We start from the raw sequence: 72,089 nt of genomic DNA on the forward strand, positions 1-72,089 counted from the left end.
CTTCTGAGAAGCTTGCATATTTTAGGCCAAAGCCTTGTTGCAGAGAAACACATTTGGCCAAAGAGTTGTCTTTGCTGTGTCTGGCTGGATAAAGCTGCCATTTCTGGGCATCCTGGTTCAAGGCTGCTTTATGGAAGCTTTGCTCACTTATGTAGAGTACTTAAGAATTACTGCGGAAATTTTCCATTTGCCTTCATAACTGGCAAATACTTCAACAGCAGTTTCTCAAAAACCACCAACGGAGAAAGACCACCCCTTAAGTTGAGGATCACAGCTCCTTCCAGTCAATGCACTTCTTGCCAGACTTTTGTAGCAGCTCATTGGTTTTAGAAAAATGTCTGCATCCAGTAGGGCATGGTGGCTCACACCTGTAATCCTAGCACTTTGGGAGGCAAATGTGGGTGGATCACTTGAGGTCAGGAGTTCAAAACCAGCTTGGTCATCATGGTGAAACCCAGTCTCTACTAAAAATGCAAAAAATTATCTGGGCATGGTGGTGTGCACCTGTAGCTCCTGCCCAGCTACTCGGGAGGCTGAGGGAGGAGAATCACTTGAACCCGGGAGGTGGAGGTTGCAGTGAGCCAAGATCATGCCACTGCACTCCAGCCTGGGTGAAAGAGCAAGACTCATCTCCAAAAAAAAGAAAGAAAGAAAGAAAGAAAAGTGTCTACATCCAAAGAACCTCTATACGCAGACAACAGGGAGGGTTGAGCCAGCTGCAAAATGTGGTACTATTTCCTATCCATGGCACTGCCCTTCTTCTGAGCATAAGAGCCCCAGAGCAAGAAGACAAGCTGGTCTGAGTTCTGATTTAGCCAGGACACAACTATGTCAGTGAGTTGCTCCCAGCCTCTCTCCTTATAAGAACTGGCTTGATGGGCCAGAATAGTGAGACCGCATTGAGTAGAAGAACCCCTTGTTTGGCCCACCCAGATAAATCTCCATGCTGAGGGTCAACAAAACCATCGATGTCTGCATTCAACAATTTTTAAGCATTTTCTGAACTGGGCGGAGGTGGAACAGGTCTTTGCACATGAAAGCAGAGCCTGTGAGCTTGACTGGGTCCATGATATGGATCCTGTATGGGAATGAGAGCCTTCACATCTCCTATGTCACACATATGGGTCTAGGTTCTGAAAACTTGGTGTGGGGGTGAATAAACAATGTAATGTCTGTTTTATTCTGCACAAATCCCATTAGCTTTATAAAATACTCTTTCCTGAACTGCACTGAGGTACTTCTTCCAACTCTCACCAAAACACATGGGTAGTTGTGGACCATGAGTCTGTGTTGGGCCATGAGTCTGGGAAGAGACTTGACCTTCCCCTTTAGATGTGAACCAACTGCTCAGTGCTCAGCAGTGAGGAGGACAGCATGCTGGGCTTATCCTTCCTGGCCCCGGCTTTCTTGATGGGGTGGGCCTCTGCATCTCAGTTCTCCTAAGCTACAGCTGCCACACCAGTCCCCAGGTCAGCCGGCTTGGGACTGTGGGAAAGAGACTTCCCAGCCAGATTGGGAGAGAGGAAGCAGTAGAGTATCTTCTGACTGTTCTTCCCAGAGCTGAGGAGGAAGCAAATACACAGCCCAACGACCTACAAGGCTTCCACTGGCTGCAGAAGTCAGCAATTCAAGTTTTTAAAAATTAGTTACATATTTTTATCTGGGTCTCACATTATTTCACGGTGATTTGGGGGTTGTGATGGTTAATTTAATGTCAACTTGACTGGGCTAAGGGATGCCCACATAGCTGATGAAACATTATTTCTGGGCATCCCTTAAAGTCTGTGCGGGTGTTTCTGGAAGAGATCCACATCTGGGTTGGTGGACAGAGTAAAGCAGATGGCCTTCACCAACGCAGGTGGGCGTCACCCAATTCACCGAGGGCCCAGAGAGAACAAAAAGGCAGAGGAAAGGTGAGCTTGCTCTCTGCTTAAGCTCAGACACCCAACTTCTTCTGCCCTCAGAGGTCAGCACTTCTGGTTCCAGGTCCCACTCAGATGGGAACTGACACTGTCAGCCCCTCCCCACTCACACCCTTGTTTCTGAAGCCTGCAGACTTGGACAAACTGCACCACGAAATGTCCTGCTTCTCCAGCTTGCCAGTGGCACAGGTGGCAGGTTGTGGGACTTCCCAGCCTCTGTAATCATGTGAGCCAGTTCCTGTACTGGTTCCATTTCTCTGGAAAACCCTGAGACGGGAGTCAAACATCAGCCACATTTTACTAAGCTGTTGACAAAGTTTTCAACTGGGGTTGGAGGAAACTATTTTTCTACATCACAGGACAAACTGTCCTCATTTCTTTCACTAAACATTTGTATCAATTCCTGCTGTTGTCATCAGCCACTGGCACCAATGTCTGACAGCAGCAGAGATTTCCAGGGGCCTTGGTGAATTCCAATGCTGGCCTAACTTGGGGGACCTTAGGTGAGTTGCATAACCTCTCTGAACTTCAATTTCTCTGCTGTCAGATGGAAATTCTGCCAAGGCCTATTCCACGAATGGGTCATTATGAAGATTTAAAAAAAAAACCTAATTGTCCGAACTTTAATCTTGTCACAGAGTAGAGCTCAACAAAAGCTACTTTCTCTTTTTCTGTGTAGTTGCTTCCAGTGCTCCGGTGGCTTCTGGGTCAGACAATGCAGTAAATGACTGGACAACTATAGCCATGAACATGAACTATTCATGTAAATGTAAGGGCTAGGGGAGAATCAATTATCAGCATAAAGATGACAGGCAAGCCTCTCTCCATAGAAATGTTTTCTTATTATATTCCAAAGCATTATAACTCTCTGTGTCCTCCATTATCCTAGTTATTGGCTGGAGTGATAGGAATGAGCTGTTGCCGACAGCGGTGTTACTCATGAGAACATGACTGCTGGTCGACAGCTCTGTGCAGGGACAGACAATGGCTTGTCCCAGCTGGAGGAAGTCCACCGTCTAGTGACTTAGGGAAGTAGTAAAAGGAGACAACCAGGTAATTACCAACCCCCCACATACTTTCCATAAATAATGTAGCCGTTCCCTGTATATCTATCCCTGATATAATACATCTTTTCTTTGTTTCTGATGAATAGACATAAACCTAAAAAGGAAGTATCCTGAGTATGTCTTGGCCACTTTTACTATATAGACAGATTGATGGGTGCTTAAAATTTCAGTACAGATATCAGTAGGGCAGTAGGGTCCCTCTGCTTCTTATAATCTAGCTAAGAGTGGGTCAGACTATGGAATGTCTGTGTCCTTCAAGAGTCCTCTGATTTTTAGAATCACTTCTGACTCCAGGCACCCTACTTCTGCTGATTTGGAGAATTTTAGGAACCATCTGAGTCCTTCCAGTTTCTAATTGTCAAACCAACCTGGAAGCCAGAAGGCAGAGGTACCTGTGGATGCAGTTGACACAGCTGAGCCTCCCAGCACAGAAAGCAGGGTGGAGCTGAAGATGCTAGTGCAATACGTGAGCATGTGTGCGTATACAAGATGCCATGTGGGCTTGGGTGATAGAGTCCCTTGTGTGTCTGTATAGGATTGGGAGTGGAGTGCACTGGTGCATCCCTGACCAGTTGGAGATGGGAGAAGCATGGGGTGTTCCCTTCCAAGATTCCAATTCCCTTCTTCAGATGTACTCTTGAATTCAGCTAGACCAGACAGCACAGGAAAGCTGCTGGCTGATCCACGCCTCTTCTGGTTTCTTGGCTGATTTGGAGTTCCCTGGGCCCTCCCTAAGTGTAAGTGTCACCCTCAGCAGACCCTGAGTGACACAGCAAGCAAGATACAAAGGGGACGGGGAGCTCTGATGGGAATCAGGATGTAAAGAGAGCCCATCTTAGGACAGGGGCCTTTGCAAACAATCAGGCCAGGAAGGGCATTCCAGCACGCAGCGTTCACCCGAGAGGAGGGAACATCACCTTGTAGGCAAAGACTGAGAATATGCAATAGCTGAGGGGTTCTCAGGACCCCTCCCCTGCTTCCCCATGGGCTTAGGCCATCTCCTCACTTGCTCACGGGGTTCTCTCCGGCAGATCTGCCCTCCCACTCATACTTCCTTCATTTCCCAACACGTCTGCTTAACATCTTGCTCCCTTCTCTTAGGCACTTTTGTTTTATCACTTAATTTTTAACTATCTTCCCCACTTCCAATCTCACGTTCCCTCAAAACACTTCTCATTGCTGCCATGAGGTCTCTCACGCCCAGGGATGTTATTCTGACCGTATAAACCTAGAAAACCATATCTGAACACAACAACATAATTTAAAGATGTTGTCCAACATCCTGCTACGCTCAGCTTAGTCCCCTAGCTTGAGCTGGCTCTGCTCACAGCCCTAGGAAAGACACTTTTTCCTAACTATATGATACCACACTCGCAGGTCACAGCCAATGGTGTCAGGTGCATTTACTGACTCTGGAGAAGACAAGCCATGGGTGGCCAGTGCCCACTCAGATCTGTTATTGCCCAACTCTTTGAACAATTGAGGGAGTTTGGAACAGAGTCAAGTGAGTGTAGAGCACTAGAGAGATGTCTCTGGCCAGTGAGATCCCCATCACTGCCCTCTGTCCATCCTTCTTTCTTCTTTCTTTAGCTCGGTCACCCACCCAGGCTGGAGTGCAGTGGCATGATCTCAGCTCACTGCAGTGTCTGCCTCCTGGGTTCAAGCAATTCTCCTGCCTCAGCTTCCCAAGTAGCTGGGAATACAGGCACCCGCCACCATGACTGGCTAATTTTTTTATATTTTTAGTAGAGACGGGATTTCACCATGTTGGCCAGGCTGGTCTGGAACTCCTGATCTCAGGCGATCCGCTTGCCTTGGCCTCCCAAAGTGCTGAGATTACAGGTATGAGCCACTGTGCCCAGCCTGCCCATCCTTCTTAAGTCCCATTTGTTTAAGTCTGTGGATTTAAACCAGAATGCAAACCTGGACTGCAGATCACCTAGCTAGGCACCGTTTTCTTTGTCTGTTGATCCAGGTCAAGGGTTTGATGAGTTTCACTGATACCCATCAGGAGTTTAAAGACCAAGGGCAAGAGAATCATGGGTCTACCTTTGGCCGCATTCTGGTTGGGCCCACCCTACAACAAGAAGTTGTCTGTATAACACTTTCTTTATAAAACCTTATATAACATATATACATTTTATAGATATATACATACAACTTTATAAAGTTTTCTTTATAAAACCCAGTCATTGAAGATTTTTCTTTTGTATTTTTAAAAAATAGGCATTTTCATCTGAATAGCTCGTGAGCAAGTCAGTGGGGACAAGGACAGCAGTTAAAGAGTCTGTGTGTATCCACACTGGAGCAGCAGCCTGGAATAGCCAGAGAACTTGGGCTTTGAACTCAAACTAAACTGGGTGCAAATCTAAGCTCCAACACTTCCCAGCCGTGACTTTGGGCAAGATGTTTGAACTCACTCATTTATTTACTCAGCAAATATCTGTTGAGCCCCTACTATGGCCTGACTAGGTGCTAAGCCCTGGGACTACAGCAGAAATCAGACAGACATGCTCTGTCTTTACTAAGCTTCAACATAGCAAAGAATTAAGCAGTTATCCTATCTGTGTTGTTAAGACAATAACTATTGTAAGAGCCATTGCGAGATCAGAATATATATATGTGTGTATATATACACATATACACACTCACACACACCTCACAGGCCTCCATCAACATGACCCTGTTCCCTTTTGTTTGAGTGAAACAGCTTCTGGGCAGCTTGATGCTTTCTAGATCTTGGCCTCCTGGCTATGTCTGCATATTTTCTTCAACATCTAAGGAGTACTTACTGAGTGTCAATAATCTGCCTGGCACTGTTCCAGGCACTTGGGACACATCAATGAACAAGACAAAGTCCCTAGGCGCATGGAGGTGCTAGATGGAGCCAAATGATGAATCACTGACATACCAAAGACAAAAATTGTGCACTGTCTCAGTTCCCGAGGCCCCACAAGCAGACTCTGAGATAAGAGCTGGTGCAGGGACATTACCTGGGAGGTCATTCCAGGAAGCACAGGTGAGGAAGAGGGATGGGGAGGCAAGGCAGGGGAGAGAAAGATAATTAAAAACACATTAGTAGCCTGGGCAACATGAGCAAACTCTATCGCTACTAAAAACAAAAAAATTAGCTGGATACGGTGGTGCACCCCTGTAGTCCTAGCTACTTGGGAGGCTGAGGTGGGAGGATCACCTGAGCTTGCGAGGCAGAGGTTGTAGTGAGCCAAGATTGCACCACGGCACTCCAGCCTGGGCAACAGAGCAAAACCCTGTCTCAAACAAACAAACAAGCAAAAAGCATTCGTGAGCAAAGGGTTAGGGTTAGAGTTAGCCTGTTTTTAAACATCACAAGCATCAAATCATACAGGATGCATGTATCTTTGTCCTACTCTTTCTACCTAGTCAACATCATGGATGTGAGATCCTTCCATGTCCCTGGATTGGTCTGAAGATTGCTCCTTCTCATTGCAGTGCAGTAGTCCACCATGTGACTCTACCATAATTTACTTCCCAGCCCAGGGACTTTGCAGTGTTTCTGATTTGGGGCTGTAAGCACCGCTCTGAAGGTCTCTCTTAGTTGAACACATGCTCATTTCTATCTGGTATTTACCCAATGAGGCAGAATAGAGTCTGGAGACAGGGAACCTAATGCTGATTTGTGCTGACTTCCTAGAACTGAATCCAAAGGAAAACCCCAGCTTTCTACACCCAAGTAACGAAAGGATCAGAGGCTACTCCCTTTGCACTGCCTTGCAGATGAAAACTGAAAAGTACCTATAATTGGTCTCCTCCCTCAACCAATCAGACTGGTCGTGGGGCCAAGTCTTCATGTGTAACTTTGCTTCACTTCACCCTCTGATTGGTCACCTTCTGTGACCTTCTGTGACCAATCAGAATGGCTGCAGGCCAAATCTTCTTTTACACAGGGCGTAACCAAGTAACGAATGGGAAACCTCTGGAGGGTAAACTCCAGAAAATTCTGTAACCAACGATCTTGAGCCACTTGCTCAAGCCAGCCTCCCACTCTGTGGAGTGAATTTTTGTTCACAGACATCTGTACTTTCATTGCTTCATTGCTTCATTGCTTTCTTTGTGCGTTTTGTCCAATTTTTTGTTCAAAACACCAAGAATTTGGATGACAGGTAGTCAAGACCCTCCACTGGTAACACCAGGAGTGGAATTGTTGGGTTGTAGAGTTTGCATAGATTCAGCTTTGGAAAATAATTAGCAGATGTTTTGCAGACCAATTCTGAAAAAAAGAAAATAGTTACAGGTTTGACTGTTTTATACTCAACATGAAAATAGTTTGTAGACAGTCCCATGCGGGGTTAAAAATAAATATTTTTATAGCTGAAATGACTTACTCTATTAAGAAGAAGAATGTCAGTGAGAAAATTGGCCCTCTTGTCGGCCAATATCCAGGCCTTTGGGGAACACCTGAGGAAGCATCTTCCTCATTTGCCACTTTAAATTTAAAACATGCCATAGGGGGACAGCTGGAGGAATGCAAGTGCCTCAAATGCTGTCTCTTATTCCCCTGAAGGGGTGTCTCTGCTTCAATTTCCAGAAACCCACATGTCATCTCCACCATTTTCAGGCTCAGGGAAGATGTTTATTGTTCAGTAGATACCTGTAAGCCTCAAGATTTGGGGAGTAGGGGGATATGGAGCAGTTGTGAGGATGTGAATTCTTGATTCAGACACACCAGGTATTAAAGCTTGAATCCTAGTGAGTGATCTTGGATGAATTATTTCCCCTTTTGGGTTCTGGTTTCTTCATCTGCAAAATGGACAAAATAACAGTTCTTGTCATTGAGAGAGATTATGGAAAGGATAGTCTGAAATGCATGAAAAGGAATTAGCATGGGGCTAGCGCCTAATTCTCAGAAAACATTAACTGCAATCAGCATCATCGCTGTGGTCATTTGTATTTGCTAGCTGTCAGAGTGGGGATGTTCCCAGCTGTGCAGCACCCAAGTGGGCACTGAAGGTTCATTCTCCCCACCTCTTTCTTCCATAAGGCAACTAAGTCATCACTCTCCCCACCCCCAGCTCTCTGCGGTAGCAGAAGAATCCAGGCTACAAGTGCCAGAATCACATCACACTGAGCTTGCTAATCCTTTTTGCCCTCAGATGTGGTTAGCTGGGGAGGGGAAAGGCAAGAGGAGGGAGGTTGGCAAGTTGCAAACCCAGGACAACAAAGCTGAGCTGCCTGAAGCCTGCAGCCAGGAGCAAACGGAAACAAATTAGTTCAATCCCAGAATGTAAACCGGCTTTGACAGAGATACATGGAAAAGCCATGCAAGGAAAGCCTGCTGCAATTTCTCATCTAGTTAGCAGAGGGATCAATGCCACGGGCACAGGCCCCGTAGACGACACTGCACGCGGCAGCGTGTGCAGGGCCTGAGGCCTGGGACCCCCCTTTGGGGTTCCCAGATGCATCAGGTGCCAAGGTCAGCTTTGGGGGAAGGGGACTTGCCCTCAGATGTTCTAGTCCATGTATTATAGTGCCTGAGAGTCCTGCATGACAGCTTGATTCGGGGATATAGAATTTTAGGACTTGGAGGATATTCTGTCCAGAGATTTTTATATTCTAGAATTCTATGAATGTGCATTGGGGGCTAGGAGGACGCTGTGAAGATAGGGAAACACTGAATAATAGGTGGGCTCCCGGCTTCAAACAGAGCTTTCATATGTTTCGGATTGGGATGACCCATATGAAATTGCCATTTTTATTGGTCAAAAGCAGCTCATGATTGACAATTTCATTTGGTTACATGAGATGCAGGCTGGATTTGATCCTGAGCAAGCCACCAGCTCCAGGAGGATGGGACAATGGGGTGCAAATCACTTCTCCATCTCTGGACCTGAAACAGGACCTGGCATATGCCACAGCTGGAATAGCAAATGAATGAAGCAGGTGTCAATGCCCTCATGGCTTCTTTCTCTATTCATTCATATATTTGTGAACAAGCATTCACTGGTATTAGGATGCATCAGATATTAAATGCTGGGTTACAACAATTAATCTATACTTTATTTAAGTATAGTTAAATTACTTTAACAGCAGACAGACATTGACTTTCCCTGAGGCCATTTATAGTGCAGTGGGTGAGACAGACATTAAACATACGGTGGCCTGAGTGTTAGTTACAATTGTGATAAGTGGTACAAAGGAAAGAGGGCATATAATCCTTGAGTGTTGGATGCGGCTTGGATGTTTTGTCCTCTCCAGATCTCATGTTCAAATGTAATCCCCAGTGTTGGAGGTGGGTCTCATGCTAAGTGTTTGGGTCATGGGGACAAATTCCTCATGAATTTGGGTGCTGTCCTCAGATAATGAGTGAGTTCTGGCTCTGAGTTCACACAAGATCTGGTTGTTTAAAAGAGTGTGGCACCTCCCCATCTCTGTTTGGCTCCTCCTTTCACCCTGTGATACTCTGGCTCTCCCTTTGCCTTTCACCATGATTGGAAGCATTCTGAGGCCTCACCAGAAGCAGAGGCCAGCACCATGCTTCCTGTACAGACTGCAGAACTGTGAGCCCAAATAAACCACTTTTCTTTATAAATTACCCAGCCTCAGGTGTTCCTTTATAGTAATGCAAAAACAAACTAACATATTACTCATTAGGTGCAAAGTGCCAGGGTGGCCACTGGGAAGGTTACAGTAATAAGATGCTGCCCAGCTGCCAAGAGAAGAAAGTGTAGTAGACAGTATTCTGCTCACAAAGATTTGGTGTCTCTCCTTTGGAAGAATTGTTCTTACCTCACCTATTGAGCTCAGGCATGGCCATGTGACTTGTTTTAGCCAATGAAATGTGAGCATGAGTGATTAGTCATTTCCAGGCAGAAGATTCAAGCCTCAGTGTGCCATGCTCTCTTTTCCTGCTGCCACACACTGCTGCTTCTTTAGCAAGGGTCCTGGAATACAGGCCCTGGGAAGCAGAGTCCTCAGCCCTTCCCAATGGGTGCAAAAATCCCCTAAGAATTTCAGGTTGTTTGTTTCAGACTGTTTCAGCATAAGCTTGTCTGACTAACAGCAGTCATCCATGCCCTTGCCCTAATCTAATATGAAACCATGTTATAGACTTCCATATTCCTCTCCAGTGCCAAGTACAGTAGCTTCCATGTGGTAAGTACCAGTAAATGATTGTGAATGAACAATGCAGCACAGGTTGTGGTAACTGCCATAAAAGAAGGGCAAATCTGGTGTCCTGAGAGCTCAGAGAAGGGAGAGCTCAGCTTTAAGCTCCAGAATGAGAGCATCTTGAGCACAGACTGACCCTAAATGCTGGGTAAATAACAATGAGTATTATGATCACTGTTATCATTCTAGTCCAGTTGTGTTTGGGGAATGGCTTGCAGGTGAGTGAGAGTGGAACACATCATACTGTCCGTGATCTTTCTTTATACTCCAGAGGGCATGAACTCTAGTAGCTATGGCCTTATATTCTTAGAGCCTCACGATCAGAGAAAGGCATGCATCCTTCTCAGCTCAAATTTCTTAAATCCCAGGGAAGACTTCCTATTGGCTCAATTGAAGTCACATGTCTTTTCTTGAACCAATCAATAACTGTGGTCTCTGAGTAAAATCCAGTTCAATAGCCCAGCCAAAATTTGGTCCAAAAAGAACAGTATCTGTTCTAGGAAGAACAGAGTCAGAGTCATCATGAGTCAGGCAGGCTCCCCATTTTTATAAGTTTTATGCAATCATTTACTGAGTACTTACTGCTCTATGGAAGACTGTGCTTGGCACTGTGGAGGAATATAGAAGACATAGAAGCAGAAGGGGTACTGGGACTTGAGGAGGCAGAGGCAAGGAAAAAGTAAAGCCTAGACTGAGTCCAGCCCCTACTGCACAGACACTCCCTCTGGGCTGCCCTGCCCTGGAATGTCTCTCCACCAGAAAGCTCTGGTACCCTCCCAGCACAGTCCCCAAAGAGCTAAAAATCAAGGCCACTCACTCCTGAGCCTGACAGCCAAGCTGGATGAGAATGAATGGGGTTCTGTGAGGCATCTTGCAGCCTTCTTGACAATGCTCTGGCCCGTGCACTCTGTTCTCGTGGTTTCTGTCTTCTCTTCTGTGTTTACAGGGTTGGGCAGCTGCTACAGCCCTTGTCTCTTCCCTGGGTGCCTCAGAGTGACAGAGATGAAGAAGTCACTTGGCTCTAGGAAATGTGGCCTGGCTCTGATATGGTTTGGCTTTGTGTCCCCACCTAAATGTCATCTGGAATTGTAATCCCCACGTGTTGAGGGAGGGAGGTGTTTGGATCATGGGGGCAGTTTCCCCCATGCTGTAAGTGTATGGAAAACTCCTCCTTTGCTCACTCTTCTCTGTCTTGCTGCCTTGTGAAGGTGACTTCTTCCCCTTCTGCCATGATTATAAGTTTCCTGAGGTCTCCCCAGCCATGCAGAACTATAAGTCCATTAAAGCTCCTTTGTTTATAAATTACCCAGTCTCAGGTATTTCTTTATAGCAGTGTGAGAATGAACTAATACAGTGTGAGAACTAATACAGTGTGAGAATGAACTAATAACAGTGTGAGAACAAACTACAAGCTCTGTCCACAGTCAGCACTGTGCAGTAGGCACTGAAGCGAGACAGAACTAAGTCTAACCAGAACGCTGTCACTCACAAGCTGGCTGGCATGGGATGTTAGAGCAACTGGGAATGTGCTGGGCAGTACCTAGTATTAAAATAGAACTGCAGTGACTAAAACAAATCAGGGTGTATTTTTCATACCTACAAGAAGTTCAGCTTTAGTGGCTAAACCACCAAAGGGCCACCAACTCTGAAACTCTTTGGGCCTTTTCATTTTGCAAGCTGGCCTCAGTAGTGTGAGGCATTGCATCTGTCAGCAGATGAGCACCGAAGAGGGGTTTAGGGCGGGGCAAAGGCAGTGGGACATGTCTTGTCTGTCTCTTTTTATCATGAGAGCAAAACCTTTCCCAGAAACTTCCAGCAGGCTTAGATCTCATTGGCCAGATCAAAAGAAACAGGGAAAACAGATATTTTGTTTCTCCAGTCTTCATAGTGGAAGACAACAAGTGAAAAAAGTATTCGGAACAACCGTAGGTCAGCCAGTTGTCCGTGTCTGCTCCAGGAAGTTACCTTCTTAGCCCCATGCATTAGTTTCCTAGAGATTCCGGAACAAAAGACTGCAAACTTTGAGTGGCTTAAAAAACAGAAGTTTTTTGCCTCACAGTTCCAGAGGCAAGAAGTCCAAGACTGGTGTTGACAGTGTTGGTTCCTTCTGAGGGCTGAGAGGGAGGATCTGCTCCCAGTCCCTGCTTCAGCTTCCCAGGGCTGGCTTGACATCTTTGGCATTCCTTGGCTTGGAGAAGCATCACCCTGCCTCCTGCCTTCATCATCACATGGTGTTCTCCCAGGGTGTGTGTCTGCTTCCACATTTCCCCTCTTCATCAGAACTCCAGTCTTACTGGATTACAGTCCACCCTAATGACCCCACTTCAATTTCATTAGCTCTGTAAAGACCCTGCCTCCAGATAAGGTCACATTCTGCGATACTGGGGGTTAGGATGTCCACATATAAATTTGAGGGGGACACGGTTCAACCCATAATAGTCCCCTTTCTTAATCTATAAAATGAGTACAAGAGTTCCTGCCCCACGCTGGCTGTAAGACTTAAACAGGGTGATCCACATAAGGAACTCCCATCAATGCTGGCCCAGAGTGAGGACCCAATATACAGCTGCTGTGTGTGGCTCCCGGGGCTCCGCACCTCTAGGGCTGAGGCTAAGGTCAGGGCCAATGAAAGGAAGATGAGGCCTAGAAGGAGAGAGGCCCATCAGTTCCCAGTCCCTAGAGTTTGCCCGTGTCCCCAGTGGGACAGACATGTCCTGACAACTGACTAGCTGACCCTCATGACCCAAGATGGCCCCATCCTTGGCTGGTCAGGACAGGGTGGCCTCACATACTTGGTCCCACAGAGCTCCCATTTCCAGGAAAGTAACCTTTAGCAGCTCCAAGGGAAAGGTGGAGGAGTGGGCTCCCCAGCCCTCACTTGGCAATCTCTTCTCTTCTGGGCAGTAATGGAATCCACCTTTTCTTCTGGGGGCCACTTCCAACAAGAGCAGGACGGGCTGCGATCCCACGTTCCGAGGGGCTGCTGTCTCTTCCCACTTGAGTGTTTTGAGTAAATTACAAGGCTCTTATCAGTGGTGGGGGCTTTATTGTTCTGCCAGGACATCTCCCTTTGTCAAAAACACAATAACTTGTTGTTAAGTGGTACTTTTTTAGGTTTTCCAAGCAGACAGACTAATTGTATCTTTTAATCTGGGTCAAACTGCTCTTGCTTATTACAAATTGGCTCTGAATCCTAAAAAGAGAGGGGGAAATGTGAGGAGCATTTGCAAATAATTTAGAGGCAGAATTACCTTCAGACAAACATTATGTCATATTGGGGAGAAATGCTTACCCAGACCTCAGCCTAGTTATGCTCTGGTCGGCCCAGAGGGAAGCTGAGGGACAGAGAATGTTCCCTGCTACAGATTCTGGCTACTCATGGAGCTTGTGAATGAGGGGAGCCAATTTGGGCATAGAACCAGGCATTACAGCCTGGATAATGATTCCCAGAAGTATCTGTTCCTAATCCTGTAACCTGTAAATATTACCTTATTTGGAAAAAGGGGTATTCATAGATTTTACTGCATTAGGGAGTTTATGCTGGGTTATTTAGGTGAGTCTTAAATGCAATCACAACTGTCCTTATAAGAGAAATATGGAGGGAGATATGACACAGACAAAAGAAGAAGACAGAGCTTAGAGTGATGCAGCCACAAGCCAAGCCTTGCCAGCATCCACCAGATTCTCCTAGAGCCTCTAGAGGGACTAGGGTCCTGCTGATACCTTAATTTTAGTCTAGTAAAACTGACTCGAGGCCTCTGGCCTCCAGAACTATAAGAGAATACATTTTCATTATTTTAAGCAACCAAGTGTGTAGAAATTTGCTACTGCAGCTTTAGGAAACTATTGCACCAGGAGATTCCTGTTGGTGGCTCCACTCTACCCAAAGAGGACTTTCCAAGGCTGAAGAGGCCCCCAAGAGACATGGAAAGTATCATAGAAAAGATTGGCCGTTGGCTGGCGGTGTTCTAGCTCCTGTGTGGCCACTTCCTAGTTGTGTAACCCTCTCTGAACCTCAGTTGCTTCATTAGAAAAGTAAGAATAACCAATCTCCACACTACATTGTTGGAGTATTAAATGACAGGGCACACATAAACCAGAAGATGGCATGTCACCACTGATGATCAGGGAAGGTTACTTTTTTGTTTAATTTTTATTGTTATGCCTCCATTGACTTTCCAGGGGCTATTGTCAGAGTCATCAAGCAGTTTCTTGGGGCACTCTAAACTGTACTCATATCCTGTGCAAACCCTTTAATTTGCCAGGCAGTGCTATTTGTAAACTTCATGAGCTCAGATCATTGAGGGTTAATTTCTCATGACTCAAAACAGTTTGCAGAAAACGTTGATGGCAACGTAAAGCAAACTGGTGCTCAAGCCTGAAAGGTGACATCCATAACAATGAGGCCAAGAGAGATATTTATTTCACCCAATTCACCAAAAAGAACACTATTTTTGAAAAAGGCAATTGAAGAATTAGCCATATCCATGCACCTCTGATAATTGTCCTTGGGTTGAGGCAAGGCTGGCCTTAACTACATTCATGATGTGTTTCCAGGGGTACTCCTGGACTACCCACCTTTGAAATAACTTCACTATCAGAACTGTAAATTCCACTGTTAGAGATTTATCCCTTTGGTGAGCTCAAGCAGGGACCAATTAAGAGTCAAATATCACTAAGAAGCCAATTCCAGTTATTAATAACTTAATAAATTGTAGTTTGCAATTTAAAACCTTCCAATGTTTTCCTGATGCTTCAGAAAAAAACTACATAATTTTCATGGTCTCCACGGCCTCCACAATCTGATCTTCTCCTCCTTGCCCTTGTATGTTTCTTCTAGTTGTTCAAATGTTCTATGATCTCTCTCTCTCCTGCCTCAGGCCTTTACACAGGTTGCTCTATCTGGAGAAGATATTTAAAACATACTGACCTCCTGGGGCTGGGAACTATACAGGGAAGGGGAAGAATGAACATGAAGATAATGGGACATGGTCCTCACACTCAAGATGCTTGTCTTCAAGTAGGAGTCACAGCTGAAAAGAAACCGAGAACAGTCAGAGCAAGCAGCCCAGATGCAAGACAGCTAAATGCTACAGGTTTTAGGAAAGACCATTTCTCCTAGAGGTGGTGGAGGGGATACAGGAGGCAGCAGAACCTTTGAAGGATGCATCACACTTAGCCATGGGGGGAAGACTGCTGTAGAGAGTAATTTCTAGGGGCAGCTCAGGCAAAGACACTGAGGGGGCAGAATGTGAACATTCAGAGAAGAACAACAGCTGGAACAAACACTGAGCACCAGGAAATTACCCCAGATCACAGCAGTCCCTCATGACCTGACCCTGCCCATCTCCCCATTTCCTCTCACTTACAGTGGCCCAGCCACGTGGGCTTTCCATCTGCGACCCCAGTGAGTTTGTGGTTCCTCACTTAGGGCCTTGGCTCATCCCTTCACTCTGCCTGGAAGCTTTCTCCCTCATCCCTCCAATGGCTGCCCCCTTCTCACCCTCTCCATCTCAATCACTCCCCATTGAGGCTTTCGCTACCATCCCATCCAAAGTGTGTCCATGCTATTTTGCTCACTCAGTGCCCCTTTCTTGGTACTTCCTGACATGTAGCACAATTTGAGATTGTATTTTTCTTTGTAGATGATCTAATTAATGTCTGTCTCCCCGCTTATATCATGAGCTCTGAGAGGCTAGAAAAGGGTTTGTTTGTCCAGTACTTGAGGAAGCTTGGGAGAGTGGGCACCCAGTGGAAATTCATCAAATTAGTTGGTGTGTGTGCATGATTGTGTGTGCAAATGTGTGCATGTGTGTGTTTGTGTTATGGCTAAAGACTAAGATGGGTTAATGTACAACATAGATTTTAAAATTATCAAATTAATTAATTGTGCTCTTGTATACTTTAACTCTGAAAGTTAATTATTTGTCTGCTGAAGGCCTGCTGCCTTGGTCAGAGATGTGAGCACAGGGGAAGATACAGTAAATGGTGGCATCCCAGTTTGTAATGAAAAGCATAGAATTCAAGCACATTTATGAAATACAGACATCACTTAGCACAGATCTGGAACCAGGCATAACTCCTTCAGGTGACAATTGGTCTCAAGCATAGACCAGAATGGAGTTATAGAAATACAAGCCAGTAGCCTGTAATCCCAGCTCTTTGGGAGGCCAAGGCGGGCAGATGACTTGAGGTCAGGAGTTCGAGAACAGCCTGGCCAATATGGGAAACCCTATCTCTGATAAAAAAATACAAAAATTAGCCATGTGTGGTGACACATGCCTGTATTCCCCACTACTCGGGAGACTGAGGCAGGAGAATTGCTTGAACCTGGGAGGTCAAGGCTGCAGTGACCCGAGATTGCACCAGCTCATTCCAGCCTGGGCAACAGAGCAGCACTGTCTCAAAAACAAAACAAAAACAAACCAGTAATTTCTAGACAGATTTTTCTCCTGTGAACTGTCTGCCAGCAGCCATTTACCTGGCAAACTCTGGATCTAGAATTCTCCTTCTTGGGAATTCATGATTACACAACTCTGACATTGGCTGGCTGACGTTGACTCTGAACCATCCAAAAGGAAACTTTTCTAAGCAAATGAACAAAAATCATGAAATATCAAGGAAGCAGGTCAAATTATTTAGGAAACAGAGGTGGCCTATATCAACATAGAGGAATCTATTTACATACAAACAATTTATTAATTATAAAGCATTCTTTACTATTCTTTGAAGCAGGGGACTCCAAAGGATGTTCCCTCTATATAATGCGGTGGCCTTATTAGAGTTTCTGTGTTGAAAGGCAACACAACTGCCTCTCCAGTACATTAGAGTGAAAGAAAGGGAGGAAAGAAAGTGAAGGAAAGGAAGGAAGGAAGGAAGGAAGGGAGGGAGGGAGGGAGGGAGGGAGGGAGGGAAGGAGGGAGGGAGAGAGGGAGGGAGAGAGGGAGGGAGGGAGGGAGGGAAGGAGGGAGGGAGGGAAGAAGGGGGAAGGAAGGAAGGCAAAGAGAGAGGGAGGGAGGGAAAGAAAGAAGGAGAGAAGGAAGGATGGAAGGAGAAAAGAAAGAAGAGAGAGAGGGAAGAAGGGGAGGACTTGCAGCTGCCATTTGCCCAGTGCTTAGTGTGCCAGGCATTTGTGCTAAATGTTGGACATACTTCATCTTTTAATCTGCCAGCCACCCTCTGAGATAAGTATTTATTATTATTTCCATTTTGCAGATTCACTGAGCTGAGGTTTGGAGCAGTAAAGCTACCTATTCAAAGTGGCAAGACCACATGTGCAGGGTATAAAATCCAAGTCATAGCTGAATGGACCAGCGCATTCCTCCTCCATCACAATCAGACCACATCACTTCCAGATCTTATCGCTCTGAATTTCCTTCACGCAGGGGATCCTTCCACAGAATAATGCAAGCACAGAAGGCTTAATCCTTCTCTGTGTGTGCATGTGTGCATGTGCTCATGTGTGCAGTATGAAATCACTTTAAAATGTTATATAAACCATAATGAGGTACCTCATTTCCAAAGAGATCAGTTGGCAAACATTTTAAAAGTTTGACAAGTCAATCCTGGTGAGGTAGTGGAGCAGTGAGAACTTTCTTACCCCTCTGGTGCAGGTATAAACTGCTAAAAATCATTCAAGAATGCAATTTGTTGATGTCTAGAAAAGCTGAACCATGTGACTCCCATGACCCAGCATTTCCTCACCCACCTGTATAGACAGGAATTTTATACATTTGCATAAAGAGTCACATGGAAGAATATTCATTGCTATAGTGCATGAAATCTAACAAAATTAAACTTATTAGATTTGGAAAGATACCACGTATCGGTTAACAGGAAAATGGATAAATAAAGGGAGATCATCATGCTGTGACAGTTTGGCTGGAAGTTAAACCAAACTAGAACCCCGGAACTCCTGTCAACAACATGGAGAACTATCAAATCAATACTGAAAAAAAAATAGCTGGGGGCGGTGGCTCATGCTGGTAATCCCAGCACTTCAGGAGGCCGAGGTGGGCAGATCAAGAGGTCAGGAGTTCGAGACCAGCCTGGCCACCATGGTGAAACCCCGTCTCTACTAAAAATACAAAAATTAGCTGGGTGTGGTGGTGCGTGCCTATAATCCCAGCTACTCAGGAGACTGAGGCAGGAGAACTGCTTGAACCTGGACCCGGGAGGTGGAGGTTGCAGTGAGCCGAGATCACGCCATTGCACTCCAGCCTGGGCAACAAGAGTGAAACCCTGTCTCAAAAAAAAAAAAAAAAAGAAAAAAGGCTGCCAGAGACAACCAACAGTGTGACCACATTGATTCTCTAAAAGTGTAAAAGCCCACGGACACATACAAATGAAATAAACTTTAAAATCATATATGGGAAAATTTAGGACAGCAGTTACCACTGAGGGAGAGAAGGAAGAGAATTGTATGGTGAAAAGGCTTCAACTGTGTTTGCAATGTTTTCATGCCTAAGCTGAGCGATGGGTATGTTAATGTTTATGAAATATTCTCTATAAGTTTTTTTGTATGCCTGAAATACTTCAACATCATGCAATTTTAAAAGAGGGGGAGGAAGACTAAGTGTGTTGCTTTCTATAAGAAATGCTATATAGCAGGGGTATAGCAGGGCTGAGAAGCCGCCAGACTGTTTGCTAACCTAGATAAAGCTTCTAATTTCTCCTGGCCTGGTTGGAGGTGCCCTGCCCTTGGCAGGTGGTCCAGCCCGTGATACAGCTGCACACAGCAATGCCTGTAAGCAGCAAGCATGGTAAACCTCCCAGGATGCCACCTCCGGCCTGCTGCAACACAGAGCACGTTCCCTGGGAAGCCGTGTTTCCTCCAGGTGAAGGATGGGATCACTCCATCTCTGTCACCTGCACAGAGAAGGAAGTGCTATAGAGAGACAGATTAGATCATCTATTATCAAGTAGGCATAAGACCGACCGAGGAGGCACCTGCCGCTCGCCAGATGTTCTATTCATTATCAGAGTCGTGGGGAGGGTGGGCCTTGATTCTTCCTCTCTGTCCCCGCAGTCCAGACTCTCAAGGGAAGAATCAGACAGGAGACTGGATCATGGACCAGCTCCCTCAAAACTGGCCTGATGATGGGGTGAGGTGGGGTGAGAGGTGCACCGCAGGCAGCACAGAGTACATTACTCCTGGGCTGTGAAAATACTCAGGAAGAGAGTATAATATTTTGGAAGGTTCTTGTGTTCAGGCCAGTGACAAAGCATGATGAATGTCTCCCCTGGGACACTTAAAAGCCCAGCCAATACTACCATCGTTGTCATCATCATCATCGTCATCAAATGCTTAATCTGAGCCAGAAACCCTGCTAAGAGTTTCACCTGCATTTTCTTACGGACTCATGGCAAGGTCTGTACAAGGAAAGAATTATCCATATCCCCAGGTGACAGCAGAGGAAACAGGCAGGGAGAGGTAAGTAACCAACTAAGCTCCACCAAAGTGAACTGCCACAAACATACCATCTCCTCTACCTCACCACTGACCTGTCAATGACCTCCCCCAGGCATCTGCTCCACAGGTGGGGAGGTGGGCAGGGTCCCTGTGCTTCCTTATATCCCGGAAGCACTCTAGGCAGAAATGGCACACCCAGCACCTAGCATCCAGCACCCAGCACCCAGTACAGCCGTCTCTGACCAGCCAAGGCCCAGAGGTCTGGGCTTTAAGAGCATTAAAATTTCTAAAACGAGCACCTAGGAGTGTTACATGACTTTCCTCAAAACCCAAAAGGTTCTTCATGACTTTATGAATCTTCAGAGATGAGGATGAGCATGGCTGTTAGGTCTCCCACCAGGCGGCTAGCAAGACCTAACCCCGAGCCCCATCCCTGGTCATCTAGGGATCCCCTCATCACCTATCCACTCCTAATTGCTGGCTCTTGGAAACAAACAACACAGAGTGACTAACTCCACCAGCACCACCACCATATCACCACTACCACCCAAAGCCCGCTGCCTTCCAAATCTACGGGCACATCACCATCTGATCTGGAAACCTCTTCCTATAACTCTGATGTTCTGTTTCAATGAGTCTGAGCCCAGACCCAGACACTCTATAAAATACCCCGAGATTATTCTGATGGTCTTACAGATTTAGTACACATGGCCTTAAGCTATAGAAAGTTCTAACGGTGAAATTAGAGAATTCCATCTTATAGTAGGAGCAGGAGGAGATGGAGATTTCAGCTTTTCTGGCAGAGAACACAAAACTTAACTCCCTACCCCACCTGGAAACATTGGTTAGCAATTAGGTCACACAGGGAGAAATTATCCTTTAGAGTTTCACAAGCCAAGGATCTACATCAGCTCCACTCTGGCCCTCAGACACCCTCCCTCCTTTTCCCTAAAATTATCCCATCTGCAGCCAGGCTCATTTTCAAAGTCATGTTCACTTGTCTTGACCACAGGATGCCCAGGCAGATTACATGTTCTAGGTCCAAGGGAGGTGTATTAGTTCAGGCTACCATAAAAAATACCACAGATTGGGTGGCTTCAACCACAGAATTTCTTCCTCACAGTTCTGGAGGCTGGAAGCCCAAGATCAAGGTGTCTGGTCAGGAGTTCAAGACCAGCCTGGCCAACGTGGGGAAATCCCATCTCTACTAAAAATACAAAAATTTGCCGAGCTTGGTGGCAGGTGCTTATAATCCTAGCTACTCGGGAGGCTGGGGCAGGAGAATCACTTGAATCTGGGAGCTGGAGGTTGCAGTGAGCCAAGATCAAGCCACTGCACTCCAGCCTGGGCGACAGAGTGAGACTCTGTTTCAAAAAAAAAAAGGTGTTGGCAAAGTTGGTTTCTTCTGAGGCTTCTCTCCTTGGCTTATAGCTGGTCATCTGCTCCCTGCGTCCCCACAGGGTCTTTCCTCTGTGTGGGTCTGTGTCCTAATCTTCTCTTCCAAGGACACCAGTGAGATTGGATTAGAGCCCACCATTGTGTTATCTCAATAACTTCTTTAAAGGCCCTATCTACAAATACAGTCACATTCTATAGTACTGGGAGTTAGGGCTTCAAAATGTGCACTGAGGGGCACAATTCAGCCCGTAACAGGAAGGAAAACAGCTTTCAGAGAAATGCAGGGAGCTCGTATGCCATGGATGATTCTCGCACCCACTGGAATCTTCCACCTGGATTTACATCCCCTCTCATTCCTCTCTGCTCCCCACAAACTCTAACATTTTATATTAACCTATGATACTATATTTCATTTTTTTTTTCTTTTGAGATGGAGTCTCACTTTCTCGCCCAGGCTGGAGTGCAGTGGTGCGATCTCGGCTCACTGCAACCCCCTGAGTTCAAGCGATTCTCCTGCCCGAGCCTCCCGAGTAGCTGGGATTACAGGTGTCTGCCACTGTGCCTGGCTAATTTTTGTATTTTTAGTAGAGACGGGGTTTCACCATCTTGGCCAGGCTAGTCTTGAACTCCTCACCTTGTGATCCACCTACCTTGGCCTCCCAAAGTGCTAGGACTACAGACCTGAGCCACCACGCATGGCCTACATTTTCTCTTTACAGCAGGAATTACAGAAAATTTAAAGCATCATTTCAAGTGCAGGAGATGAGCCCTGGAAAATATTGTCATCATGCCCAACACTGGCATGCATTCTCTTCTCTCTGGTTGGGTTCCTCTGTGCTCATTAATTAGTTCACTGAATAGCAGCCATCAGTCACTGGCGGACTCTTCTCTAAAACTCTATTTGATTTTCTTGAATTATCACCTGAGACAGGGTAAACAGGAGACGTGTGAAATATTCTGGAATTCCAAATTGATAGAGAGGTGTCATGCCAGGCACTGGCACCCATCAAACTGAATGACTCCGAATTTACGAAGACAGGATAGAGGCTGGAGAGGACGAGAAGAGATAAGGACAGGGTAGAGCTGAGGGAGTCCCCAGGTTTGTAAGCCCAGCCCAGTTCATCACAACTGGAAAGACAACAGCAGCCTGGACCTCAGCCTCACTGAACCCCAGATCCCCAGATCAGCTCTGGGGAGAGGATGTTTGCAGGCGGTGTCCATTACCCCAGATAGAGAAAAAAGCCAAGAAGGCCCTTCTGACTGATAGTGTTGACCTGCCTTCAGCAAATAGTCTCCAAACATCAACAACATGGCATCAGGAGGTGGTTTTGGTAAACTGTTTGCTTGAAAAAAAGAGTAATTATTTTATTTTATTTTTCAGCTTTTATTTTGGCTTCAAAGGTACATGTGCAGGTTTGTTACACGGGTATATTGCATGACACTGAGGTTTGGGGTATGAATGATTCTGCAACCCACATAGTGAACATAGTACCCAATAAGTAGTTTTTCAGCATACACCTACCTCTCCCTTTTCTAGTAGGCCCTGCCATCTGTTGTTGCCATCTTTATGTCCATGTGTACTCAATGTCTAGCTCTCACTTATAAGTGAGAACATTCGGTATTTGGTTTTCTGTTACTGCATTAATTTGCTTAGTATAATGGCCTCCAGCTGCATCCATGTTGCTGCAAAGAACATGATTTTGTTCATTTTTATGGCTAAATAGTATTCCATGGTGTATATATATATCACATTTTCATTATCCAGTCCATTATTGATGGGCACTTAGGTTGATTCCATGTCTTTGCTATTGAAGAGTCATTATTTTTAAAAACATTTGCCAAATCTTTGTGGACATTGCCCAAAGTGTATTTTTCCCAGCACTCCTCCTGTCTTGGGCCAAAGCCTCTTCTTGACCAGAAGGCAGATAATGACTAGAGGTAGATCTTGACATTGAGATCCAGAAATGGTCCCATTTGCTCAACAGAATCTGTTCTTTGGGAAAAGGTTACTCCAGGTGAGGGAGTTTTGAGGATGCCTGGGCTTACTACAGGTGCCAACATGCAGTCAGCCCTGTCCCCAGAGCTCTGTCTCCAGTCTCCGCCTATTCCCCCTATGCTTGTTCTGCTCTTCCAAGCCCTTGAACCCTGCCCGGCCTGGATATATTCCCCCACTCCCCACTGTCAATGACCTCTTGCCTTAAGAGTGTGTCTAAAATGTTAACACTATATGGATCAAAGAAATGCACACTGAGGCTTCTGGAAGCCAGATATGTATAAGCTCTTCAGAAGCAATTTGGAAATGGCTGAACTGAGACTGGCCTGCCCGCCACTTGCAGGAGCGGGAGGTCTCATTAGGCTGGACTTTCTCTCCCTTCCGGGAGCCTGCTGTTCAGAGACCAGCAGTCGATCACTTGGGGGCAGGGAAAGAGGGGGATGAAATCTACAGCTTTAGGAAAATGGAGCTGAAAACATTTAACATTGAATCATAAACAGAAGCAAGAAATTAGAGAGAGGTCAGGGAACAGGAAATCAAGAGAGGAGAGGTCCATTCCCAGGAAATAAGATCTGGTTGGGCAATGACATTCAGCAGCCTTTCGTGGAGATACTGATCACTGGGGCAGGGCTGGCTGCTGCACCACTGTCACAGGAGTCTGACCCCGAGAGGATATTCTGACTGCCGCCCTTCACTGAATTCTCTAATTGTGCCCACAAGCTCAGCCCTAGGCATAGATATTTTATGTCTGAGAAAGGGACAAAGAGCTCAGTTGGAAGTGGGCATCCTCTTCCAACCCAAAAAGGAATGCATGGTGCAGGTTCTAGTGGGACTTTCAAAGACAGGGTATATTTCTAGCATTTCTCCAGATGCTAACCGATTTATACCTTTGGGCAATTGCATAAATTCCCTGGCAATACAAGTCTATAGCTGTTCTGAGGGCCCTGAGTCAAGTGTTTTGTAGGGGCTAGAAAGGCAGAGATGAATAAAACATGGCTCTAGAGCCACCCAGAGTAATGGGAGAGACAGATATATTGACCACAAAGCATAATATTAAGCAAGGCAGTTGGTGATGAATTGGTCTACATCAGTGTGACATAAAAATAAGTCGGACAGAGCAGGCACCATAGCTCATGCTTGTAGTCCCAGAACTTTGGGAGGCCAAGGCAGGCAGATCGCTGGAACTCAGGAGTTTGAGATCAGCCTGGGCAACACGGCGAAACCCCGTCTCTAGAAAAACACAAATTTGCCAGGCGTGGTATATGTCTGTGGTCCCAGCTACTCAGGAGGCTGAGGTGGGAGAATCACTTTAGTCCAGGAGGCAGAAGTTGCAGTGAGCCGAGATCCCAACACTGCACTGAATCTTGGTGACAGAGTGAGACTCTGCTTCAAAAAAAAGGAAGGAAGGAAGGAAGGAAGGAAGGAAGGAAGGAAGGAAGGAAGGAAGGAAGGAAGGAAAAGGGAAAAGGAAAGGGAAAGAGAAAGGTCAGAAAGACCCAGAATGCAACTCCAGACTTCCTCATCCCACCTGATGGTCCTTGAACAAGTTATATCGTTCCCTGGAAATTCCATTTCCCGGATCTAAGAAGTAGAGCCCTCATTTCTATGAAGATCCACAAGGCAAGGAGTGGGGCAGTGCGGCTCACAGGGAAAGAAAGGCCCAGGGCACTGTTCTGAAGCCGCCTGAGGGTATGCACCTTGGGTGGATTTCTAGAATCCCTATTGAGATTTGCACCATCTAAGCAAAATGAATCTGAAGAGGTCATCTGGAGATAAAACTATCCCTATGTTTGGCCCAAGGTCAGTGCTGAACAAATGGGAAAGTAAGCAAGAGAATGAATGGGGTAAATAGCAGAAGTGATTCAGGACTGACTCATCTCTCAGCAAAATCTCCAGTTGAACCCCTGAGAATAAAGATTTTATTTATTTATTTGTTTGTTTGTTTAACAAACATATGGCACTTAATTTGTGCCAGGCATTATTCTCAGTGCTTCACCTAAAAAAAACAGTTTAATATTCACTATAATCGAAGGAAGTATTAATATTATCTCCATTTTACAGATAAGAAACCTAAACAGAGAGGTTTAGTACCTTGGACAATGTCACACAACTAAAAAGTAGCCAAGACAGTTTTTGAATACAGGCATTGTGGCTCTGGGAATCCACATTGCTTCTCTATTAAGGAGGCTAGAAGGTCATCTGAAGCCTCAAGGAGCCTGGTACCAGTCACACCCATCTACAGCAGTCAGCTCAGGTGGGAAGCTGCTAAAGTGGCGTTCAGAGCCCAGGTGTGGTCCTCAGCCTCTGCCTTGATTCAAGAAGCCCAGTTTAAGGGCCTCCCCATCCACCCCCCAGGATATTATCAGGTACCCCCAAGCCCAGAGGCCTCAATTCTTCTACCCAGATCTGTGAAGTGTCCTTGGGTCTGTGGTGGCACTGGCCACCCCGGGTCCTCCTAGAAAGGGTCCCTGTCACGCTCCTCCAGTGGCCAAGGTCTGTCCTTGTGCCAAATGCAGCTGATCCATAGTAGCTGCCTGCAATATAGAATGGAAAAGAACTTGGGGTCACATCTGGGCTCACCAGGAAAGACACGGTGGTCCATCAGTGATGTCCCCAAGGGCGTAGGAAACAGGTTTTCGGCCACTGGCCTAGCATCTCACTCAAGCCTATGGCTGATGCTCACAGCCCTCTGCCCAAGCTGGGCTGGGTGTTTTCTTTCTGTAACCTTCAGGCTGTTCTGCTACTACCTCAGTTAGGACTCTTCTGATTGCAAGTGTCAGAAATCCAGCTCTACCTGAACACGCAAAAAAGGAGAAATAACTTACTTAACTGAATGTTGCAGGGGCAGATTTCTCAACCTTTCCATCTCTCATGTATGCTTTCTTCTGGAACAACTTCATTCTCATGCAGATTCCCCTCTCAGGATAGCAAATATGGCAAAAAATGGCTACCAGGACTGACAAGCTGGTCTTTCAGCTATAGTTTCAAGGGAAGCTCCAGAGTTGAGTCTCATTGGCTTAAGTTGGATCACATGACCTCCCCTAAGCCAATCATTGTGGCCAGGGGATGTTCCAGTGGGCCAGGCCTGCGTCCCAGGTTGGCTCCCGTAATGAAATGGGGAGATGGGAATGGAGATTAATCCCACTTGCCATCTAGCAACCTATGGTGCAAAAGGGCTGGCTCTCCAAAGGCAACTTGGGATGCTTTTCTCAGCATTTTAAACACCTTAAAACCGCGTTTTAAGAAGGTTTTTCTGGGAAAAACGTTTACGGGATGGATTAGAGCATTGACTATGTACTATGCCAACAAGCCGGTCTTGGCTCCTATTCCCTGGTTTGTGTTTATAGACTTCAGTCCTGGGAAGATGGATTCTTTCCTGACTGTCTTGATCATTCACATCAGAAAAGAGTTCTGTTCCTTGGGATTTTATTTTTTAATTATGGGAAATTTTCAGATATAATCAAAAGTGTTGAAAATAATCCGTGTCTGTTCCTCAGCTTCAACAATGATTAACTCAGGGCCAATTTTGTTTCATCTATAGCCCCGCCCATCCCCACCCCACCCTGGATTACTTTGAAGCTCATCCAGACATCATATGTCTTTAAGATGCTCAGATTGCAAGGTCCTACAAGAGCTAGAGATTCCATTCTCCCTGAGAAGAAAGGAATCTGGCCTGTTATTATACGTCACTTAGCAGAGGAGAGTCTTGTCTTTCCTCCTCCACAAACATGGCCCAACTCTCCTTACTTGATATTATACTTTGAATCTTTATGAGTGGAAAATTGCACTCTGTTTATTCTTGTCTGGAAGTGCTCAGCTGGAGTGATTGCAATGTTATCTCCCTGGGCATCCCCATTGTCCTCATCCTGCTGTTGTCCCCGACCCCATTTCAACCCACTTTGCCTGTAGCCTTGTTTTACGACCTGCTCCCTGCCTCCTGTTACCTGATTTCTAGGGTCCCTTTCCCCATTTTCCTAGCGTTCTAACATATACATGGTCCAGAGAACAACAATAGCCTGAAAAAACTCTATTTCCCATTTTATAATCCCAACACAGAGCGATCTGTCTCCTCTGCACCTTAACAGCCTACAAATGGCTGCAGATACACGCATCAAAGAGCCATTCGGCTGCTCACGTGAACAGACTTCCCTTGCGCTTCCAAACATCATGTTGTCTCTGCCACAGCAATACTCCTTGAATAGCTAATAAATGCAAAAGAAAGTTTGGGAGGAAAAAAAAGTTACAGAAAAATTATTATTATTACTTAAAGAGCCACAGAAAGATAGCAAGGTTCTTCTAAAGTTACAACACCATCGTTAGCAGCTGCAGGGTACATGAAAGCCAGGGGCCGGGGGAGGGAAGATAGGGCATATTTCAAAGCTGACTGCTGCAGTAACAAAACGCGAAGGGGGTGTTGTGTGGAATACGCCAAGTGTTTGAAGTGGACAAGGTTTCTAGCATGTTGCCTTGATGCCTGTACATACTTAATAACAGATGTTTGGTCTCTCTAGGCAGATAATTGTCCTTCTGTAAGGTTGACTTGACCTGCCTGAACGGTCCAGCTTTGAGCGCTGCAGCAGTAACAAATGATCCTAGCTTCTCTCTTTTTTACTAGGGGAGATGCTCAGCCACGCTTCCTTTTAAGCACATAATTACTCGGCAGCAACTGAAGGCCATACATTCCCCTCTCCTAATGGCCATGGAGCCATTCGGTCATAATTTATGGGGACAGGGTTCAAAGTTTTAATAATATTTGGATAATATCATTGCCCACACGTCGGGGGCGTCGTGATGAATAGAAGGAGAGTGGGCTTATTTCGATTCCATGCATGACAGTGAGGACGTTAACGACTGGGTGCCCGGCGTGGCCTTTATGGAAACTGCCACCAGGCCATCAGCTCATGAATTATAGATCTGGGCATGAAGGATCACATAGGGACGTTGTTCATGAGGAACTGTCCTGTTAGCGCCTCTTCCTTATGCAGATAAATGAATTGCAGGGAATACCAAAACGGCATAAATAAGCCCTTAGTGGATAACATATTAGAACATCAACATAAAAAACCCAGTGCTGGGGCCTGCTTGGGGATATTTATGTTTATACTCTCTGCTCAAGTGGCTCCCTGATTTTTTGGCTTCTTACTGCTCACCTCATAATTCCAACCTCCTAACGGCACCTCTGGGCATGTTTCTCGGATGCTCTGTGGTGCCTGTTGACATTTGTACACAAGTTTGCTCAGAGAAGTGCTTTTGGTTGGGCAGATGGGTAAAGACTCATCAAATTCAAAACAGACCTAGTTAGCATTGTCTTAGTGACATGGTGGGGTGTCCCTAAAACGGAGGCCAGACACTGGCAGGTGCTAGTGGAAAAAGAAGGGGCAACTATGTCCCCAAAAGTAGAAAGAAGGGAGACGTTCTCAGCCAGAAACCAGATAGAAAAGAGCCTTGGAGAATATCGAGTTCAACCACACTACTCCCAAAAAGCAGGTGGCAAAATTGAGGTTCAGAGGAGAGCAGGGACTCCCCCTAAATTATAAAACTTTGTTGCCAAGCCAAGATTCCTCACTCCCAAGTGTGGCCCCAGGCTGCCTTATCTGGCCTGAGTTTTCTCTCCCCAAAACGTAAACATTCAACACCAGCCCCAAATGATAGTGTTAAGACTAAAACAATGTTTGCCAACTTCCTCCTGTTAATCTAGACTGACTCACTCTGAACTTTGACAAGGTTCGCGTGCCGTGAGCAATCGTTGAACTTACACACTCGATATCCATTTAATCTGAAGGATTTATTTGGAAAGAACAGCAATTATAGCTGCACCTCAGAATAACTAGGAAACGGCGCATTTAAATCTCTTTAAATAGCTTGCAGGAGTTCTAAATAGCTCCCCCACGCCCAGGTTCTGATCTGGAGTTCTCATTTGCCTGGGCCTGTTTACAGAGCCCAGGAGTGGTTTGGAGCAGGTTTCAAACGTGGAGGTTTGTTTCTCTACTGGGAGGCGCTTTATGTAGGGGGTTTTCTGTTTTCTGACACATCTAGAGATGTGTTCTTTTTTTATCTTGCCAGGAGAAAGAAGGTAACCATGTTCTGCTGAATAAAGGCCAAGAACATTTACCCAGTTATAATTTTTTTAATAATCATACAAAAAATTAACTTTTGGGGATCACAGCTTTATGAAATTTAAGACATATATAGAACCATGTAACTACCATCACAATCAGGATACAGAACAATTCCATCACCTCCAAATCTCCCATTAAAAAGTAAAATCCCAGCCAGGGATGGGAGCTCATGCCTGTCATCCTAACATTTTGGGAGGCTGAGGTGGGAGGATTACTTGAGCCCAGGAGTTCGAGACCAGTATGGGCAACAAAGCAAGACCCCCATGTCTACAAAAATAAAATATTTAGCCAGGCATGGTGGTGCACACCTGTAATTCCAACTACTCAAGAGGCTGAGGTGGGAGGATGGCTTGAGCTCAGGACTTTGAGGCTGCAGTGGATGATGATCACACCACTGCACTCCAGCCTGGGCGACAGAGAGACCCTGTCCACTCCCAAAAAAAGTCAAACCTTCCCTTGATCCCTAACCCCTAATCCCCACTGATCTGTTCTCCATCACAATAACTCTGTTTTTTGGGAGTGTTGTATAAATGGGTTTATACAGTATGTCACCTTTTGAGACTGGCTTCTTTCACTCAGCATAGTGCCTTCGAGATCCATTCAAGCCCTTGTCTGTATCTACAGTTCAGTCCTCTTTGTTGCTGAGTCATATTCCATCACAGAGCTCAGACCTCGAGTCAGGCATCACCAGGCACTTACGGGATGAGGACAGTGGCTAATGGCTGTGATATGTGTGCTGTGTGTACCACACTCTGTCCTGGTGTTTTACTGTACTAACTCATGTAACCTCTCAACAACCTAGTGGGGTGACTACTAGCATTTTATCCATTTTGCATTAGGAAATTAAACCATAAAGAGGCTACATAACTTGCCCAAGGTCACACAACTGGTAAGTCAGGAACCACCTATAAGGTTAGAACCTGCCAACCCTTGTGCTTCTTCATGGGACATCCTAATTATAAATATCTCTGGAAGGGAGAGGAGAAATGCCAATCCCCAGGGAGGTGTAAATGGCTGACAACACCGCCTTGCCGAGAGCAGGCTGTGCCAGGGTTTGAGAAGGACAGCTGACATGATCAGGAGGAAAAGAAGGAAAGGGGCCCCGGGATCCCACTACCACATGCCACAGAGTGTGCACCCAGATACTCACACACACCCCAAAGGGAAAGGGAGGGAAGCAGGGGAAGGCAGCACTTCACATAAATGTAGTGGCCAACAAATAGGAAACATCCTGGCCTCTGCCCATCCTACTAAGTCTCAGGGGTTGAGAAAAGAACCAGATCTGAGAATTTCAAATTAATTGCCATGAATCCTGGAACTGTCAATCTCAGGCTTTCAACAGCGCGGTCATCAGCTGTCTTACCTAGTCTCCTTTGAAGCCTGAGATGTGGCTGCTGTCCTTGGAATCATAACAACCTAAAACATAAATGTGGAATTCCAGGAGTGATTTCACCCAGCATTGAGCCTGTGGGGAAACTGAGGCCTAGCAAGAGAATGGACTTGGCCAAAGGCACATAGCAAATCAGTAGCAGATCCGGAACTGTAACCCAGATCCCTTCCTCCATATATCCACCCATTCATTCATTCAACAACTGAATGTACCATGTGCCAAGCACTTTTCTGGAAGCTGGAGACAAAGGGTGATGAAGACACAGTACTTGCCTTCATGGAGTTATAGTTTTGGCAGGAGAAAGATATTAAACAAGTGATCACAAGCAAATAGATAATTTAAAGTCATAGGGAAGGTTTTAAAATTTTCTCAAGACCCCTAGCAAGTATGTTTCCAACTCACCTCAGCTGCTTCTATTTCCTAAATCAACAAGATGAAGTTTCCTGTAGCAGTAAAAGCCTCCATGTGCCCTCTCAATAAGATAATGCAAAAAGGTGGTTATGTCGTTCTATAATATTTTAATCACAGGTGTTGAATGTTGGCTCCCCAAATACCACTAACAGTCTGTTGGTAAAGCAAAGCTGAATTGATTGGTCACTGCAATGAGGGAGAACACCACCTCAAAAGAGCTTTGGCAGTACTATGGTTTGGATGTTTGATGCCTCCAAACCTCATGGCAAAGTATGATCCTCACTGTGGGAGGTGTGGACTAATAGGAAGTGTTTGGGTCGTGGGGTGGATCCTTCATAAACGGCTTCGTTCGCTTGTTGCAGCAAGAGTGAGTTCTCACTCTATTAGTTCCTGCAAGAACTTGTTAAAAAGAGCCTGGCATCTTCCCTCCTCCTCCCTATTTCTTTTGCTTCCTCTCTCACCGTGTGATCTCAGCACATGCCAGCTCCCATTTACCTTCCACCGGAAGTAGAAACAGCCTGAGGTCCCCACCAGAAGAAGATGCTGGCACTGTGTTTCCTGTACAGCCTACAGAAGTGTGAGCCAGATAAATCTCTTTCCTTTGTAAATTACCCAGCCTCAGGTATTTCTTTACAGCAATGCAAACAGACAAAGACAGGCAGCATCTTAAATGGGGAAGGGCAAGGTTATTTTTACTGAGATTCTCTAGTCTGGTTTAAAGAGTATTTTCAAAGGGAGGAGGCGTTGGTTAGAATCAGGTAAGTACCATGTTATGATAGGTTAGAATTGGCAGAAACAGTAAAGTGAGGGTTTTGAGGGGGATGCTTCAAAGAGTCTTAGAGGGTAAAGCATTGAATGCTTTATATTGGAGAATTGATGGTTTTTTCAGGATATTCCGGTAATTAACTATAAAATTAGTTGACTAGGCAAGAATATTGCTGGAATAGTAAAGTTATGCTAATAAAAACAAAGGGATAGTAAAATCATGTTATTATAAAAGTAAGCCATGTGGGGTAGATGACTTAGGTTCCCATAGAAATGATGCCTGTTCATCCTAAGCTAGCCAATAGAAGCAATCATAGTAATAACATCTACCACTCTACGCCAATCAGCAAATGTTAGGAAGACATGAGGAAACCTATTTTACAGCTGCTGACTCTGAAGTGGAGAGGGGCCAAAATGTTTAGCCCAAGACCTCAACTTTGAAGCAGGAAAATCAGGATTAGAATGCAGGTCTGTCCTTCTCTGTCTCTGCTCTATTGCCACCCAGCCAAAGGGACAAAACAAAAGCAAAACCAAAAACAACCAAAAAAACAAGAAGAAAAAATCACCCATGATCCCATTACCAATATTATTATTCCTCCTTCGCTCCAATTTCCATGTCCATTCCATCCACCTCCACCACTATCCACCCCCTCCATTTCCACTACCATCTCCTTATTTATCTTCCTTCCATCCATCCTCCATCCACTATCTTTTGCCTCCATCCACCTTCACTGCTGGCATCCTCCATTACTGCTCCACCATCATCACCACCACCTCCTCTGATCATTTCACCTCGGCACTGCCGCTTGCCACCACTATCCATTGTCCATTCCATCCATCCTCCATTTTCATCCACCACCTCCACCACGTTCCACCACCATCCACCGCCATCCTGCCCGCCATTCCACCACAGTCTTTAAGATCCTGTTCACCACCACCGTCTTTATCCATCTCCGCCATCTTCACATCCACCACCACTGCCGCAAATCCTCCGTTGCATCTGCGGTCACCGCCGCCATCCGCCACCATCCACCATCTGTCACCATCTCCACCATCATCGTGCCTCCGCCCATAGGTTGTCGTCATAAAATCCCGCCTGCCATCGGCCGCCACTTTCTGCCGTCACGCCGATAATCGGCGCGTCGCCGCCGCCGCCAACATCACTTAAATCTGCCCGCCGCATCGCATCCGCCACCGCCGCCGTCACCGGTCGCCGTCATAAATCCGCATCCGCCACCGTCACGGATCGCATCACCAGGCTCCGTCTTCCGCCACTACCACCAGCACCACCATATCTACCACCATCTCCACCACCATCACAGCCACCTGCACTGGGGTGATCGTGCCTTCTTTGTGACATTTCAGAAGGGCTATTGCAACATTCTCCAGGGATCTTTGCAAGTTGTTTGTGCAAATTATCAGTGCTCTCACTAGACTGTGAGCTGCTTGAGGGTAGGGACCTCCTGATTTACCTCAGAGCCTCCAAGCAGTTTGCACATGGGCTGGCACAGAGCAAAAGCTCAGCCAGGATGTGTTCACTGAATGAGGGCACATGAGATTCTGGAAAACCCAGATTCCTGCAAAGCAGGCTGAGGCAGTGTTCTTGGCTCCCTCCACACCCCTACTGCCTCAGTATTTCTGGATGCCTTTGATCCCCATCTCCCACGCTGGTGTGGGCATGCCCCTCTTTCTGTGCCACCACACAAGCACTGAGTGGTTTAGAAGGTAGTTTCTGATGCACCAGTCTTGGGTAATAATAATACTGTTATTGTTACTATTATTATTTTGCCTGTCATTGTGCAGGGCCTGAGAAGTAAAGAGGTCAGGGCAGTGGTCCAGCTGAGGACAGCCTGCTCAGTAGACTCAACTTCATGGCAGCAGGTGCCAATTCACTCAATGCTCAAATACCAGTCTGCCAAATAAAGACCAAAAGTCAGTCAGTATTTGTTAAATGAAATGAGCTTTAATTCTAGACATTTACTTTTTATAGTTGTTCTGAAATTTCCGAGTGCATCAGAAGTCACCTAGAAGGCTTGTGAAAACCCAGATTGCTGGAAGACTCAGTCGGTCTGGGATAGGTCCACTGATTTGCATTTCTACTAACTTCTTATATGATGCTGATGCCACTGGTCCAGAGACCCCATCTGATACACCACTGCCCTCATGGGAGTGAGTGAGAAAGGCATAGGAATTGTGAATTGGGAAGACCAGGAAGTCCCTGTCCCATCTTCTCCCAACCTGTACCCCCACCTGGCATCAAGGCTTTCCTGGGCCATCAGGGCAAACGTGGGAGACCTCATCAGAGAGTCCAGCAGAAAGGCCTGGGCAGGGGCTTGGGCAGACCCTACCTGAGGAAGGGGTGGATTCCCAGGTGGCCTCCTGTTTAGCCAACAAACAGAAGGGGCTAAATCCCCAACTGGACCTGCTTGTTTGAGTAAACACCTCACAGGGCCGCCTGTGTAAACACCCATTGTCTACAGGCAGATTAAGAGTGAGCAGGAGCTGGGCTTTTTTTCTTTCTTTTTTTTTTTTTTTTCCTTTCATTTTTTTTAAGCACTGAGAAAAGCCATTAAGGGATTAACACCCCGATTTATGAAAATGGAGGATGATAAAGGAACAATGGGGTGACAGCATTGTGTAAACGACATTGATTCATTTCAGAGACAGGGCTGTTAACTGGGAGAAATGGAGAAATAAATGGAACAATGAGGAGATGCTTTTACCAGCTTGTCATTAATTAGCCGAGAGTACAATTGTTTTATTGTCCTTTTTGAAAAATACAAAATTGGTAGGAAAATACAAGCACTGAGCAAATCGATTATTCTGTGTCACAGGCTGACATCTGCTTTTCCTTTTCTCCTGAAGCTTGCCTCCGGAAGTGGCTTCCTAAGGGAGGAAAAGAAATCTTCCCCCAGCAGGAGGATCTTGCAGGGTTTGGGAATAAAATGACCTTCCTGCCCAAGGATACCCCAAACTTCTTGGCACTGGAGGGCGGCCTCAAAACAGGAGAACCCCACTTCCATCCTCTTCTGGCCTCACCAGTGAGGGAGTGAGGGCCTGGGAGGTGGGAGGTGAGTGGGACCCCCCTGGGAGGCATCTTGCTGCAGGTGGTAGGAGACAAGGAGCTTGGGCAAAGGGAGATGAGCTTCTGGGGGCAGCAAGACTGACACAGTGGTCCCGTCCCTGCTGACAGCTCATCCAGCACCACTGTCCAGGTCTCCAGCAAGATTCCCTCTCTCCACTCATTTCATCTACAACCAGCAGCTGAAGTGCCTGCCCTAGGCCTGTGCTGGGATGCATTGAATGAAAAGGCTTCTCCAGGCAGAGAAAGTGAGCTCAGATCAGGGTGGGCGCCGTGACCACAGTGGACTTTCCAGAGTCGTGAGCAGTGCCAGCTCTGTCTCAGAGAAGGACACATTTCTGGATTGATGGGTGTTGAAATAAGGTTTTGCTGGATCCAAGAGGACTCCGGTTAGGGTGAACTGGAGAGGAAATGCATGGCGTGGGCTTAGGGCCATGGAGACACATGCGGTGGACGCAGAGCATGTCTATGGGGAGTTTTGACGGAGTAAAGAAGGCCAGGCATGTACAGGCTGGATTATCCCCACCCAGCCGCCCAAACAGAGATTCAGCTAGGAAGAGGAGAGATGCTGCTTGAACCCAAGTTCACCCCTCTATTTGTAAGGGCGGTTTGCAAATCCAAACATCCATGTTTGGATTCTAACCTGTCAGAAGAGTTGGCCAACTGGGACTATTTCCAGAAAGAATCTGACAATCCCACAAAGGGTTAATAGCACTTATAAAGAAAAGGAGCTCACAGAAGCAGTATGCAAGGAAACTGTAAACAGCATTGCCATTGTCTTTGCCTTCTGTGACTACTGGTCATTGTTTGGTCTTTAATCTGCAGGCACTATAGATATAAATATAGCTGTCTTTATAGCATTGTATCTTTACAGCCCAAGATAAAACAATGCATCTTTATGTCTCTAATCTTTATATTTATATAAAGATATCTTTATTTGGAAAGATTAGATATGTATGTCTCACAGATTAACGTTGACTGAACATAGATTTTTATGCATTCATTTCCTACATTCAACGTCTCCGATGTGCCAGGCACTGCTCTAGTGCTGGGTATAGAGCAGAGAACAAATGAGAACCCCGGCCCCAGTCCCCATTTTCATTATCCAGAGAATTACATTGCCGGATGTAAGAGAAAAAACTCAACAAATGTGTACTAATAGAAATGGATTAGATGGTAATGAATGCCATGGAAAAAATGGAGCAGGTTTAGAGGGCAGAGAGTGGTAGGGGGTTCTGCTGTTTTCTATGGGGTGGTCAGGGAAGGTCTCACTGATAAGATGACAACTGAGCAAAGACCTGAGCTGGCAGCTGTGCAGGGGGCAAGCTGTTCCAGGCAGAGGGCACAGCAAGTGCAAAAGCCTGGAGGCAGGAACATACTTGGTGGGTCAGAAGCAGAGAAAGAGCCTAAGAGGCTGGGAGCAGTGGCTCACACCTGTAATCCCAGCACTTTGGGAGGCCAAGTGGGGTGGATTACTTGAGCTTAGGAATTCGAGACTGGCCTGGCCAACATGGCAAAACCCCATTTCTACTAAAAACACAAAAATTAGCCAGACGTGGTGGCGCACATCTGTAATCCCAGCTACTCAGGTTGGCTGAGGCAGGAGAATCCCTTGAACCCAGCAGGCAGAGGTTACAGTGAGCCAAGATTGTGCCACTGCACTCCAGCCTGGGTGACAGAGGGAGACCCTGTCTGGGGAAAAAAAAAAAAAAAAAGATCTGAAGAGGCAGGAACCATGAGCAAAAGGCAACAAAGTCCAAGATGAGCTCTGAGAGGCACAGATAAAGGGTAGTGATCTGATCTACGAGTTAGCGTGATTGCTTTGGCTTTGGTGTGTAGAAAAGACCCAAGACGATGTGTACATTTCGTATCCTCAACCAGACCACACAGCTCAGTGCCCACAGGAGCGAGGCACATGAGAAAGGGAAGAGAGAGCTGGAGTCGGCCTGCTGGTCTAAAGGGGCAGGCAATGCTCAGCTCCTGCTGATGGTTGAGCTTGAGAGAGATGAGCATGGAGTGGTTGTGTCTTATCATCTTTAAAGCAAGTCTAGATTTTCAAGTGGACTATCCTTATTTTAAATCGTGTACAGTTAAACAAAGCATACTTTTGGCCAGATTCGCCCACAAGCTATTAGTTTATGCCTCCCTCTTATCAGGCAAGGAGAACTCACACAAGTCATACATCTTCTTGCCCTTTGTTATCTGGGTGCCAGAGAACTCGGGGATGAACTTAATTTTAAGGCATTGTAACTATACTGCATAAAATTTTCAGCAAAATCATCTCTCTTCTCCCAGTTCTCAGTTGAATATGATTTTTTTAAATGTCCAGTTAAAGGTTATGTGCTTTTTATTATAAGCAACCTTAAATTATGTTCAATTAGGAATAAACTCTAACAAAACTAAACCGTAAGAGAATAAATAGCTACTGTGATCACACTCTTTTGTAACCATTTATTGTTCAGGGAGAAAAAAGGCAAGTGTCTGCTTCTTTGATTCTCTATGAAGGTGTCTCTGGCTCAAGTCACTTGGAATCCACGCAAACCCTTTAGATAAGGGAGGAGATATCATTTGCCTCCCACATGCCAATTCTGATCAGTCGGAAGATGCTGCTGAAAACATTTGTGTTAAGAAGGAATCTGAGGCTATCCTTACGTTAAGTAGGAGAGTGCAGGCTGGTCAACTAGGGATGTCTGCTGTCATTATAGATTAGGCATTTCTCCATGGTGAAGGGAGGACAATTCTAATAGAATTGCATGTAAAGGCCCAGGTGAAATCAGCCACCAATTGAGGGCTGAAAAACAGGGGCTTTGATTGGCCAAAAGTTAACAGCCCATACTAGTAACAGCCCTGGATTTGAACGCTGTTTGTCTTCTCCAAGTTGTATCAAGTTTGTCACATTTCTTAACCATTTTCAGCTTCATTTCCTCATCCGTAAAATGAGGATAATAGTTGTATCTTAAATCATAGGACAGATGGGATGATTAAAAGGAATAACCTTAACTCAACTGTAATAAGCATAGGCACTCAATCAATATCACCTGTTATATTTATTATTATCATTATTTTTCAGACTGCACCCCCACCCCTGCCCATCACACCAGTCACTGTCTTTTAAATAAAAGTAAGGGATTTACTGGCTTATGGAACTGAGAGGTGCTCAGGTCAGAAATCTGGGTTCTGCAGTCACCTCAGCCTTAGGGTTTCAGAGGCAGCTCATGCCCTGTGTTTAAAGCCTGTCTCTGCCACTTTAGAGCTACAGGATCTTGAATGAATAACTCAGCTCTCTGGGCCTCAGTTTCCTTATCTGTTCATATGGGAGTGGTAACAACTTAGAATGACCTTATAGAACTTCTCTGAAGGTTAGATAAGGTAATATATATGAGTCATAACAGCACAGAGCATGTAACAAGAGCATAGAGTTGTTAGCTTTTACGATTGTGATTTTATAATAGATAGTTTGGGATAGTTATTCTCTTGGTTACACAGCTTGTTAACTTCCTCCTTATTTGGAAGAAATTTTCCACTTTCTGAGTCTTGGGAGGAGCTGAGTCCACCTCCCTCAGCAGACGATAAAAATAGGGGATACCCATCTCCCCAGGATCCCTTGCAGCTGAAGCAGAGGCATGTGACTGTCTTCCACCAATCAGAAGCATCCAGCCCAGGTTACTCATTGGATCACTGTGGTACAAAAAGTTGGGGATTGCGTAGCATTCACGGAGCGGCAGTAGCCATTGCAGCAAGACCTAATCCTGGGGACAGCCATGGCACGGCTAGGAGAGAGGATAGGCACCTGACACATAGGAATGATGTCAACAGTGCCCTCACCAGACCTTCCTGTGAGACGACTAGGGCATCCCCCTGGCTGCGTGACCTCTCAGCCTGGCTCTCCAGCTCTCCTTGCAATGCAGTCAGCCACCCATACTCTTGAATTCATTTCTTTCCTGCTTAAGGCAGCCAGTGTCTTTTTCTGTTCCTGGCAGCTAAGAACCTTCCCGATACAGTAAGGCAAGGCAGAAATCTTTTTCCAAGTTCTGGAAGGATTTGAGTTTTGATCCTGTTAAATTACTGACCTTATAAAGAAGCTTCTTCCACCATGACTAAGCCCAAGTGGCTTTGCAGTTGGCATCAACGGGTGTACCCCCCACCCCTTACTGAGATGTCCACAGATCCATATGCACCCAAGGCCGTCACAAAGATCTTGAAATGTCTGCTTTGCCCAGCACTCACCACTCTAGGGTGCTGCCTGAACTCCCTGGGGAAGAGCAAGAACTGAGAGGAAGTGGTGGAGGAAAAGAGGAAAAGCAAGATGTTCCTGGCAGCGGTATGTTTACTCCACCAGAATGAAACACAAAGCTGTGTGAGAGCACAGAAGTCTGCCAAATGCAGCCTGAGCCCTTCCCTGAGAAAGCCCACCAGAGGAAGAGGAAGCCAAACCAGTTTCAAGGATTGAAGGTGTCGTTGGTAAATAAAAATCAACAGCTTTGGCTAACACTCACTTCTTCAGTTCCTTGCAGCTAAGGAGCTGGATACTGTCACCCAGGTTGGAGTACAGGGGCATGATCTCTGTTCACTGGAGCCTGGAGCCTGAAGCCTGAATACTGACTGGCACAGACTAGGAGCCACAGACATGTACAGATCACGAATCACCCTGCCTTTCGAGACTGCAAAACTGCCATGTGAAACTAGTGCTGAAGGAGTTGGAAGGGATGGATTCACTTATTAGCCACAGCGCCTAGGGTAGGCATCAGAATCACCTGAAAGTCCTGTGAAAATGCAGATGACAGGACCGCACCTTAGAGTTTCTGATTCAGAAGTTTCTGTTTTCCTTCTAGCGGGTTCTCAGGTGATGCTCACACTTTAAGAACCACTGGTGGCTGGATGCAGTGGCTCATGCCTGTAATCCCAACACTTCGGGAGACTGAGGTGGGATGATTGCTTGAGGCCAGGAGTTTGAGACCAGCCTGAGGAACGATCTTGTCTGCACTGTATTTATTTACTTTTAATCTCTGGGCATGGTGGAGCACACCCTGTAGTCCCAGCTACTTGGAATGCTAAGGTAGGAGGGTCACTTGAGCCCAGGAGTTAAAGCCCAGCCTGGGCAACATAGCAAGGCCTCATCTTTACAAAAAAAAATGTTTAAGAATCAACTAAGGCTGGGTGTGATGGCTCATGCCTGTAATCTCAGCACTTTGAGAGGCCAAGGTGGGCAGATCACATGAGTCCAGGAGTCCAAGAACAGGATGGCCAACATGGCAAAATGCCATCTCTACTAAAAAAATACAAAAATTAGCCAGATGTGGAGGTGCATGCATGTAATCCCAGCTACTGGGGTGGCTGAGGCACGAGAATCACTTGAACTGAGGAGGCAGAGTTTGCAGTGAACAGAGATCACACCCCTGTACTCCAACCTGGGTGACAGAGCAAGACCCTGTGGCAAAACCACAACAACAAAAATCAACTGAGCATGGTGACCTGCTTCTGTGGTTCCAGCTACTCAGGAGGCTAAGGCAGGAGGATTGCTTGAGCCCAAGAATTGAAGGCTGCAGTGGGCTGTGATTGTGCCACGGCACTCCAGCCTGGGTGACAAAGCAACACCCTACCTCAAGAAAAATGAAACAAACAAAAAAACCACATTGGCTTAAAATAAGCCATTTCCAGTTTCTTCTGTAAAGTAGGAATAGTGACCCTGGCTCATGAGATGGCCTGAGCGTCAATTACATTTGTGGGTGTGAGAGTGCTATACACTGAATTGCACCATCAAAATGTGCGTTGTTCATAATAATGCTAATGCAAGTTTCTCAGCGTGAAGCTGGCGTGCAGCTGCATAATCACAAGTGACGCATTTATTGAACCTCTATGCTATGCTCAGCACTGCTGAGAATACAGTGAGTCCTTCCTTAATGTCACGGGTAGCTTCTCAGAAACCGAGACTTTAGGCAAACCGACACATAATGAGACAAATTTTACCACAGGCCAATTGATACAAACAAAAGTTACGTTCTTACAGCATATTCCTGTTCACACAAACATTGCCAAACTTCTAAATAAATGCTTCTAACATTGGTCATTTTAATAAATGTGAACTCTACATCCTTTTAAGAAAGATTGAAAAAGACAAGTAAGAAAATTATTTACCCAATTTTTGGTGCATCTGTGAGAGATGGCAGTTGTAGTGGTGGTGGGTTAAATTAAAAAAAAAAATGTTTTCAAAACAGAAATTATAAGGAGCGCCTCCTGCCACGGGGCAGTTAAAAAATCAAGCACAGATAACGAGGGCTTGCTGAGCACTTCCGCCCACAGCTTTTACTGTGTGCATTTGTAGGATTATTGTAGACTTTATGAATTTTTATTTTACAATAATTTGTCTTCGTTCATTCACTTCCCTTATTTTTTTCTTTCACTTTTTCTTTTTTTTTCTTTTTTTTCTTTTTTTTACTTTAAGTTCTGGGATACATGTGCAGAACGTGCAGGTTTGTAACATACGTATACACGTGCCATGGTGGTTTGCGGCACCTATAATCCGTCACCTAGGTTTTAAGCCCCACATGCATTAGCTATTTGTCCTAATGCTCTCCTTCCCCTTATCCAGCCCCCAAGCAGCCCCTGGTGTGTAATGTTCCCTCCCTGTGTCCATGTCTTCTCACTGTTCAACTCCCACTTATGAGTGAGAACATGTGGTGTTTGGTTTTCTATTCCTGTATTAGTTTGCTGAGGATGATGGCTTCTAGCTTCATCCATGTCCCTTCAAAGGACATGATCTCATTTCTTTTTATGGCTGCATATTATTCCATGGTGTGTACATACCACATTTTCTTTATCCAGTCTATCATTGATGGGCTTTTGGGTTGGTTCCATGTCTTTGCTATTGTGAATAGTGCTGCAATCAGCATACATGTGCATGTATCTTTATAATGGAATGATTTGCATATACCCAGTAATGGGATTGCTGGGTCAAATGGTACTTCTGGTTCTAGATCCTTGGAGAATCACCATACTGTCTTCCACAATAGTTGAACTAATTTACATTCCCACCAACAATGAAAAGTATTCCTATTTCTCCACAACCTCGCCATAATCTGTTGTTTCTTGACTTTTTAATAATTACCATTCTGACTGGTATGAAATGGTATCTCACTGTGGCTTTGCTTTGCATTTCTGTAATGATCAGTGATGTTGAGCTTTTTTTCATATGTTTGTTGCCTGCATAAATTCTTCTTTTGAGAAGTGTCTGTTCATATCCTTTGCCCATTCTTTGATGGGGTCGTTTGTTTTTTTCTTGTAAATTTGTTTAAGTTCCTTGTAAATTCTAGATATTAGACTTTTGTCAGATGGGTAGCTTGCAAAAATTTTCTCCCATTCTGTAGGTTGCCTGTTTGCTTTGATGATAGTTTCTTTATCTGTGCAGAGGCTCTTTAGTTTAATTAGAGCCCATTTGTCAACCTTAGCTTCTGTTGCAATTGCTTTTGGTGATTTCATCATAAAGTCGTGCCTATGTCCTGAATGGTATTGCCTAAGTTTTATTCTAGAGTTTTTATGGTTTTGGATTTTACATTTAAGTCTTTAATCCATCTTGACTTAACTTTTGAATAAGATGTTAAGAAAGGGTCCAGTTTCAGTTTTCTGCATATGGCTAGCCAGTTTGCTCAGCACCATTTATTAAATAGGGAATCCTTTCCCCATTGCTTGTTTTTGTCAGGTTTGTTGAAGATTAGATGGTTATGGATGTGTGGTCTTGTTTCTGAAGTCTCTATTCTGTTCCATTGGTCTATATGTCTGCTTTGGTACCAGTACCATCCAGCCCCGCTTATTTATTCTGGTTCAGGGTTGTGGGTGGTAAGCATCCACATTGGCCAGGATGTCATCCCATTGCAGAGAGCACTCACTCATATACCCATACTCGCTCAAACTAGAACTGAGTAGACATGCCAATGAAACTCACATGCACAGCTTTGGGATGTGGGAGGAAACTGGAGTACCTGCAGAAAACCCATGCAGACATGGGGAACACGTGCAGACTCCACACAAATAGGGGCCCCTGAAGGAATCTATTTTTTTCCATCAAAGTTATAATGAAATTACATTGAACAGAATGATGCTATTGGAGGGCCTGCTGTACAAGAGAGCAGCTGAAATGATCCTCACTATCCCACAATGGCAGCTGCTCCCATTCATTTTCTCATTTTCCACTCAAGACAGTCCTTGGGTTTGGCAGCTCCATTTTACAGAAGGAAACTGTAGCTCTAAGTCATAAGGAGACTTCCAGTCCACCAGGCATGGACACTTTCTGGGGTGCCTGAGCATCTCCCAACACGCTCCCCACCCAGAGCTGCCTTCCCACCTTCAGGGGTTGCCTAGATGTCAACTTGGTGCTTTGCAACCCTGACATTCTGGCCAGAGGTGTTGGATCAGAGGTTGACTCCTGACCTGAGATGGTCCAATTACATCTGCCTCCTGGAAATTTAGAATCACTGCTGAGAGACTGAGTCACCAAGTGTGGACCAGAGGATGCCAGGGTGAGAAGGGAGAACAATAAAGCCTGCCGCAGAAGCAGCAGACATGAGGACCAGCTAGTTGGAGCTTCTAAGTTCCTGTTTCCAGTCAGTTCCTGGGACCCCACTCCATCCCTGTCCTTGGATTCTCCTACATAATTTTTAAGATAGTTTAAAAGTAATATATATATTTATATATATGCATTGTTAAACATTTAAAAAGTTTAAAATGAAATAAATTCTTTAAAATATAAAATAGAGTAAAGTTTTTGTTTTGTTTTGAGCTTTGCTATAAGTGAAAGAAAAGTTCTCAAGTGGCTTTATATAACACAAATGTTACTGAATGTCATTCATATTGTTGAAAAGTCCAGTAATAATTCTGTCTTTAGATAGGGCTGATTTGGTGGTTGAAATAATGTGATCAAGTACCTAGTTTCTTCCTCTCTCTCTCTCTCTCTCTCTCTCTCCCTCCCTCCCTCCCTTCTCCTCTCCTCTTTCATCTCTTCTCTCTCCTTCCTTTTGTGATGTAGAATTTATTCTCAGGAACCACAGAGTTATTTGCAACTCTAGGCATTTCTGTGGTGCTAGCAAAATGGTTGTACCAGCTCCAGACCTCACACTATAACCCACATTATCCAAAGGAAGAGAGAGACTCCTTTCCAGTTGGTTTTGCAAAAGTCCTGGGATTCACTTTCATTCGTCCAAACTAGGCTACTTGCCCAACTCTGAACCAATCACTGTGGACAAGGAGATAGGATACACTCTTTAGATTGAACCAATCAGGACTTTCCCTGAAGCAGAGGTGGAGTCTACCCCTCCCACATCATATGATTAAAGATGGGAGACAGAAACATTTCCCAAAGAATAATCAGGCATTTTTGGTGGGAGTAGAAGGCAAGGGATACACATCTCAAAAAACAACTAACACTTGTGAACTATGTCTTATGGCTTTAATAAATGTTTCTTCTTTGATTAATCTTTCTTGAGTTAATTTTAAACTTTTCATTAATTTATTCTAAAACATTTCTGGGAAGCTCTTAGGAAACTCTTGCCCAATTTAAGTGGAGAAGAAGGAAATCCAAATCTCCCTCATTTGGGGTGATGAAGAGAGGTTTAGATAGCCTTGATTAAGATTCTTATCTCTGCACAAATTTAACAAAAATACAGTTATTAGGACCAACAGTAAGTTGTAAACAAGATCTAAAAGAATGGTACTAAGTAAAAGTATGAGAAGTAATAGAAAATATCTAAAATACCAATCCTATATATAATGCTTCATTAACTTATAATCCATTTCAATCAAGATTCTGTTGCCTGACTCCTGTTGAAGGAATCTTGAGTCATTGTGACCAAAAAAAGGTTATTATGCTTTACTAGATAGATGCCTTTTATTTATATAAATATTTATATAAATATTGTCAGAGTGAAGGAAATCTTTCAAAATCTTACTTAATTTGTGAACCGTCACAAATGATTAAGCCACAAATAATGCTGTATAATCTGTGGGATGGCTGTACTTGCCTGGGAAGAAAATGCCAGAGACAATAGCTAAGCACTCTTTTAAGAATTGCTGAATTACCAGTGCACCCTGGCATAGGGGACAATATTGTATGGAGAATACAGACATGGAAAACTCAACTCAAAAAGTGATTTGAAAAAGGTAGTCTCTGAATGTGAAGATGTTTTTCACATTCAGATGTTTTCTGAATGTGAAGATAAAAAATGCCTTATCGATTTATTTCTCCTTTATGTTTGTACAAGAGGAGTATATATATTTATATATATATTATGTATATATATAAATACATGTCTAACTATAAGAATTCTTTGGAGAAACTTAATTTTAAAATTCTAATAATAGGAAAACATAACATGATATTTATTTGGGGGCTTTTTTCTTCCTTATGGTATATGAAATGATCACCTTACCTTGATAATATCCTAGATTTAATATAAACACATAATATAAATTATGATACTTTAGTTCAAGTCTCTTAATATGGGAGTTCACATGATGCAACCCTACTGTATTATTATTTGCTATTGTTATTTTTAGCATCTATTGGCCACTCTCTTATACACCAGACACTATTTTCTTTTTATCCTCGTATGTATACATCACAGTTGAAGTACAATGAGCCTTCTTGTTTAGCACATTCACTTGTCAAAATATTGCTTGTGGTTCTATCCAAAGGGGCAAGTGCTTTTTTTTTTTTTTTTTTTTTTTTTTGAGACAGAGTCTTGCACTATCGTCCGGGCTAGAGTGCAGTGGCATGATCTTAGCTCACTGCAAGCTCCGCCTCCTAGGTTCAAGTGACTCTCCTGCCTCAGCCTCCCAAGTAGCTAGGATTACAGGCACCTGCCACCATGCCCAGCTAATTTTTCATATTTTTAGTAGAGACAGGGTTTCACTATGTTGGCCAGGCTGGTCTCAAATGCTTGACCTCATGATCCACCCGCCTCAGCTTCCCAAAGTGCTGGGATTACAGGTGTGAGCCACCACGCCCGGCTGGGGTAAGTGCATTTTTACAAATAATTTTACAACAGTACAAAAGCTACTATATTAAAACTTTTTCTGTGGTTGAATACCCTATTTCATCCTCCAAGAATCTAAGATCTATAAAAAAATATACTAACAAAACCTAAAACCCATTATCATTTACTTACAGGCACTGATAACTCTCATGCAAAAGGGAGAACAGTTCAAATAAACAAATGCTTAGTGTTGTCCAATGAAGTATAAACAAAATCTGAATAAATGAGTGGGCACATTTACTTCCTGCTCAGGTGTCAGTCCCTATTGGCTGTTCTTAACGCCTTTGGTGCCTCCACCCGGATGGGATTCATCAGTCAAGTTGCCTTACATTTCCGGCTGTTTCTAGAAAATTAATGCTAGAATTAATGCTAAAAACATGTTAAAGCATAATCGTGACTCTTGCAAATCTTTCCCCTTCATGGCTGATCATTCCATTACGTCATAATTATCATAGAGCTATAGCGTAAATACATAGTTATTTCCAACTCTCCGTCCAGATGGTCGGTTACATGATAATTACAGTATGTTTGTACTTACTGGGTTTAATTACCAGATAATCAGGAAGAACATGCAAATTGCTAGGTTGTTGTAACACAGTACATTGAACCAAGTTAAACCTGTGTACTGCATATAAGTAAACAAGCTCTTACATGGGATTGTGCACTATAACCTGTGACAACAAGAAGGCCAGACGTTTGTTATAGGTCCATTGTGTGGGTTAGCATTACTCTGACTGAGCATGGATTAATGTCCAGATTACAAGGAAATGTCATGGGAGAGACACTCATGCTGCCACACCTGACACAGGGACAATGGGAAACTGGCCACCGTAGTGGCTGAGCAAGGTGCCAGCTCTTGGCTCTAGAGTTTACTTCTTCCAACACAGTGCATTGCACAGTCACCTGCATGCATCTGTTCTCAGCCCAACCATGTACCCGCCCAAGTGTTGGCAAAGAGAGATTGCAAACCATCTACCAAATAAACCTCTCCCAGAATAAAAGATTGCTCCAGGCTGGAACAAATTTGTAGTTCCCTGGTATGTGCATTTTGCCACCAATGTGATGGCTAAGTCTTTTTCCCTCTTAATCGCATGAAAGGAAGCAGCCCAAATCAGCACCTCTGATTCCCCTGAGCAGTCCACTGTTGCACATTGCTTAGTTTCCTCTCTAACATACTTTCCTACTTTCCCCTTTCCAATTTCCACTTGGAAATAAATCCATATTGTTCTAAAGAAGCCAGCTTCACCCCTCACTTCTATGACCTTTGCAATTAGCATATTCCCTCCCCACTGGCTACAGCGATTGGTTTAAGTTCAGATTTAAGCCTCAAGCTGCTTAAGCCAGATCACAGTCTGGAAGTGCCAGGAGCAAGGTACTCTCTCCTCCTCCTTCAAAATGAATAATGAAGCTGAAGCCTCAAGGGCCACTGAAAGCCATCTTGCAAACCCAAGGAAGAAATTGGGTGTTTAATGACATCATTGAGCCAAGGGATCCAGCTTTACCTGAAACCTGTATCTATGTTTTCCAATTACAAGAGTGAATAAATGACCTTTATTGTTTATGGCACCTGGAGTTGGGGTTTCTGTTATTTATAACCAGAAGCACAACAATTTATAAAGTTGCCAGATTTATCTGCCTGGCTTGCCACAGAAGATTCCTTATAGGCTTTTTTTCATGGCATCTTCTGTGCCACTACCTAGATATGAGCAGCCTTCATGCTTTGATCAATTCTAAAGCTTTCACGTTGATTGCTTTTCCTGCTTATCTGAGATAGCATCCCAGTGTCTGCCTATGGAAGCTGCAGCCTCATTCCTGGGGAAGGAGAAGCAGAGAAAGTATTCTTCACCCATGAATGGAGTAGGGTGGTGGTGAGGGACCCTCCAAGGTCCTACTCTTTTCTCTACAGAGAATTCTGGTGGTAGGACCCTGAGTCCAGCAAGGTGGAATATTACTTGGGGTTACTCAAGGACACAGGCCAGGATGGAAAGGGACCAAGGCCACTGACAGGAAGTAAACAGACTTCTACACCCAGAGGGCTAAGCAACAGCACAGTGGCAGGAGTGGAGAGGTGCCTTGGGACAGAGAGGCAGAGCGAGGTGTATGGGGTGGGTGAAGAACAAGCACCAGGTCACCCTGCCATCTTCCTCGAGTCAAATCTTGAAACAGCAGGTCAGGCTGGACATTCATTCATCCCACATACACTTAGCCAATGTCTAGTTTTGAGTGCCTGCAGTGGTCCCAGACATGGAGTTAAAGATAGATACAACCCATATGGCCTTTGCCTTCATCCTTCTTATCTAACAAGTGAGGTGGACAATTCAGCAAGCAATGACAATAAACATGGTTGTCAACAGGTGTTGTGGGGGAAGACAAGGAGAGAAACCAATCAAACTCAAGTTCAAGGACAACTTCCTGCAGGAAATTACATTGACACCAAAACCTGAGTGATGGGAGGCCTTCAGCCAAAGAAGGACCAGAGAGAAAATGCCTCCAGCAGAGGTAAAGAGTTTGTGAAAGGCTGGAGTATGCCGATTTCTAGGAACAGGAAGGAGTTTGGTAAGGTTGGAGAGGAGATGGCCGGGAAGCAGATCTTCCAGGTGCTGAGGCAAACTGGGGCTGGATCTCCCAGGACCATGGGCGCCTAGCAAAGAGTTCCCATTTTCTCTCGAGGGCAGTTTTCAACAGGCAGGAATGACATGATCAGATTTGCCTTTTAGGGAGCCATTACTCATATTGTATTCCAAACACATAACTAAACTACTTTTCGAAGGTCTTCTTTGGGGAGATCAAGAAAAGGGGGGACAGTATCAATATACTGCCTAAACATATTTTCCTATAAACCCATGTGCCACCGAAGAGAATAAGCCGTGGGTTTCAGATACCCTTGTACTTCAATCGTCAGTCGCCTTTTCACAGCTGTTTGATGTTCAAGACGCCCTTGGAATACTTTCAATAAATCTTCTTAACTCTGTTTTTCCTTGAAGCAGGAAGCCTTGTCCTCAGCATGTGATTAGGCTGTAAAACCCGGCATTTTCCAGACTCTACTCATCAGGCATGATGGAGCTCCCAGCCTCCCAATACCCTGCCTTGCTCTGACCAGGATGGCCACGGCCCATGAGGATGCGTCAATAACTTCTTTTTCTGGTACTTTGAAGCCTGAGAGGAACGTTAATTCGGAATGCTATCAGATTTTTTTAAAAAGAGAGATGTACCTTGAGTTAGATGATCACAACTATGCACTCAGTTGGGTTCTTATGGACCAAGAAAGGCAGGAAATGAATTCTTATTTCCATGAGCTAGGTCACAGAAATATATCTGAAGTTTTATTGATACAGTCATCCTTTGTCTCCGACATTTCTCTGATTTTCTTTTTTTAATGTGACTCGTCATAATAATCAGAGAAGATTATCATTAAGAATAATGATCAGTAGCAGTGGTGACAATAATGGCCACCACTCACTGAGTGTACAGTGTGCTCAGTCGCTAAACACCTTAAGTACATTATCTCATTTAATCCTCACAATAATCTTGTGAGACAGGTAATATTATATTCCTATTTTACAGATGAGAAAACTGAGGCTCAGAAAGGCAAACAGGATCTAATACTGTAGGGAGGGTTTGAACTCCGACCATCTGACTACTACCCACAGCATACTTCGCCTGAGGGAAATCCCATCTATATGAATGGTTGGGAAGTCGGCTCCAGGCCCTCAGGTCTGCTAGCTTCTCTGATGCCCATATTGGGTACGTCTCTGTCTGCCTCTGTGTATTTCTCCCTGCTGAACTCCCTGCCTATAGCCACAGTACTGAGCCAAGAGAGGCACAATCACCTGGGCCAAGTTCTCATTAAAATGTGTGTGTGTTTGGGGGGCCTAATGATTATTTTCAGTCCTGGTTCCTGCTTATTTGGTGTGGGTTTTGCACGATTAATTAGGAGCCTAAATTAATGAGGAGGGAAACACGTGTCCAGCTGGTCCTCCCAGATGTTCCTGGAAACAAACTCTCCAATTTGCACAGCGTGACAGTGTAAACATGACTTAGGGAAGCCGCTCCGAGTTAGTTTAGTCCCCGACTCCACGGGCTGGGCGTCCATGCCTGGCCAGGTCTGCAATGATGTCTCAGATGTATTTCCTGATCCTTTTCTTCTTGGCTCTACCATGGGGCAGCCTCAGTTACACTTCCTCACCTGAACCCCAGAACAGGCAAGGACAGAAGAAGCCTAAACTTGGAGCAAAAGCTAGAGAAAGAGAAAGACAAGAAAAGAATAACACAGTTCTTAATGGACAGATAGTAAGAAAAAAAAGTTCTCCAAAATTCAGCACCATGTGCATTTCATAGACATCTGCCAGTAGCCTAAGAATCCACTTTTCTTTCTCATCCCACCCCTGGTGTTCCTTTTGCCTTCATGATGAGAGAGACTGATTGATCCATCCCAGTTTTATCTTGTTTGGAGTGGTGACTGAATGAAAATACACTGGGATCTATCAGGGTCACCCAATATGTCTCTCCATGATGGAGTCAAATAGCATCAGGGAAACCTCCCCTTCTGCAGCCCCCACTTAAAGGAAAATGAAGGCAGTAAGCACCTTAAATAAATTATCTATTTTAATCTTCCTTGTGAGACAGATAATATTAATATTATATTCCTATTTTAAAGATAAGAAAACTGAGGCTCAGAGAGGTGAAGAGCAGCTAGTACCGTAGGAGGGTGTGAACTCGGGTCATCTGACTCTAATACCCACAACACATTTGGCCCAGGGGAAATCCCATCTTTATGAATTATTAGGTCAGTTCCAGGTCTTGCTGGTCTGTCCAGCATTGTGTAAACATCTGTCTGTTTCTGTACATTTCTTCCTGGTTAGATTCACAGTACTGATGTGGGCAATTCCTAGAAAGTCAACAGCAGATCCAGGTACTCTATATTGTCTCTCTCTCAATATATTGAACACTTACCCTATGCCAGTGATGGCCACTGGGGCCATGCAATGAATAAGGCAAGCATGATCTTCATCCTCAAGGAGTGTGTAATCTAGCTCTTCTAGCTTCATAGCTCACAAACCTGACCAAGGATATTAACATAGTCAAGAAACTCTCTTGGGTATATACATGCAATGATGTGTTATTCAGCCTTGAAAAGGAATGAAATTCGGACATATGCTGCAATATGGGTGGATCTTGAAAACATTACGCTAAGTGAAATAAGCAAGACACAAAAGGATGTCTACTCCATGATGCCGTTTATGTGAGGTATCTAGAATAGTCAAAGACACAGACAGAAAGTAGAATGATGGTTACTGGGGCTGGAGGAGAGGGTGAGCGGAGAGTGAGTATTTAATGGGTACAGAGTTTTAGTTTGGGATGATGAAAACGTTCTAAAGATGGATAGTGGTGATAGTTGCACAGTAATGTGAACATAATACCATTGAATTTTACACTTAAAAATGGTTAAAATTATACATTTTATGTTTTGTATTTTTACAATTTTTTTTTTTAAAAAAAGGAAAAGAAAGCCCCCTTGGAACCTGCTAGACGAAAGTTTCCTGGATGAATGGGGGAGTTGAGATCACCCTCTATAAGCAATTCTCCTCCAGGCGCGCCCCTGCTGCGATCCCCTTGTTCTAGCTGAATCATTGTTGGTCTTCACAAGATTCATTTTTAAATATTAAGAAAGTCATCCTGCACACTGGGAAAACGGATGTAAACAAGAGAGAAAGTTCTGCCCTCAGGGGCTTGCATTTTAGAGGAGATCAGATAACAAGCAAATTGCAAACCTACACCCCCAACACACTGTTTTGGCCCTGTTTTATTTTTATCCTTAGTATTTAACACAATCAAACATAATACATTTTTGTTAATTAATCCTGTGTTCCTGTATCCTTCCATCCTTCCACTGATACCAAAGGGTATCAGGTGGGATTTCATTGTGGTTTGATTTGCATTTCCCTAATGATTAGTAATGTCTAGCATCTTTTTGTGGATTTGTTGGCCTTTGTATATCTTCTCTGGAGAAATGTCTATTCAAGTTCTTTGCCCACTTTTTAACTGGGTTATTTTGTTGTTGACAGGAGTTCTTTATATGTATTGGATGTTAATCCCTTATCACATACATATATTATTTGAAAGTATTTTCTCTGATTCTGTGGGTTGTCTTTTTATTCTGTTGATAGTGTTCTTTGATGCACAAGTTTTAATTTTGATGAAGTCCTATTTATCTATTTTTAATTTTGTTGTCTGTGCTTCTGGCATCATATCAAATAAATTACTGCTAAATCCAATATTCGTAAGCCTTTCCACCATATTTTCTTCTAAGAGTTTTACAGTTTTAGCTCTTACATTTAGGTCTTTGATCTATTTTGAATTAATTGATTTTATTTTGTTGATTTTATGGGTGTAATCCTGAACTCAGAATAATACCAGCACATAACAATCATCACAATATATGTACCATGAATAGAAGTTAACCAAAAATGGAGGATAATTTTTTAATTTGTGATAAAATTTTTTAATTTGTGATAAAAGTTTGTGATAAATTTCTTAAAGAAAATAAACGGGGTTCTGTGATGAAACAGTGAAAAAATACTTGTAGAAAGAAAGGTAAAGTAACTTGAGGTGTGTGATTTTTAAGTTAGTACATCAGGTAAGTTTTTTTTTAAAAAAAAAAATAAGATAATATTTGAATTGACACCTGAAAGACAAGAAGATGTCCATGGAGTCGTCTGGACGAAGAGTATTCCAGGCAGGGGAAACAGCAAATGCAAACACTCTGAGGCAAGAAAAATCTTCATGTGTTGGGGGAACAGAAAAAACCAATGTGGCTGAAGGAGAGTGCATGAAAGAGGGAGTGGTTTCAGGTGAGGTTAGCAAGGTCAGCAGTGACCAGATCCTGGAGGATCTCACAGTCCATGTAAGAAAACTGGATTTTATTCTTAGTGTGATGAGAAGCCACTGAAGCATTTTTTTTTTCTTTGTAAGATTGTTTAGCTTTTAAAATTATGGTAAAATACACATAACACAGGACTTACTATCCTAATCCTTTTTAAGTGTACAATGCAGTGATAAGTATATTCACATTATTATACAACCATCGCCACTATCCATCTCTAGAATTTTTTCATCACCCCAACCTGAAACACTGTTTCCATTAAACAACAACTCCCCATTCTTCATCCTTACCAACCACCATCTACTTTCTGTCCATGAATCTGACTACTCTCGGTAAGTCAAGTAAGTGGAATCGTATGGTATGTATCCTTTGTGACTGGCTTATTTCACTTAGCCTAATGTATTCAAGGTTCATCCATGTTACAGTATATGTCAGAATTTCCTTCCTTTTTAAGGTTAAATAATATCTTGTTGTGTGTATATATCACATTTTGTGTATCCACTCATCCATGATAGACATTTGGGTTATTTCTTTCCTTTGGCTATTGTGAATAATGTTGTTATGAACAGGGTTATACAAATATCTCTTTCAGACCCTGCTTTCAATTATTTTTGGCATATACTCAGAAGTGGAATTGCTGGATCATATGGTAATTCTATGCTTAATATTTTTAGGAACCAATGTAATGTTTTCCACAGTGGATGGATTTTACATTCCTGCCAGCAATGCAGAGAAAGTCTCACTTCTCTACTTCCTCCCTAACACTGGGTATTTTCTGTGTATTTTTTTTTTTTATAATAGCCATCCCAAAGTGTATCAGGTGGGATCTAATTGTGATTTTGATTTGCATTTCCCTAATGATTAGTAATGTCTAGTATCTTCTTGTGGGCTTACTGGCCTTTGTATATCTTCTCTGGAGAAATGTCTATTCAAGTTCTTTGCTCACTTTTTAACTGGGTTATTTTGTTGTTGATAGGAGTTCTTTATATGTACTGGATGTTGAATATATATATATTATTATATATTATATATAATATATATATTATTTTATATATATATATAATTTTAAAGTGTTTTCTCTGATTCTGTGGGTTGCCTTTTTATTCTGTTGATAGTGTTCTTTAATGCACAAGTCTTAATTTTGATGAAGCCCAAATTATCTATTGTTAATTTTGTTGCCTGTGCTTTTGGTATTATATCAAAGAAGTTATTGCCAAACCCAATATTCTTAAGCCTTTTCCCCATATTTTCTTTCAATAGTTTTACAGTTTTAGCTCTTACATTTAGGTCTTTGATACATTTTGAGTTAATTTTTGTATATGATGTAAAGGAAAACTCCAACTTCATTCTTTTGCATGTGGATGTCCGGTTTTTCTAGCACCATTTGTTAAAAATACGAAGTCCTTTTCCCACTGACTTTTCTTAGCACCCTTGACAGAAATCACTTGATCATACATGCCAGGGTCTATTTCTGGGCTCTCTGCTCTATTCCATTGGTCTATATGTCTGTCTTTATGCCACTACAACACTGTTTTGATTACTGAAGCTTTGTAGTAAGTTTTGAAATCAGGACATAGGAGTTCTCCAGCTTTGTTCTCTTTAAAGGTTGTTTTAATTGTTCAGAATCCCTCCAGGTTTCATATGAATTTTAGAATAGGTTTTTCTATTTCTGAAAAAAAAAACAAGGTTGAAATTTTGGTAGGGATTACACTGGAACTCTAGATTGCTTTAGGTAGTATTGACAGCTTAATAATATTAGGTCTTAAAATTCATAAACATGGGCTATATTTCTATTTATTTATGTTTTAACTTCTTTCAACAATGTTTTGTGGTTTTATGTCTTTTACCTCCTTATTTAATACCTTTGTATTTTATTGTTTTTGATGCTACTATAAATGGAATTGTTTTCAGAATTTCTTTTCAGATATTCAATGTTAGTTTATAGAAATGCAGCTAATTATTTGTGTTCACTTTGTATTTTGCTATTTTGCTGAATTTACTTGTTAACGCTAACAGTTCTTACGGATTTTTTCTGTTTTCTACATATAAAATCCTGGTAGCTACAAATAGGAATAAATTATTTTATTCCTGTTCAGTTTGGGTATCTTTTCTATCTTTTTCTTGCCTAATTGCCCTGGCTAGAAGTTTCAGTACTATGTTGAATAGAAGTGGTAAAAGTGGGCACCCTTGTCTTATTCCTGATTTACAAGAAAAGTGTTTCATTTTTCACCATTGAGTATAATGTCAACTGTGGGTTTTTCATATATGGCCTTTATTATGTTGAGTAGTTTGTTGAGTGTTTTTTATCATGAAAGGGTGCTTAATTTTGTCAAATGCTTTTTCTGTATCAATTAATATGATAGTGTGGTTTATTTCTCTTCATTCTGTTAATGTGGTATATTATATAAGTGGATTTTCATATGTTGAACCCCTCTTCATTCGAGGAATAAACCCCATTTATTGGTGTGTGTGTATAAATATAGATATAGATATAGATATATATCTCCTTTTAATATGCTGTTGAATTGTGTTTGCTAGTCTTTTGTTGAATATTTTTGCATCAATAGTCATAAAGGATATGGATCTGTAGTTTTCTTATAATTTTTTTGGTCTGGCCTCATTTTTATCAGTGTAATGATGGCTTCATTGAATGAGCTAGTGGGTGTCCTTCCTCTTCAAATTTTTGGGAGAATTTGAAAAGGAATGGTATAAATTCATCTTTACATGTTTGATAGAAGCCAGCAGTTGAAGTCTTTTGCATTCCCCAGTTGAAGTCATTTGCAAAGTCAGGGCTTTTCTTTTAGGGGAGGTTTTTTATTCTTAATTCAATCTCTTCATTCGCTGTAGGTCTATACAGATTTTCCATTTATTCATGATTCAGTCTTCGTAGGTTGTGTTTTTGTAGGAATTTGGAATGTGTCCATTTTATCTAGGTTAACCCATTTGGCATACAATTATAGTATTTTTAATTTTTATAAAATCAATAGTAATACATCTAGTTTCATTTTTGATTTTAGTAACTTTTCTCTTTTCTCCTTAGTCAATCTAGCAAAATGCTTGTCAATTTTGTTAGTTTTTTTCAAAGAACTAATTTGGTTTCATTGATTCTTTTTCTACTTTGTCTGATATTAATATAACCACCTCAGTTCATTTTTGGTTGCTATGGACATGAAGTATCTTTTTCCATCCTTTCACTTTCAGTCTATTTGTGATCAAAAGTGAGTCTCTTGTAAGCAGCATATAATTGGATCTTTTTAAAAATCCATTCTTCCAATCTATGCCTTTGATTTATGAGTTTAATCCATTTACATTTAAAGTAATTACTGAGGCTGGGTGTGGTGGATCACACCTGTAATCCCAACAGGTTTATAGGTTTGGGAGGCCAACAGGTTTGGAAGGCCAAGGTAGGCAGATTGCTTGAGCTCTGGAGTTTGAGACCAGCCTGAGCAACATGGTGAAACCTTGTCTCTTTTCAAAAAGAAAAAAAAAAAAAAGATAAGGTAATTCCTGATAAGAAAGGGCTTACTTTATGCCACTTTGTTATTTGCTTTCTCCATGTCTTATAGCCACTTGTCTTTCATTTATTTTCTTCTTTTTTCTCTTTTTCTTTTTTTCCATAGGGAGGAAGACTTTTTTCAGGACCATAGATACAGGCACCACTTCAGTAGAGTCTTGCAGTTGAAGAGAGAGATTGGGCTTCTTGCAGTTGAAGAGAGAGATTGGGCTGAACTCCAAATACAGCATGAGCCACTGGGAACTGAGAGCCAAGGCGTAGGGTGGGAGTCAGTTGATGAAGCTCATTTCATTCTTTAGAATCTTCTTTGTGGTTAATCGACTTTCTGTAGTAACACGTTTTGATTCCCTTCTTATTTCTTTTTAGGTATATTCTATAGATATTTTCTTTGTGGTTATCATGGAGATTATCCTTAACATCCTAAAATTATAACAATCTAGTTTGAGTTAACTAGTAAATTCTACAGTTCTGTCACTGCTTTACTTTATGTTATTGATGTCATAAATTGCATCTTTATATATTGTATACTTATTAACATAGAATTATAATTATTTTATGTATGTCTTTTAAATCCCATAAAAAATTAAAAGCAGAATTATGAACCAAAATAACAATAATAGTTGTATTTTTGTTTGCCCATATATTTACCCTTACTAGAAATCTTTCTATTTTCATATGGCTTTTAGTTATTATCTAGAATTTTTTCATTTCAACCTGAAGGACTTCCATTAGCATTTCATGTAGGGCAGACCTATTGGTAATAACTTCTGTCAGCCTTTATCTGGAAATGTCTTAATCTGACCCTCTTTTTTTTTTTTTTTTTTTTTTTTTTTTTTGCAGTTGCAAGATTTAATATAGTGAAATAGAGTGAAAACAGAGCTCCCATACAAAGGGGATGGACCCAAAGAACGTAGCTGTTGCCAGCTCGAATGCCTGGGTTTATATCCCAATCATTGTCCCTCCCGCTGTGCTCTCAGGCAACAGGTGATTGGCTGTTTCTTTACCTCTTGTTTTTGCCTAATTAGCATTTTAGTGAGCTCTCTTTACTATCTGATTGGTCGGGTGTGAGCTAAGTTGCAAGTTCCATGGTTAAAGGTGGAAGCGGTCACCTTCCCAGCTAGGCTTAGGGATTCTTAGTCGACCTGGGAAATCCAGCTAGTCCTGTCTCTCAGTACCCCCTCTAAATAGGAAAACCCAAGTGCTGTTGGGGAGCTTACCCTCATTTTTGGTGGATATTTTTGCCATTTTGATGTACAATTCTTGGTTAAGAGGTTTTTATCTTTCTTCAGCACTTTAGGTGTATCATTTCACTGCCTTCTGGCCTCCAAGTTTTCTGCTGAGAAATTGGTTAATAATTTTGTTAAGAATCCCTTGTACATGGAAAATCAATTTTTTCTTGCTGTTTCAAGAATCTCTCTTTGTTTTTGTTTTTCAACAGTTTGATTATGTGTCTAGGTGTGGACCTCTTTGAGTTTATTCTACTTGGAATTCATTGAGCCTTTGACTGTGTATGTCCATTTATTTCCTCAAATTTGGAAAATGTTCAGTCATTATTTTTTTCAAATAAGCTCTCTTTGTTCCTTCCTCTCTCTCTTCTACTTTTAGGACTCCCATAATGCCTACGTTGATGTGCTTGATGGTGCTCCATAAGTCCCTTAGGTTCTGTTCACCTATCTTCATTATTTCTTTCTGCTTCTCAGACTCAGTAATTTCAAATGTCCTATCTTCAAGTTCACTGATTCTTTCTTCAGCCTGCTCAAGCCTGCTGTTAAGCCATCTAGTAATTTTTTAAATTTAGTTATTCTATTTTTCAGCTTCGAGTTTCTATTTGGCTCTCTTTTATAATTTCCTTCATTTTAATAATATTTTCTCTGTTTTTTGCATATAACTGTCCAGTTGTTTCACCACCATTTGTTAATAAGACTATACTTTCTTCACTGAATTGCCTTTACATCTTTCTTATAGTTGTTCTTTTATTTATGGGTCTATTTCTGGGCTCTGTATTCTATTGCCTTCAACTATTTATCTACCTTCACATCAATATTATGCTTTCTTGATTACTGTAGCTTTCTAAGAAAGCTTGAAGTCAAGTAGTGTTAATTCTTCACTTTGTTCTTTTGCAAAGTTGTTTTGGCTTTTCTAGGCCCTTTGCATTTCCATGTAAATTTTTAAAATCAACTTGTCAGTTTTGCAAAACAAAGGGTTGCTAGAGTTTTTATTGGGATTGTATTAAATCTATATTTATAGATCTATAGATCAACTTGAAGAAAAGAATATTTAGACTTCTAACTCATGAATGTGGTATATTTCTCCATTTCTTTTTTTCTTGCTTGTTTTTTTCAATTTTTTTTATGAGATAGGGTCTTGCTCTGTTGCCTAGGTTGGAGTGCAGTACTACAATCGTGGCTCACTGACGACTTGACCTTCCAGGCTCAAGTGATTCTCTGGGCTCAGCCTTCCGATAACTTGGGATTACAGTCACAATTTCTCCAATTCTTTAAATCATTAATTTCTTTCAGCGATGCTTTGTAGTTTTCGGTATGTAGGTCTTTTATCAGATTGAACACTGAGATATTTTAAGCAGGAGATGGGCATGGTCAGAATACAGGGCTAAAAGAGGTCAAAAGTGAGAACAGGGAGGCATATTATGAGACTACCACATAGATCAAGCAAGTATTGATGATGGCTTGAACCAGGATGGTGGCAGCGGAGACTGAAAAAAGAGCTGATTTGAGATTTAATTAGGTTGAATCATATGGAATTGACATTTTTTGTATGTCAAAGAAGGTATAAATTTGTCAACTTAATATGTTTCAATCTAATGTTTTGGAGCTAAGTCTGGACTTAGGATCTGCTAGTTGATTCAGTGCAGGGAGCTAATGACAAAAAAAGGGGAATGCTGACTTTTAGGTGCTTTGCTAAAGCAACTGAGTGGACGGTGATGCCATTTCTTGAGATTATGAAGAGTAAAGGGGAAGGAGCTGTGCAGCCCCATATTCTCCCTGCCTTTCTTTTTATTCCAAGGTTTTTTTTTTCTTTCTTTCCCCCATCTTTACCTTTTCAAGGGACACAATTATCACAGGCTACATGTTTACTTTTAAACATGCATTTTTCCCACCTGGCTCTTTGTCTGACATTTTAATGACTTTGCTGGCTTGGTTTTTCATGGAGAGGGCATACGGAGAGAATATATTTTCTGTGCACAGTTTGAGGTTCATGTCTACTCCCTTAATGCTAATGCCATAGCAACATGCCCTTAACTTTTTATATCTTTGAGCCCAGCCCTCATCTGGAAGGGTCTGGGGCACATTTTCAAGCAATTTGGTGCCGATCATCATGAGACTCCTGAGTTTATGGAGGGAAGGCTAGAAACGTATGCTTGAGTTTATACTCAAATTACTATCCTAAATGACTCCATGGGGGGTTTCTTTTAGGGGTCACTGAGAGCCAGAGTGGAATGTTTTTCCTTCTTCACTTTATCCCAGGCCTTGGGGCACGAGAACCATAAATGCAGGTAATGTGTTTTATAGCCAGATTCTCTAGGTTCATTTTTTCACTTCTCTCCCCACCCCCAGTGATATCCATGAAACTCCACAGAGAGGCTACAGACTTATTTTGTTGCAGCCCCGTTTCTACAAAGGCTAAGAGATTTGGGTGACTGATCAACATAGCACGGTGCACCTAAGAAGCGTTGACACTTCCTGTTCTTGTCTCAGCCAGGCATGAGGGATGGCCCTTAAGCCCAATGGAGAGGTCCAAGATGAAAAGGGTTTATAAGGTAGTGAGCTCACTGTCACTGGAGGTGTTAAAGCAGTGCCCAGACAACCACTTGACAAAGGTGTTTGTAATGAAAATTTACGCATCCAACAGGAAATCAAACCACAATCCTTTAAGTTTCTTTACAACACAGACTTCTTTTCTGAAACTATGATATCCCTTCATTGCTTCAACACATATTTATTATCTACCATGGGGCTGGGAATTGCACCCTGAGGTACAACAGTGAACAAGATGGACATAGGCTCTGTGCTTCAAGAGTTTTCAGTCTAGTGAAAGTGACAATAATAAATAAGTAATAAATAAATGAGGTGATGAAAATAGTTGTGGCTACCAGGTATTTTACATGGGTTATTGCATAGGTGCTTCCTAACACTACACGATCAAACCGCACTTTATAAATGATAAAATGCAAGCTCAGAAGTTTGCATAAATTGTCCAGGCTTACACAGCTGTTACCTGCTAAAACTGCAGCAGCAGCCCAGGTCTTTGGGTCTCCAGGGTTCATACACTTAACTATGTCTCTGGTTAAGGTTCTTACAAGATCAAGCAAGCACTCAGGTCCTCAAGGCCCAGCTCTCCATGAACGCTACCCTCAATCTTACCTCAAGAAAGGTAAACAGTACAGGTCTCCCCTCCCCCGCTCCCGTCACCAAACATATTAGTCCTCAGAGGCCTTCAAATAAAAAACATCTCTCTGCCTTATGCAATTAACTATGCCAGCTCAAAAAAAATAATAAATTATAATAACATGTTTTACTTAAAACCTGAGGCTTGATACTTGCCAGATCTCCCACTGCCATTTTAAAAGTGAGGAGTGGGAAAGGAAAGGCAAAAGGGTTGATGAAAGCCCTACTGTGTGCTCTGCCCTGGAAGGGGGTAGGTTTGGGCAGCTGGAGTGTGGTTCACAAATGAAATGAAGAATATGCTACCTGTCCTTCACAAACTTAAAATCTAATTGCAGAGACAAAAAAGAGATGAGCAGGAGGCAGGCAAAAAAGACCAAGGAAAAGACTAAAACATGGCATCTGAGCTATGCATTTTTCAAATCCTGGACCTCGCTGCATGTCTTTGGACAAGTCCCTTTGCCTGAGTCCTGATTTTTTTTTTTCATCTGTAACGATGTTTTCCAGTAGAACTTCTAGCGATGATGGAAATGTTCTATGTCTTCAGTGTCCAATAAGGTAGACACTAGTTATATGTGGCTTTTGAACTCATGAAATGTGATTCATGTGATTGAGTTCTAGATGGCTAATTTTACAAAATTTTAATTATTTTAAATTCAGCCACATGTGGCTAGTGACTAGGGTATTGAGCTACATAAATCTAGAAAGTGAGGAGTTAAGAGGCTTCATCTATTCCAAATAATATATTGAGAAATATATTAGAAATGTGCATTTTGCCTCTAGAATTGTCTTGAAATAATAGAAGTGGTGAAACATTTGGGTTGCAGAGACAGGAGCCACATCCCAGCTTTAACACATCTAGTTGTGAGGCCCTGGACAAGTCCCTTAGCCTCTCAGCACCTCAGTTTCCTCATCTGTCAAGTGGAAATAGTAATAGTACCTATTTCACAGGGTTGTTGGAAGAACTAAATGGCATAATAAATGGAACTCGCTGAGAATAGTTCTTGACACTTGGTAAAAGCTCAACAAATGTAGCTGCTTTTTAAAAATTATTGTTGTTATTATTATTAATGGGACTCAGCATTACCCAGCCTCCTGGAATCACACTTTGTTCCCCTAGCAACTCACTCTTCACCAGCGAGCCTTCGGGAACCTCTGAAAGCCATCTCCTTTATCTTAGTTGAAAACCTGGAAAGATGAAGGATGAGAACCCAAGTCTACGGGACCCTCTGTATGCAAAGGACATTTACATTGGTATTGAGAGTCTCTTCCTTTCCAGCGCCTAGCAATACATGAAGAGACTTTAATGTTCTTATCAACTTCAGCACCCCTGAGACCTCTGCAGAAGGGATTAAGATTGTTCTTGGGTTTTCAGATTAAATGATAAGTGCAGATTGATAAGATAATGATTAGAGTGAAACATTCAGATATTTTTATCTGTAAGATTTTTTTCAGGCTGCTAATAAAAATTGGGATGCGCTTGACAATAAACACAGAATTTCCTTCTTTTTCTTTCTTTATTTCCAATGCCTTTAAGAAGGAAAAGAAAAAAATCATGCAAGGTATGGAAATCTGTTCTTAAGTTGCTTTAGATTCAATTCAGTGTAATGGTTACTATGGAATTTCTGTATATGGACAATGCCCTGATTAGTGACAGTGATGTCACCAACTCAGTTTGTACCCATGGCTAAGTGTCTTCTTCTTTGGGCTTCAGTTTCTCCATGAACGCAACAGAGATTGGGACTTGGGGTGGAAAGCGGTTCCTTAACAGCCTTTTCAGCTCTGAAAATTTAAGTTTTGACAGCACCCTTTCTTTTTGAATTGACAAGATGACTGAGTCAGAAAGGACTGATCATTAAGCAACATTCCCACTTTCCAGGCCTTGAAATTCACAGAATAGTAGTCAAAAACTCAAACACCTTCCATGGCCAAGCAGGTCACAGAAATGAATGAATTGGGCTGCATAGACACTATGGTGAACTGGAGAGCCTATAACTGTATCTAAAGGAGGCTGTGACTGTATCTCTGCAGGTGATGTTACCACATTTTGAGAACATTTATGGAAAGATCTTCAGCTTTTCCAAGGAATACCGGAAATATGTTTTGTTTTATTTTGTTTTTAATCCTCATTTTAAATGTTAACCCAAAGAAAACAAAAACAGAAACTGCAGACTAAGCAAAGATTAGTGTAGGATGAACACCATCCTCACCCCCGCCCCTCCAATACCAGGTGTAGATGGTGGATCCAAAAAGGCCTGCATCTGGGCCAATTCTTGAAAGGTGATTTTTAGAAGAAATCCAGATATCAGGCTGGTTCTTTGAATCTGACTCTTTCTGCTAAAAACCAATATGATGACCTTTGGCCAAAAAACAGTGAAGTCCAACCTGGACTGAAAACTAAAAGTAAACAAGAATCCTGCTGTTTTCCAGGAGCTGGCTCCTTTGTATCGAGAGTCGACTATTGCACTTCATCAACCTTCCAAGTAACTAAATCCCAAATTTCCTGGTTATCTTGAATTCCTGGGCGTCAATATCATTAAGAAGTTCCCACACTGAGTCATAGACTCACTTTCTCAGAATCATTGGGAAACAAACATCCAAGGGGATGCTCAATTCCCATCTAAACCATCCTGCAAATGGAAGAAGCTGGGCTGCCTTTTACCCCCTACCAGAGCAGCCTGTCTATGTCCTCACAGAGTTTATCACAATCCACGATTTGGAAATATTTTGGTTTCCTTGTTTATCATGTGCATCCTCAACCCCACTAAAATGGAAACTCCACAAGATTGGGGCCCATGCCTAACTTGTTCACAGGTATATCCCCAGCTCCTATAACAAAGTCTAGAACAGTAGGGCTCCAAATAGATATATTTGCTAAATAATGAATTAATGAATGATTGTCGAGGTCATATTTCAGTGTTTCCAGAAACAGGCAGCTTCCTACTTCCCAAAGCAATCCATTATTTTATCAGACACTTTTGCCAATAGAAAGTTCTAACAGAGGTCTGAATTTAAGTGATTTCCATTAGCCTGTTTTATCTGTTGGGATTACACAAGCTAAGCTTACCTCCTCTTTTAACTCCCAGGCTCTAATTCACAGGTACAAAGTCTCTTTGAGTCTGGTTTTTGGTTTTGGTTTTGTTATTTTAATTCAGGCAAAACGTGTTCATTTCTGCCTGTTGCTCTCCTAAAGAGGGAGAATGATGATTGAAAGCAGGAGAGATGCAAAATCAGGACAAGCGGGAGTCAGTAAATCAGAAGTCCTGAACACAGTGTGTAGTTGACAACCTCACTGGCACTCTTACTTTCAATATGTATTTTAAAGCCAGATGGTCTGGTTTTTCAAAATGTGCATTTCTCAGTCACGTTTGGATACACACATTGAAAAATAAGCCTGTATCTTTGGCCCTAGCCACATTTCCATGTGAATGCAACAGAAGGAGCCATTGGTTATGTACTGAGAGAATGTCTTGGCCCTGCCAGCCTTGAGATTCTAGGACTCCATGAAGAACACCAACCACTATGTGAGTGTGAGTGTGTGTGTGTGTGAGTTTGAGTGTACAGATGGGCTTTTCTCCTAAACACATGGCTCTGAAAATGCCTTTCAAAGGGTTCAGACCCAGTGGCCCAGAGCCAAGGAGCAATGGGGCCAGGAATGGTGATTCTGTCCTTGAATGACCCGCACCTCTTTGGTGTCCTGAAGATAATTAATCTTTATGGAGAACAGGGCTATGCTTCTGTTGCTTCGCAAGCCTCCTGCTTAACTGACCAAGCCTGTTAGTTATCTGACAAAGTTTGGATGGAGTGTTGATCAGGAGGCCCAGCCGACATCCTCCTGAGGCTTAGACATCAACTGCATGTCTTGCTGGAACCCACATGCTACTCACCAGGACTTTGCACTGGGAAGCTCCAGTGCCTCAGGGGTCGGAGGTGACTTTCAAAGCATCAGAAAACCAGAGGAGGAGAAGGAGTAGATACAGCATGGTGTGTGATCAGCTGAACCTCTATATGAAGTAGAATAAAAACAAACAGCAAATACAGCTGGAGACTGCACACTTGAATATTAGGCAAGCTTTTTTTCCTAAAATTAATTCTTGAATGAGAGGGAGATGGGTTATATTTGAATCTGCTTGAGGTCTTTCATGTTGTAAAAGGCTTTCTCAAATACTTTATTTTGAGCAAACAGTACTATTTCAGGAAAACAAGTTAGCCTAAAATAACTTCAGCCAGCTGGTTTGGAATGCTAAGAAAGGTCACCTGACACAATCAGTAAAGAAAGAGGACAAAGACATTTAAAACAGATTTAGTCATTCTTCCTGGGGGTATGAATTCACAAGGGCAAGCTTTAAATGTTGTTGTGCACACGCCTTTAAACAATTGGTTCAAAAAACAATATAGTAAGTTGTTAATGATGAGGATAGTGAACAGTACTTGGGCATTAGGATAAAATTTCCAATGATAACATCATGCACAGATTCAAAAAATGCAGTATCTAGGCACACAGAACATGTTGAAACAATAAAAAGGCCAAATCCAACAAGAAGACATAACAGCTATAAACATACAGGCACCTAACAACAGAGCCTCAAACTTTATGAAGCAATAACTGACAGAGTTAAAGTAAAAATAGACAATCCAACAATAATTATGAGAGCTTAAATACTTCATTGTATACAGTGGACAGAACAATTAGATAGAAGATCAACAAGGAATAGAGGACTTGAACAGTACTATAAACTACTAGACCCAACAGACATCTATAGAATACTCTGCCCAAAGCAACAGAATACACGTTCTTCTCAAATGCATGTGGAACTTTCTCCAAGATAGACCACATGTTGGGTCATAAAACAAGTCTCAATACACTTTAAAAGGTTGAAATTATACAAAGTATGTTATTTGACCATGATGAAATGATGTTAGAAATTCATAACAAAATACATTTGAAAAGTTAATAAATATGTGGAAATTAAACAACTTTCTCCTACCTAAACAATGGATCAAATAAACTACAGGAGAAATCTGAAAATACTTTGAGATGAACGAAAATGAAAACACAACATGCCAAAATTTATAGGATGCAGGTAAAACAGTGCTTAGAGGGAAATCTGTAGTTTTCAATGCCTTTAAAAAAGAAGAGAGATCTAAAATCAGCAACCTAAATGTCCATCTTTAGAAACTAGAAAAAGAAAAGCAAATTAAACCCAAAGCAAGGAGAAGGGAGGAAATAATAAAGATTAAAGTGGAAATAAATGAAATAAAGACTAGAAAAGCAATAGAGAAAATCAATGAAATCAAGTGTCAGGTCTTTGAAAAGATCAACAAAACTGACAAACCTTTAGCTAGACTGACCAAGAAAAATCAGAGAAGACTCAAATTACTAAAACCAAGAATGAAACAGTGAACATTACTATGTACCTCACAGGAAAAGTGGGTTATTTATGCTTTTGTAGATATCAGTACGCTAACTCTAAAATGTGTATGGAAAGGCAAGGAACTCAAAGAGTCAATTCTGAAAAAGAAGAACAAAATTAGGGGACTGCTACTTCTTGTGCTCCAAGACTTAACAAAGGTGTCAGATTTTCTGTATAGCTGTCTTTGATTCTCTCGTTAGTTTTCAGCTTCTCTCAGTCATGTTCCCATGAGAACCTGTGCAAAACTTCAGCAGGACACTTACTGCACTATACTGTGTGATCTGCATCTTGAAGACACAGATGGCATCTTTTTCTTGTACCCAGGACCCAGCAGAATACCCAGAAGAGAAAAGATGCTCATAAATGCTATTTTGGATGGATGGATGGATAAATAGATGGATGATGACTTTAGAATCTTTATCTGTGCACAGATTGATGAGGCAGTGTGGTTTCTTATATGCTTACCAAGGAAGAAACACTAAATGGGAAATCAAGAGACTCCCCACCAATTCTGCCATGACCCCCCATATGGCATTTGTCAAGTCATTTCCCATTTCAGATCCTCAGTGGTGCCATCTGGAAAATTTGTGAGTGTTAATAGATGATCTCTAAATGTCATCCACTTATCAGCTCTATAATCCTAGGACTAAGCAGGTTCTTCTATGTCCAGTCCATTTAGCAGTTGATGGAATTGGCCTTTTAAAAGCCAAATTTAGTGAACCTATTCATTAAGTAGTCAAACCAGCTGTGTACCTATACACAATACTCTGTCTCTCTCAAAACTTTTGTACAACTTAAACTCAGTACCCTTTCAGCCCCTTTTGTAGAAAATTAACATGGCACTCAATTGGCATTCACAACAGATTTTTGGCACAGATAATTTGTCAGCCATAGCAGTGTCACCCTATAAACTGGCCCTAAATTCCATTTTCTGTTACTGATGGGAAAGGACATTGTAGATGGGAATTTTTGGGGTATCTCAGGTTTGACAGGCAGTCACATGGGTAAAAGAAAAGGGCAAAGGTATTTAAAATCATGGGTCCTCCCGTAAAACCTGGAGATTGTTTTTGAATGCACCATAGCAAAGAACAGAACTACTCAGTGCTTTTTTGTCTCTCAATTTCAGAGACATTCCAGTTCAACACTGGATTATTTCTCAGAGATTTTCTTAACACAGAAAGTAAATGGCTTGTTCTAATTTCTGAACTTTAGCCCTTCTTTATTTTTGACCAAGACACCCACTCAATTTCTCATTCTGACTCCAGTCACAAGAGATTTGACCAGGACTTAATTTTTAACATTCTTGCCTGGGCCAGCATGGTGGTTCAAATCTAATATTTGAACACATATTCTTGAAATTATTTACTTATGGTGTCATTGCAGCAACATTAGAACATTTTCCAGGGGAGCTGAGGGTGACAGAAGCTCTTCATTCTGCCATCCTAAAAGAATATAGTCTTTGTTAGGAAAAGAAAAAATTCAGCCTTTAGAGTAAGGATGTTGGCCATCCTTCTACTGGTTTCCTGGAACTCGTTGTTCTTTTTTTTCTTCTTTTAAAATTTTTTATTGATATATAATATTTGTACATATTTGTGGGGTGCATGTGATATTCTGATACATGCATACAATGTGTGGTAATTAAATCAGAGAATTTAGGGTATCCATCACCTTGAACATCTATCATTTTTTTGTGTTGGGAACATTTCAAATATTCTTTTCTAACTATTTTGTAATATAAAATATATTGCTGTTAACTATAGTCACCCAACTGTGCTATTCCACACCAGGCCTTATTTCTTCTATGTTCTTATTCTAGAAATGTTACAGTTAAAATAATCTATAGCTTGAATCTGCATTTTTAGGCATTATTTTATAGCAATTATACAAAGTGTTTTCTTTCAGTTGCTATCAAAAATTCTTAAACATCATTTAAAAACCTAAAATTTTAGGTCAGGCATGGTGGCATGCACCTGTAGTCTTAGCAACATGGGAGGCTGAGGCAGGAGAATTGTTTGAGCCCTGGGTGTTGAGGCTGCGGTAAGCTGTGATTGTACCACTGCACTCCAGCCTGGGAGACAGAGCAAGACTCTGTCTCCTAACAACAGAAAAAAGAACAACTAAACTTTAATAATTTTAATATAGTTATGATTTACCATTTCCATAATTTGATTTCACACAGAAAAACAAAACTGGATACTACATTAAAAGGGAAAAAAAAAGAGAATTCTTTCTCTGCTTTTTCAGGCAGCTCACTATGAGGCTATTACAAACCAATGGAAGCACATTTGGTGAAGAGTACAGGCCCACCAGAGGATGCCTCTGTATGTATTTGGTTGACACTCTTGGGACATATTTTCAGAATTGTAACTACAATGTCCATTCCATTCCAAGGGCCTGAGAATGTTACCGGCCAGAACAAGTTGAGTCCCTAGTGTGTTGACCCGCCAGTGCTCTCACTGACCAACTAAGTGACTGGGTACAAATAAAAGAGGAGGATTTGAATGTCTAGTTGTCTGGGAAATAAAAGGTCAGAGGAGTGATTAGCACCATCAAGCCTTGATATCCAGAATTATGGAGAGGAACAGTGGCTCGGACCTCTAAGTGACACCACCACTGACTTTCCTGCACCTTGGGGGATTCCCCCTCCCATTCTTCATCCCATTGCCCCTTTTGTGCCAGTCTCTTCCTCTGTGAGGAAGTGGTTTGAGAACCTTAAAAATGAATCCAAGGAATCCTTTTTGTTTGGGGCAGTTTTCTGCAAGCAACATCTGTGTACATCTTAGTTGTCACAGGTCTGGTCAAATGTAGATGAATAAATTTTAAAAATAAACAACTACAAAAATACACAAATTAGCTAAGTGTGGTGGCACACACCTGTAGTCCTAGCTACTAGAGAGACTGAGGTGGGAAGATTGATTAAGCCCCAGAGGTCGAGGCTGCAGTGAACTGTGATCATGCCACTGTGCTCCAGCCTGGGCAACAGAGCAAGACCCTGTTTCAAACAAAGTCAGACCTAATATCAGCAGATATGGTGAGGGCTGGAGGCCAGAAGGAGGGATAAAAGGAATGGGGCATGGCCATAGGACTAACTCTCCCATCCTTCAGCATTGTAGCTCCATCAATAGGCCGTCCCTGCCACACTCTCGGCTAGGAAAAGGAAGTGGTGAGGACACCTTTCACGTTTATGTCATTGCTTCCCATAAGAAGTTTAGTCATTCCTCACCACCAGGACTTAAGCACCCAGGGCCACCTCACCTCATGATAGAAAATGGAATCATAGCAGATAGGCAGTTATCATACAAAAATAATTAATAATATTAATAGATAGATGGATGAAAGACAGATGGAAAGATAGATGTAAGTAGATAGATGACAGAGTGATGATAGATAGATAGATAGATAGGTAGATAGATAGATAGATAGATAGACTGATTGATAGATAGATAATGGTGGGAAGAAAGGAAGGGAAACAGGAATAAAAGGAATTGAAGATTATGGTTTCCTAACAACATCCACTGGGGTTGCAGAGCATAAACCTTCTCCTATCCTGAAACTCTTCTTTCTTGGCAAATTATGAAAGAACATAGCCTTCAGCTACTACTTGTAGAGTGAAATACCATGTCCCATAGTGCACAGCTCCCCATGTCTGGCTTAATCACCAGGAGGGCCCATCAAAAATACACCTTCCCAGAACCCATCTCAGAGATCTTGACTTTACAAATCAAGGGTGAGATGGGAGAATATGCACTTGTGTGCTCCCTCTCTCTCTCTGTCTCTCTCTGAGTTCCCTGCTGGTTTTGGTACTTTGAGAACCATAAGGAATGTAAAAGAAAATCAGGCATGGGGACTTCTGTCCCAGAGATGTGTAAATACGATTGGATTCTCATTCTAATACAAGTGCTTCTGAGAAAATGCTTGACATGGACCATACTGCAAGCTAGAGCTGAACCCAAGCTCAGCTACCTACTCACATGGACACCTTGGCCACCAAGTTTCTTGAGTCTGAAGTGGGCATACTAATAGCCTCTATTCCATAGAGTAGCTGAATGGATAGAATGAAATCTATTCACACGTGAATCGCTTAGCTCAGGCCCTGGGACAAATAATGAGGGTTTCATAAAAAGGAGTATATCATGTTATTCTTATCACAGCCAAGTTAGAAAGTCAAGCCTTATTCAAGTGCTGTGAAAGATAACAGAAGGAAGAAATGTTCCTTGATATTAGTCGAGGAAAATATAATAGTAGTAATAGCAGTCTAAAAACTCTTCTGCGCTTGAAGAGATTTTAGAGAAATGAAATCATTAGTCTCAGACAGTAAGATCATTTTTCCAATCCCCCATGGTTATCACAACTGAGGGCTTTAGTTATCACAACTGAGGGCCAAACTGAGCTCTACCCATGTGTAAAAGAGGGGCCAGAAGCGAAGACTGGACATTATTAAGACTGTGAAGTTCGACTTATCTCATCTCTGCTCCTGGTTTGGTTGCCTTGGTCTGATACCAGATACTTCCACTTCTTAACCTTCCTTGAGCCTCGCCCTTCCTCCCAGGAAAAGACTAGTAAGTTCAGTCCCAGTGTACTATAAATGCATAAGACCCCTGAAAAGCTCATTCCCCACTGCCGCCTGAAGATTTCCACATTTCTGAAAAGTAAAAGCTGTAGGTCAGGTGTGTTGGTTTACCCTACAATCCCAGCATTTTGGGAAGCCAAGGCAGAAGAATCACTTGAGGCCAGGAGCTCAAGAGCAACCTGGGCAATGTAGCCAGATGCCATCTCTACAAAATTTTTTAAAAAATTTGGTAAGTGCAATGACATGCAACTGTAGTCCCAGCTGCTCAGGAGGCTGATGTGGGAGGATCGCTTGAGCCTGGGAGTTCAAGGCTGCAGTGAGCGATGATCACAGCACTACATTCTAGCCTGGGCTATAGAGTGAGACCTTGTCAGGTAAATAAATAATAAGTGCCTTAAACCAAGAAGATGATCTATCATTGAAGAGCACAACATACTTTTGGATTGGGGGAAGGTATTCTGAGTGAGGCAGGAGCCTCATCTGTGGGTGAGCTGGTGTTTACCAGCTCACCCACAGGAAGTGAGCACCATTTGTCCCAGGTGGGCAGCACTTCACAGTTTAGCAAACTCTCTCGCCCCATTTTCTCACTGTGCTTCTCAGCAGCTTTGTGATGTAGATAAGGAAGAGGGAGCCAGTAGTTAGAGCCAAAATAGCCCTGAAAGATGATCAGCAGAATTCCCAAAGCACGGGTTACACATAATACATGCATGCCCATGTGCACAAGCACCACCTGCCCTCACAGAGACGCTTGCAGCCCCTATCCTATACCTCTGATTTGCTATAGAAAAAAAAAAGTGTCCCTGGGTCCCAGGGTCTTTAATCCCTCCCTAACCCTTGTCAGCTCCTTTTTAGGAAACCACAGGTGAACCTAGGTCTCAGAATCTTTGGCAAGCCATAGCATCTAGCTAGGACTTAGTAACAACTTTTTTGGTTGGCATTATACTTATTTTTTCTATTACTTTCTATTTATGCCAACTGATTTTCCATCTATGGGAGTGCAAACATATTCCTTTTTTAAAAAAATTAAGTAAATATAGTGAGCTAATGAAAAGGGAAATATCAAATAGCCAAGAGTATGAGTGATTCACAGACATGATGAAAGTTGTAAAAATGATGTACACACATGATTTAAGTCTACAATACCCTCAGCAACCCAACCCACCATCTTAGCAGTAGAGAACTCAGGCCAAGTTTAAGGTCACTTGCTTTTTGGTACCAGAATTCATCCAGGGCTCATTCTACACATGCAGCCAAGCCTAAGATATGAGCAGTGGAAAAAAAAAAAACGTGGAGTCAGGTCCCTTGTAAGCAGGATAGATCCTCAGTGATGGGCAAGGAAGTAAAAGGAAAACGCCCTGAAGAGTCTGAAATCTGATCAACAATGCTCCTGTATTAGGCATCTGTGTGCACAGTTAGTTCTTCATTAGGAGGCATAGCTCAGGGTAGGAGAGCATCTAAACCCTGGAGTTCAAGGCCTTTTCCTTTTGCAGATATCTCTTTGCGGCTAAAGTAGAAACATCTTGGGTACAGCCTCCCTGGCTCAGTGGTTGGATTTGAGATAAAACATATGAACATA

General features: G+C 42.8%; 1 long non-coding RNA gene and 1 pseudogene across 1 annotated transcript; both read right to left on the reverse strand.

Moving 5' to 3' along the window:
• Positions 1–584: 584 nt before the first annotated feature.
• LOC101004677 lies at positions 585–4,392 on the reverse strand (annotated as a pseudogene).
• A 1,805-nt stretch (positions 4,393–6,197) lies between these two features.
• LOC116271289 lies at positions 6,198–22,564 on the reverse strand. Its single transcript, XR_004179781.1, has 3 exons — positions 22,468–22,564; positions 7,620–7,768; positions 6,198–7,238 (listed from the first exon to the last, which is right to left on the reverse strand). It is a non-coding gene; the product is annotated as an uncharacterized LOC116271289 (long non-coding RNA).
• Positions 22,565–72,089: the final 49,525 nt, after the last annotated feature.

This window comes from Papio anubis, chromosome 18 (genome assembly GCF_008728515.1).
Source record: "Papio anubis isolate 15944 chromosome 18, Panubis1.0, whole genome shotgun sequence".
NCBI lineage: Eukaryota > Metazoa > Chordata > Mammalia > Primates > Cercopithecidae > Papio > Papio anubis.